The sequence below is a fragment of the Vidua chalybeata genome, chromosome 10, assembly GCF_026979565.1.
Source record: "Vidua chalybeata isolate OUT-0048 chromosome 10, bVidCha1 merged haplotype, whole genome shotgun sequence".
Taxonomy (NCBI): Eukaryota; Metazoa; Chordata; class Aves; order Passeriformes; family Viduidae; genus Vidua; species Vidua chalybeata.
In genome coordinates this window covers 24,580,094-24,645,021 of record NC_071539.1, presented here as the reverse complement: position 1 = coordinate 24,645,021, position 64,928 = coordinate 24,580,094, and the positions used below count along the sequence as shown (strand labels likewise).

The window sequence follows — 64,928 nt, the reverse complement described above, 5'->3', positions numbered from 1 at the left end:
GCATCTGTCCAGGATTCTGAGGAATTGGCTGTCCAGATGGGAACTACTTTAAAATGTTTTCTAGAATTTATTTTTCCAATTAACTAAAAGTGCTGGTTGTTTTGGGTGGAGGTTTTTTCCCTAACAAATGTAAGAAAAATATTTTTATTTAACTCCATCAATAAAAGCACTTTGAATTGAGTGGTTTTCATGTTGGAGTTTTTGGTTTTCATTAAAATGTTCTGTTACCACTGATGTCAGGTGCTGACCAGAGTGGCTGCATTTTTTGGGGGGGTCTGACTCTGGACTGCCTTGTAATGAAATATTTTTTTGTGCACAGTCTAATTACTATAGACTGACAATCAAACAGGATGACTCAGTCAGCCCCAGACCAAGCTCATTGGATTTTTGAGCCATGTGGATTATTTGTATTTCACAGGGGACAAAATTATAATACTCCTGTAAAAGCAACTTCTGGCTCAGAATATTCCTCTGGACAACAAAAGAAGGACCCTGCAGGTCTTTTTGAAGACAACTTCAGGGCACGGTGACCTGTGATAGTTTACATAGAGTGAGGAGAGAGGAGGGGAGGAGAGGGGTTTGGCGTGTTACTATTTCAGGACTGTGCAGTTCACATTTGTGGGGAAAGCAGTTGCCTCCCCAGTCACTTCTTTCCCCACCCCCACCCCTCCCCAAAAATTAAAATAAAAGTGCCAAAACACAAACCCAAACACTTCAGAGACCCAGAGAGTGAGAGACCAGAGCCTATGGAAGCTCTTCACTTAAGTGCAAAGTCAGGCAGATTTGACAGCAAACTGCCACTCTCAGAGCTGGGCAAGGGGGAAAATCCAGTGCTATCTAAAATAGGGATTACCATGAAATAAGCAAAATATTGGGACTATCTTCAACCAAAGTCTGACTCGGGACAGCTGATGGCTGTGTCTTGGCTGTGACAGCTGCACTCTGCATCTGCAGAGGGAAGGGCAACTCTTCTGCAGGCAGGAAATCTTCCAAGGATGGGCACTGGCCTCCGCTAACCGTCAGGAATGAACACTGACCATGGACTGGCTATAGTCAACTGCGCTCTTCCTGCCAGCCCAAAAAACCAAACATCCAGCAGAAAGAAACAAGACTCTGCACAAGGGCTCCTCTTGCCCAAGAGCCTGGGGAACTCTATTCTTGTGCAAGGAAATTTCTCTTGCTCATCTCTTGACCTCCCAGACTGTTGGCTATGCTCCAAGGAAGATATCCTCCTACTCTTCCAGAGCACTCATGGGGCTGCAGCAGTCTTACTTCCAGGAAATGAGCTAGTGAAAAAATTCCCAGTACTCCCCATCCCCTTCTGCCTGTAACAGCTTCACCTAGGAAATCCCAGCTGCCTCCTGCTGCTGCCTCAGTACGTTGTGGGTCGCAGGGTAGGTGACACTGGACTTTCTTCCAGAATTAGGACATTGCCTTAGATGTTCAGGCAGGAATTTAAAGATGTTTCAGTTATATTCTGAACTCAACCAGTCTACAAAGTGGTCTTTGGAGGACAGCAGGTTCTGTGGCAATATGTGGTGGGTTTAGTGCTGGCTAATCATCAGAGCACTCTCTAGCATGTACTCACCCATTGCTTGCTGTGAGGTAGGACCAGGAGAAAGGCAAAGCAGGCTCAAAACTTTAAAAGGGTATAAAGAAAAGTTTATTAACAGTAACTAAAAGAAAGAGTAATAAGAATCAGAAACTTCAGGACACTTGTCCTCCCCCCACAACCTTTTCTTTTCCAATGACAATGTAAATAAACAAAACCTAAAATTTCAGTCAGTTTACTACCTCCAGAATAGTCTTCAGTTCACTTAGGGAGAGAAGCCCCTCTTGTAAATGTTATGGAGACTTCTCCACAAGAAAACAGTTCTCTCATGGCTCTCTTTGCAAATAGCAGCCGCCCGGGGAAATCTGCAATCGTGAAATCCCTCCCATTTTCCACAAGCTTTTCCCACAGCTGTGTTTATGGGCCATGTCAACTTATGAGCTGTTTTTAAAATGAGCTGTTCAAAGGCAAAGGTTCTCATTATCTATCTCTAAAATAATCTTCATCTCTGGGAACTTCTTCATCTCTCTCCCTGGGGACACAGGGTCTTCATCACTCTTCTCTCCCTCTGCTCAAACTTCCCATGGAGCACAACTACTTCATCACCTGCTTACTTTGGCATGGAGGCATTTGCTCGATGTCAGTTTGAACCCTTCATCTCTCCATGCTATCCTGTGTTCCAGGGAAACAGAGTCTGATGTATCAATTACATCTTTCTCCACAGCTTTACAAGGGGATTTCAGCCCCAAGATCAAGACATCTCCTCATCCCTCCCATTTGGGACTTGACTTCTCTTCCACTGACCTCAGTGTCTTCATGTTGCTCCTCTACATTGTTGGCGTTCTTGTTCCTGCTCTCACCCGAGGTAGGATGGGAGCACTGCAAGAGTTCGTGTCTCCCCCGGGGCCTGCAGACGGTTCCCTGTCGCTGCCCGGGCTCGGTGCTCGCAGCCGGAGCTGCGGCTGGGGCCCGATGGCGTCTCCTCTCCCCGGCCCGGTGGTTGCGGGCGAAGCCCAGCGGCGATGGAATCTCGGCCGAGCCGGCCCGGCCCGGGGCTGCTCTTGGGCCCGGCGGAGCCGGCTCGGCCCCGGGCCGGCGGCAGGGCAGGGTTGAGCGGCAATAGGACCGTAGAGAGCGCAGCCGTGGCCCGGCCCGGCCCCGCGGCACTCCCCTCTCCCTGCCCGGCACCGCTGTGGGGGGCGCCCCGAGCAGGGGGCCCGGCCCACGGCAGGGGCGGCTCGGCCCGGCCTGCCCGAGACAGGGGCCGGGCCAGCTGTGGTACCTACCTGGTTGCTGGCCAGAAGGGAAAGAAGTTCCCCTGTTTCTTATGTCTTTAACATGTGTTTTTCACAGAGGTGTGTGCAGCTTTCCAGGGGATGGAAGCTTTGTATCACTTCCGTAAATGATTCCCCAAGCAAAACCACCACACAATAGCAAGAGCCTCAAGTTCACCCGGTGATGTTGTGTAACCTCCATGATCTGCAGAAAAGGATTTCTTTATTTTCTCTGTAGGAAGGCTAACATGCTGCCCCCCTTTTCTTTTTTTCCAACTGTGATCAAGATAATGTGCAGGGGTGAGGGGAAAAATGTCACTTGTAATCTGATTCTGCTAAGCTTATGAGTTCCTTTCTTGCCTAAGTAACTCTCAGTGCCATTTTCTTCCCCACTTCATAGCCTCAAAGAGCTGAAGACATCAGCGATGTACATAATCATGGATGTTGGTTGCAGGAATCATTCTAGGTCTTCATTGTTGAGACCTCAATCTTCTATACTGTGTGAAGAAAACAAAGAAAATTCTACCTGCAGTTTATTTTTAGCTTGGCTGGAACATAACAGCAAAGGGAGTGGTGTGATTTTTCTCATTGGCTTGTTGCTGTGCATCATGATCTGGCTTCAGAGGAACTTCCTCCAGTGCCAGCATGGGAGGAGGTGGGAGGTGAGTGGGGCTGGGTTACCTGGGTCTGTGCATTTGCTGTTCTGCCCCACTGCTGTAAAATAATAATCACAGCCCTGGGAGGTTATAAAACAGCATACATGGGGTTGTGCTGTGCCCAGAGCACAGCGTGGGGCCCTTGACGCAGAGGAGCAATGTGGTCAATCCCTGTGACCAAAAACCACATCTGAGAAAGCCCCAGCTGCCATGACCTGCCACACTGGGTTTCACTCATTCTGCAAAGATTCCAACACCCTGCCAGGCCTTGGATTGTGCAAAGAATCCAGCCCCCTGCCAGGGCCTGGTAAATGCAGTGCCTGGGCAGAGCAAAGAGTGACTGCTGTGTTTAATGTGTGCTGTGTACTTAACCTCACACCTTTCCCCCATGCCCTGACCCTGCTGTTGTGCATAGAGGCAAACCTGGGCTGCGCTTACAGGGCACTGAGCACAAGGGCATCCCTGGTGAGCCACATCCCAGCTCGGGGCCCCCTCTCTCTCCTCTGACAGATGAAGGGATGATGAGCTGCTGTACCATCCAAAACTCTGTGCTTGTGCTGGTAAAATTGGAGAAGAAAACATGCCCCACAGGCTGCTGGGATTTGTGGTGGCCCATTCATTTGCAGGCAGGATCCTAGCTCAGAGTGAGATACTGCTTTCTTCCATGGGAGGCAATTCAGTGACACAGAGTTTTCCAGACAAAAAGATGGGATCTGCCTGTTTTAGCTTGGGCTGTGTGTAGACTTGCATTCGTAACATCTGCACCTGAGATCTGAGACAATTGAACCTGCCTAATTGTTGCTGTGTGTATATGCTGCATGTATGCCAGCCTGGATTATACATCCTCCCTTCTCCTTGCTCCTGCTGCCTGGGGTGTGCTGTTTCTGCCACAGTTAAATGTGTCATATTTTTATTGAATAGCAACGTCCCAACTGAAGAAATAAATACAACATAGGCATAATGAATCATGGGCTCCATGGACTTGCTCAGCCCCAGGAAGCTGGAGCAGGCCAAGGGATGAAACACCATGGTCTAACTCTTGTTTTCTTCACTTTTGCCTGTGAAGTGCACCCATGGGAATTCAGAAAACAATACTCATCCTGCCTGTGCAAGAATCCAAGGATCCTAAACAGGCCAGGAGGAAAAGCATGTGCAGGGGACAAGAGGACCAAGTGGCATAGTTCTCCTCTCTGCTCAACATCCCTCTCTGAGGAGGGGTCTGGCTGCTGCTGCTGCTTGGGGAGCCTGGCCAGGGGCTGGAGGGCACTGATCTTACAAAAAAATCCTTGGTCAGGCTGAACATGAGCCTCTAAAGATGCTCCCCACTATGAGAAGAATAAATGAAATGAAGAATACAAACAGAAGTGCACTTGCGTACACAGTGCAAGCCTTTCCCTCTGCTCAGGGCAGGGCAGGCTTCAGGATAGATGTCAAAAGATAAAGCCTGACTGGGGAAGGACCAGAGATGGGCAGCAAGGAAGAGTGGAGGACTTGGCAACATGACCTGTGAGAGCAGGAGGAATGAAGTGGCATTAGTTAATCCAGAGGAAGGAGGACTGGGGAGACGAGATAAACCTTTAAGTGTATAAAAGACTGTTAGGTTGCACGTGGCTATCCAGTGACAAAAGACTACCACAGAGTAAGGCCGTAAATTGGTCTCCCACTGGGGATAGGGGAAAATTACAATAATATTTTTGAAAAGACATTGAGAGAAACTTTCCAATTGCTGGATAAATAAGGACTGGAAAAGATACAGGTTGGCATATCTCCACCAACAGATGTTTTTAAGACCAGGTTAGACAAACCTCTGTCAAGAATGCAGGTTTTGGCAACAAGGAAGGACAATGTGCAGTGTTAAGATTAATTTCAGTATTTTTTTGTTAGCTGATTTCACTGTGCAGAAGCCAGAAGCTTCTGGAGAAAATTTCTGCCATTGCACAGGGTGAAGGTATTTGTGCACATCCCGAACATGGTGGGACTTCCCTGCAACTGCTCTGCCCAGCATGTGTGGTTTCCCTGCAGTTCAAGGACAGGCAGGTCAGGCAATCACGGAGGTGGCAACTTTTTATCATAAAGCTATTAGAGCTTTAAGCAAAGAGCTAAGAAATTGAAGATGCAGCAAAATATTTTTTTCATGTAAAAGCCACTCAAACGCACTTTTACAGGCTTCTCACTAAAAGAAGGAGTCTTTGAGGAAGATTCCATTTAAAAGCCCCATAAAAGCGTTTTCTATTGTTCTCAACCTTCTAATATTAGCAGGCCTAGAACATAAATATCAATCACTTCATTGAGCAGCAGAGTGCTGCTCTGTGATGTTTCTAGCACTGCACAGGTAAGTGTGTCCCTTCCCCACTGATTCAGTCATGACTGGAACTCACACACATATAGCCCAGAAAATCAGTAGTGCTGGGACACAGCAGCAGCAGCTGCCAGTGCTGGGGGTGGTACAGGAATCCCTGAGCTGGCCTGGGATGCGGCTGGGACAGGACAAGAGCATGCTTGGACAAGAGCCACCTTTATATGCTGTTCTTCTGACTCTCCCCGTCTCTTTAGAGTGACAAATAAAGCGGGGTGACTGACTCCCAGCACTTTTCCCTGAACTGCTCATTCTGCAGCATAGGAAAAAATGACTTGGACGAATATGCTGATGCCAGCTTTGTTCTCCAGAAAGAAGCTCAGCTGGAAGGTAGGAGTCATAAGCCTGAAAAAGCCAGCACAGCTCTGCACAGCCCTCTGGAATTTGGATGCTCTCCCTCACTCCCCCTGTGGTCTCCTGTTGCTGCTTGCCTGGGGGCATGGCAAGGTGAGTGGGTGAGGTTCACCCCCCAGAGGCTCCTGGGCTCCAGCACATTGCTTTCGGTTAACTGCAGATTTTGTAAGAGTTTCCAAAGGTAGGGAAGGGTTTTCTCCACCATGGGTGGTCTCTGTTCAGGTACCCTCATGGTTTGAAACCTTATTACAGAAAGAAGGGAGGAATGAGCAGTTTGTGTGTGTGCGTGGGTGTGTTGGGGAAGTGTTACAGTGGTTTGGGGATTTCTGTACTATCTAGGCAGGTGAAATTGTTAAATTATGCTTCTTCCTGCAAGCAGCACAGCACAAAGGGAATCTGAGATGGAGTCAGGGAGCAGGGAGAAGGGGACTTCTGTGAGAGGAGAGTGGGTAGAGGGAAGACGCAGAAAGCAAGCCCCATGTGTTCCTGACCTGAAGCCCTGAAGGGAAGGGCAGGGGGCTTTTGTGCAGCTCCTTGCACTGACAGCAGGTACCTACCTCCACCCGGTCTAAGTACAAAAGAACTGAGAAGATGCTGAGTGAAGTATCTCAGCTCAGGCTAAGACCTCTCCGAGCAAACATCCAAATAAACATACCCCAATTAGTGGTAAGTGTGGCTTGGCCAGCTGCCCATCTCACTTAAGTCCCTACTCAAAGAGCCACAGGAACTCATCTGCCTTCGGCTTCAGCACATATGTAAGGCTTAACTAGCTTTTAAAGGCCAGGAAGTGCCCTAAACCACTTTGCCTGTCCAGGAAAGTGTCTGCCTTCTGTGAACCTCCAGCCTCAGTGCTCATGCTCCAAGAGCAGCACTCTCAGCCAAGGGTTCTGAAGGGCACAGGGTGTGTAAACCCACCCAAGACCCAAGTCCTGCACCTTGTCTAGGCAAGCAGGCTCTGCCTCCCTGATTCTCCCAGGCAGTGCATCAAACTGCTTGCAGGTAACATCCAGCCCCTCTGCAGCCACGGAGAGGCACCAGGAGACTTGAAAGTCACAATTCTCCCCTGTCAATTCTCCCTCCAGCACCTGGCTCAGATGGTACCAGCTGAAATGGGAGTACCTGGGGAGTGCATGGGGTTGCAATGTGAATGCTGAATGCTGCAACAGCTCTGGGTGCTATTTATTTTCTGAGGGCTTATTTTGTAATATTTTATGTATCCTTGCAGGTGTTTCATGTTCTCTGATGTTGGAAAGCCCTTGGGAAGACCTTGCTCCGTCCAGTTGGAGCAGAGAGGTACATTGTGCGAGGGAACATCATCTGCAGCCAAGGTGGGAGTAATGCACAGTGAGATGCTGATTTTGGACACAGACTTGTATGATATAACCCCACACCAGATGCTGACTCCTTTCAAGTATGAACCCCAGAAACAGTTTGCTTGCTCTTTCCAGTTAGCATGGGAAGCACAGCAGCCAGGATAGGCACAGTGGTACCGTGTCCTGCAGTCCCAATGGGAACTGGCGCTGATTTAAGCAGGGCATTTGTTGTGGTTTACATGGCTCAGAGTTTGAGCTTTTATGATCACAATGATCAGGTTGCCTTGCCTGGACCCTGATTAGTACATAGCTTGGCAAAACGTATCGCACGCACTGATCCCTGCTTGTGCTTTTGTTTGATAGAGAAGAGGCCAAAAGTAGTTTAAGGCTGTAGCCAGCTGCAGCCATGTGCCCCATTTGCCCCGCTGTGGGCATCCCCGGGTTGCAGGGGGTGCCCTGAAGGAGCCATGGCCCCGAGGGCTCTCCCGGGCAGCACTGAAATAGGTGCTGGGGGAAGCTGCCTGCGGCTCGCTAATGAACTGTTGATGTCTCTGCAGTGCATATTCGAAACGAGCCCATAGTGACTGACGGAGTTAGATGGCAGCTCTGCAGCGCGGGGCTCTGCCCGTGTCCGTAACGGGGCACGATCGTTTTTTGTGCCTTTCCACACAGAGCTCACCGAGGCAGGCGGGCAGGGCCGGCGCAGGGGCTCCCACCGAGGGTACTGCAGGGTGTGCAGCACCGAGCCAGCCCCCTCGGCTGGGGCTGCGCTCCGCAGCCCGCTGCCACTCACCGCTCCCCGGGCCGAGGGAGCACCCGGGCTGTGCTCGGGGGCTGTCGCTCCCGGGCAGCCGCTCCTCCTCCCCGCAGCTGTGCCGTGAGGGGCGGAGGATGAGGAGGGCGAGGAGGATGCCCCGTGTCCGCCGAGCAGCCGGGCTGGCGGCGGCGCCTCCCCCGCGCGGCGGCCCCCGCCTCCCCCTCGCCTCAGCGCCTTAAATGCCTCGGCCGCGGCGGCAACAAAGGCGGGCGGCGGCTGTGAGTGAGGGGCCGGCCGAGGGTCGGCGAGGGTCGGCGAGGCGAGGCGAGGCGGGGCGGGGCTGGGCTGGGCTGGGCTGGGCTGGCGGTGAGTGCCTGAGGGTCGGTTGTGAGTGAGGGCTGAGGGGCAGCGGGGCCGGGCTGGCCGTGAGCGACTGAGGGGCAGCGGGGCCGGGCTAGCGGTGAAGGAGCCACCGAGGGTCGGCGGTGGGCGAGGGCTGAGGCGCCGCGGGGGTCGCAGGTGCCGCGGGAGGACGGGAAGGGCCGCGCCCCGCCCGGCCCGGTCCCGCCCGGTCCCGCCGCCCTCGGGGGTCTCGGCTCTGGCGTAGGGCGGCCCCCGGGTGTGAGTGGGCTCCGGTGGGCAGCGTGGGGCGGACGAGGGCCAGCTCCGCTGCGGCGTAACTTTTGTTAATTCTTATTGTTCATATTTATAACCGCATCAGTATAAACTTCTAAGAGCGGCAGATACGTATGGCGGCGGCTGCCCGTCCCCGCTGCTCGTACTGCTCTCCCTGCTCGCCGGGCTTTGGTAGCACAGAAGTCCCCGGTGGCTGCGGAGCCCGCCCGGTGGCGGCACTGAGGAGGGAGGATGGGCGGGAGATGAGGCAGACCCCGGCCCCTGCCTGCCTCCGGTTTGTGCTCACCCTTGCCTGAATTTGACAGATCTCTGCTGGCCTGGGTCAGCCCGCAGGGACCCGCCAGTCATAGCAAGGGATTTAATCTGTGAGTAATTTTAGAAGTAGCTGCATTCGTCTCTACTAGCGCACAGCAGGTCAGGCTGCAGAGAGAATAAATAACGTGTAGTTTGTTTTTTTGCTGCCGTGTCAGTCTTTCTAGTCTTTCAGGCAAGTCTCTGTTCCTGCATTTATGAGCCCCTGTTAAATCAGGGCAGTGGACGGGGATCAGGGGCTGAAGGAGTGGGAACTGCTGCTGCTTTATGCTGTTTCCATATCTTCTTGCTGCAACTGGATCTTATCACTGACAGTGTCAAAACAGAAATATCTGTAAGGGGAAAGGTGCCATGGCAGAGCAGCTGGATGTAGCAGGAGATTTTCTTGGCTGTGAGGAAGTGAGAAACCAGAGCTGCCTATTAATGCGTGAGGAATGAGTCTCTCTCTCTGTGACTCCTCCTTTAGTGGCACACACACGACTGCACTTGCCTAAAGACTGGTAGCTAACCTGGAATACTTTTTCTGACCTGGGATAACTTGAAATAGATGGGAGTGCTGTGATGCAAGGCTGCATCATCCTCCTGCTCTCAGAGGGGAGTCAGTGGAAGGAGACCCCAGCAGAATGGGGTAAGTGTACATAAGGTGTGTTACTGAGGGGGGGGAAAGGGACAGCTTTCTGTCCTCAGCTTTTGCTGCAAAAACTGAGTATTGTACTGACCTTGGTAGTGCATCTTCGAAAGTCCTCCTCACCTCCTGGTGTCCAGGACAAAATACAAACACTCATCCCACATGTTTCATCACTGCCCTGGGTCACTGTGTCAGGGAAGGTTTAGGTGGAGCTCCAAATGCCTGAGGAGCTCATATATATATATATGAGTGATGCTAAATCTTCCCCAGGAGGAAGAATATTAGCAGGAAAAATCTTCCCCAAAAAGCCCCTGGGACAGAGGCCAAGAGTATCTAATGAAGCAGACTTTTCCTGTTAGCTGCAGTTCTTGTGAGAGGGTGAGGGCCTGGGGGGGTTGGAGTGAGCCCATGTGGGGATCTCAGAGGGCAAGCAGCCCATCCCCAGGTCTGCTCTTCTCTGGGCACCTGATCACCTCACCTGGGCATAAACCACTGCTCTGCAGGTGATGCAGCTGCTGAGTCGAGACAAATCATCTATTTTCTTCTGGTTCAGCAAATAAATTGGTTTGGTGATGGTGCTGCAGGGATGAGCAGCTCTGTAGTGCCAAGGTGTGTGCCCTGTCAGTGTTGGGGACAGAACAGCTGTGCAAGGCTGCAGCTTGGCTCCAGAGAAATATATCCACTGCTTTTCTTCTCTCATTTAATAGTTGCTTTCCTTAGGTAAACTAAATACAGTGAAAGGAGCTGTGTTTTGTGGGTGTAGTGGGAACAATTGTGGGGTCCTCTGCCAAATTGTGTGCCTCTGGCAAAAGTCGTGCATGGCCTGAAAATGGAGATGCTCACATTAGTGAGCTGCCACATTATCACTGGAACTGCAGTGCTCAGCTGGGTGTTTATGTGTCTCCTGCTTGGCAGCAAAAGTGAGGTTAGATTTCAGAAAAGAGGAATATCTGATCATATCAACTTAATTCCTGGACACAAAAATATTTGTTGATGTGGCTTTGAGCAGGCTGCCCACTCTGGTGGCTGCTGTTTGTGTGCTCCGTAACTTGGTTAAACCCAAAGAGTGGAAATGCAGGTGTATCTTTGTTCATGGAGACCTGGTTTTCTAGGGACAAAATAGGTGAGTACTTAAACCTTGTTTTGCAGAGACTGCTGGCAGAGTCATCTCCTGCAGGAGCTGGGAATATATGAGAGGAATTAAAGGTGCCAGTATGAGGTGGGCAGGGGTGGTCTAACAAAGGGCAGAGCAGATGCAGCCAGTAACGTTCCGTATCTTAACTGTCCTTGAGACGGTGCTGAGAGGAGCTGATCGCTGTGCATGCAGAGGTTTATGTCCCTGTGGCTCTGTCAGGGGACAGGTGGGTGCTGAAGGGAGCCCTGCACCGAGGGCTGTGTCCCCAACACTCACAGAGGCACCTTAATCACAGCACAGTCTCACCCAGCTCCTGTCCTGCCCTGGGAGAGCCAGCCAGGGATGGCAGTGGGCCAGGTTGTGTTGCCCTTTGCTCTCAGGCTGACTGATATGGAGGATATCATTGAACTCAAGTTCTTGGGCTGCCAGGGCTTCTCCTCACACCCTTACCCTGTTGCATTGGCAGTTTTTGGAAGGGCAGAAGTGCTGCTGCAGTTGTGATCCTCAGCCCGTTCCGCAGGAGAGGTTCAGTGGCGTGCACAGCCACCGGTGAAAATGTTGTTTTCCTGTGCTCTACTCAACATTCGTAAAGATCACTGTAATAGGTCTGCCAGAATTGTTTCCATGGTCTTTTTCAAAGTATCCAGACCTTTTCTGTAGCCCTCAGATTTTGGAAGAGGGATGTAAATCACAATTCTGCACAGGATTAGCAATCAGAGAGCATTATGAATCAATCTGATACTTTGTCTTAGTCACAGCCCTTCTTAGAACGCTGACCTACATATTACAGCTTTCACTGTAACTGCTTCACCAAGGACAGGCTTTACTTCCCAGTGTAAGCTGTCCCAGTGGCTGGACATGGTTCTGTTTGAAGAACATTCCTGGTGGCTTCAGATGTGCTTGAAGTCTGTGCTGCTTGACTGGGAACTTGTCAGTGAAGTGTGAAATACAAGTGGTTCCTTTGAAAGTTCTTTTAATTATAATTGTGCTGATAAAAAAAAAAAAAACCTAGAAGATGAAATGAGATGCTTTCTGTATAAAGCGCTCTTAGATGTTGAGCCAGTAGGGATCATTGTTATCAGATCCTCTAATAACTTGTGTGATTAAAAACCTTGGAAAAACTTACATGTTTGAGCCACTTGCTTGTAAGTAAAAATGAAGGCTTATTGCCTTTCTGAATGTGTGCTGTAGCTCAGTCTTTGGTGAGCTGTGAACCCAAAATTTCTGTAAAATCTCTCCCTGTGGGTCACTGATGGCACTGAATATGAATGCACATCTGCTGCTTCCACTTGCAGATGAGTTTTCCTGCTGATTCCCAGAGCGCCAAGGTGAACGATGATGAAAAGGAGAGTCCAGAACCGTGTCTGCAAAGGAGTGACTTGGCTGATTTAAGGCAGCACTTAAGCCCATTTCTATCTGTCATCATGATTCCAGCTCTTCAGGATATAGAGTCTTTGGTTTGAAGGCTGCTGGGAAGCAATGAGAAATGCATGTACTGGTGTGTGTGTGCTTCCCAGCATGTACCAGTAGCATGGGCCATAGTGAAGTCCTTCTGGGTGGAGTGTGTGTACAGCAGCATGTTCACATGCAGATCTGTGGGTGTCCAGGAGCTCTTCTGTGAAACCAGAACAGAGGAGGTCTGCCCTGTAGTTTTTTGTCTCAGCAGGTTCCAAGTGGTGCCTTTGCCTAGCTGGGGTTTGCTGGTCCCTCTGCGGCATTTGGAAGGTGGTGCATTTGCCTGGGATGCTTGGCTTGGGGTGTCTCTGAAATTAAGAGCTCTGCCACCAGGTCATCCGGTGGTCTTCAGGGTGTGCTTGTGGTGTGTTGCTCACAAGTTCCCACAACCTCCACTCTCAAACAGAGGTTGGTGTCAAAAGCTGCAGCTCAGCATCTTGCAGTTTCTTTTTCTATAAATAGCTAAAGTAAAAAGGTCTGTTTGTGAGATTGGAAACACTGCACATAATACCTCACCTTCTAACAGTATGCTGAAGTTCAGGGAAGCCTCTGCTTTTCTACCTTGACTCCTGTGCCTGGGAATGGTCTGTCTGGACAGGAAGAAGGGAGCCAGACTGTGCTAACATTTCTCTGTGCTCCTGATGTGTGTTAACTCTGGGAACTGGCAGCTGCTGAAAATGAGCTGAGCAAAGCTGCTCCTGGTACCTCAGTGCTGCTGAGGCAGTGGAGAGCCTGAGTGCCCCCAGCACAGGATGCCAATCTGGCTGGCTGGCTGTACATGCCATGCTGTGCCTGGGACTCCTGGGGCTGGTGGAAACTGGAAACAAGCTAATACTCCCTTCTTTAATATTGCATCCACTCTGCTTACAATGTCTGCAGCAGTTTGGGTTTTCAGCTGTAAAATTTTGCAGAAAAATAAGAGTTGTTGACAGCAGTGATTAATTTTTTAATATCCATTGCAGCTTGCCCTTTGTGTCTTTGTGGTACAGTGTTTGCTGATTAGGAGATCAGAGGGGTTCCAATCAACCTGACTCTGTTCACTGGATTTTCTGCAAGTACCCTGTGTGTGCCAGCAGAGTCCCAAATATGTGGGGAGAGTGTGGTGACCCTCACTGGGATGGAATGACAACAGAAAATGCCATGGCAGTTGTGCAGCAATGACAGTTTTCTAAAATGGATCTCCTGGGGACTAAAAGACATCTGTGGTCCTGGTTTCCCCCTGGTAATCTCAAGGACCTGCTTTTACCTTGAAATAACATTCAGTGTTATTCAATGTATAATATCAGAGTAATGACATTTTTGTTCTAAAATTGTTTGTAAGGCAGAATCTTTAGGAAAGGCTGCAAGGAGAGCTCTGTTGCCTGAGCTGCTCTCTTCTGAAGGCACAGAGCATCCCAGAAGCAATTAGTTTATATCTTAAAATAATAAGTTAATAAAAAACTTCTCAAAGAAGATGTCTTCATGCTGTGAGCTGCATTGCCTTACAAGACTGAAAATTTGGGTATGATCCTTTGTTAACTAAGCTGGGTTAAAGTTTATTTATTTGGTTAGTGTTTGTTTTTATCTCCTTCCCTCACGGTTTAGTTCTTCCTAAATTCAAGATTTTACTTTGGTCCAGGGATGGATTATCACTGTGTTAATTCTTGGTTATCCCTGTGACCTGACTGTGTTCCTGCCATTCTTTGTGCTTGCAAGGAATCTTAAAGAAATAAAAAATTTAAATGTACAGGGTTGTAATTGTTGGTCTCATGAGACCCCACTTGGAGGGCTGCACCCACCTGGTCTGGGGTCCCCAGCACAAGAAGGACATTGGCCTCTTGGAGCAAATCCAGAAGAGGCCAGCAGGATTATTAGAGGGGTGGAGCACCTCTTCTGTGAGGAAAAGCTGAGAGAATTGGGATTGCTGAGCCTGAAGGAGAGAAGGGATCAGGGTGGCCTCACTGTGGCCTTCCAGTGCCTGAAGGGAGCCTGCAGGACAGGTGGAGAGGGACTTTTTACAAGAGCCTGGAGGGACAGGACAAGGAGAAATGGCTTCAAACTGGCAGAGAGTAAGTTTAGATTAGGTATTAGGAAAATTTCTTCCCTGTGAGGGTGGTGAGGCCCGGGCACAACGTGCCCAGAGAAGCTGTGGATGCCCCATCCCTGCAAGTGTCCCAGGCCAGGCTGAACAGGGCTTGGAACAACCTGGGATAGTGCAAGGTGTCCCTGCCCATGGCAGGGGGTTGGAACAAGATGATCTTTAAGGTCTCTTCCAACCCAAAACCTTCTATGATGATTCTATGATACTTTATATTTTTGGGTTGCTTATGTTTTTATGTAAATTTATATTTGTCCTTCTCCAGCAGAGCTTCAGTGTAAATAATTGTCAGGGAGTTGGGCACTTTGTAAGTGAGGTCCATTAGCAGAAATGCAGCAAAGATGGAAAAGTTGTGTTCTGGCTCCTCTGGGCTGGTATTTCACAGGCAATTTTGATGAATACTTTATATGTTTTATGAGAGTCTGGAAGTTGCTGGATAGGTTTTGCTCTCATCCAGATGATGGTGTCTGTGAATACGAAGCTTGTTTCTTAATAACAGCTGTTCTTGCAATCTTCAAATAATTTTTTTCACAAATGCTTATGTCCATGAGTATTGCTTTCTTGGGAAGATCATCAGAGTGACTGGTTAACAAATTCCAGTGCTTGATAACGTTTCTTTTGTGAAGTCTGTAGGTGCCTAGGGAGCTGCCTTGCACCTTTCTGAACAGAATCCATTGTGGAGGGAAACTTCCTCCCCAGGAAGGGATGTGTTATGACTTACTTCCAACTAATGCTGCAGGGGCAGGTTTCAGTTGGATGTGGGGGATTCCCAAAGGCAAAAATGGAATTGGTAGAAATAAGTGTTGCTTGTGCCTGTGACATGAAAGGGTATTTTTAGAGACAGGGGAGTCCCCAGTCAGACAGGAAGGAAGAGCAGTGGCTGGAATGCCTTGTGTGATGAGTCAGTCAGACTTTCTGCTAAGGGGACAAAGTGAGGGATCACTGGCATTTTTGGGCTCTTCAACTTTAATGTAATGCTTGTTTAAAGAACAGCTGTCTTGAATCCTGCAGTCTGAGCAGCTACCTGAGGATTGAGCAGTATGAAAAGGTGATGGACCCTTGGAGCTGGGCAGTGGCTCCATGTGCTGTGTGCAGGGACCACTGCCGGGCTGCTCTACTAGAGGGGTCTGAGCAGAGCACAAAGGTGAGGGAACCATGTGGATGCCATGTAACTTTCTGTAGATTTAGCTGCTGGTTTTCAGAGCAGTTGTTACTTGTATCTTCCGGTTTATTTTTTATAACATAGTGTGGATATGGAGTGGCAATTATTTTAGGTTCAGTGGATGTGGCTCAGTAATTTCAAATGTGGTTAGAAGTGCGTTTTTAAAAATTGAGGTGATCTCCTTAAAGTCTGCACCTGGGGTAACAGTCAAATTAATTTTCAAGTGTGATATAGCTCCCCTCTCAATTTTGGAGACTTCTTACCAATTTGTAAATCACTCTGCAAAAGACCCGTCTCTTTCAGATGCACTACATGTTCCAAGGTTAAGAAGTTTGCCTAGTTATTAGGGAAGTACAGTTGGGTAACTATTTGTTAGATATTCATGGATGAATTGTTTAATTAGACAGATAATCATATGCTTGCAATCTAAGGATAAAAATTCAGAGAGGTTAATTAAGGAATGGTTAGAAAGTTTGATGTCAGAAATCGTGCTAAGTTTCAGCCTGGACCCTCTCAATTAAAATTTTAGTTAATGCTGGAAGTGAATGGAAATGAAGGAAATTCAAGCTTACCATGGCTACAGATGTGGGAGTGTACCAAGGTCAGTAATGTATGTTAACTCATACTTTTAAAATTAATTTCTGGCACTAATTAGGCTTGATTTTCCCCCTCTGTCTTCACGCTGACAACACTCTGGAAGCCTCGTGTACTTGAGGTATTGCAGAAATGCCTTCCCCCCCTGCCCTGCGCTTTTCCTTTGTGACCTCTGAGCTGAGATTTTACGCTGGGTGAGGACAGCACGTCGAACCCTGCAGGTGATGTTGCAGATGCTTAATTGTGCACCTAAACATTGTCTTGCTGCTGCCAGAGCTTCACATTCGTGAGGTGTTCTCAGGCGTGAAGGTTGCATCCTGCCACACGTGGGGTGTAAACCAAGGACAGAAACACTCTGCCTCAGTGGAGTGTCTGTCTCCGAGGCTGCGGGGCAGGAAGGGGGCGGCTCTGTCCCCGCTGTGTGTCCCAGCCGCTTGTCCTGGCTCAGCCCTGCTCAGCCGAGCCTCAGACCGCCGTGTGCCACAACCCGTCTCGCACCTCAGCCGGGAGCTGATCCGGGACGGAGTCATAGAACCAGTCGCTGCTGTCAGAACATCTCTGGTCTTCCTTCCCACATTCTACCCACGTGGATTTCCCCTGTTTGCTGTAACTCCCTAATCTGGAGGAAAACAAACATGGGGTGTGGTTAAACGCTAAGCATGGCTCCCAGTAAGTGGGGGGAGCAGCTGTGTGTTGCCAGCCCCCCACATTCTCCTGAATGCTTGTGCTGTTCTTGGCCAGCTCGTGCTGGAGACTGCAGAATGGTGGTGATGATTCTTGGAGAGTGTGTGGACCCCCATGGCTGCCCTAAACCCACCTACCAGGGTTTCAGTAACCACAGGCTGTGTTTGTGGCTTGGTTTTTCCAGCACTGGCTGTTTTTCTGAAGTGGAAAATTCAGGCTATGTGAGGTGATCATATCCTGCTTCCCCTCCTCTAGATTACACCACTGGAGTGTTTTAATGCTGTGTCTTACAGTCCTGAAGTTGTTTTGGAGCATTTCCTTTGGCCAAATTCCTGGCTAGCCATATGCTTCTAGAAACCTTCTCATCCTTCTGGTAATGCTCCTTGTAGCCCCCTTCAACTCCTGCCAGATTCCTAAGCAGCCATCTCTTAGACAGCTTTCAGTCTCTCTGGTCCTTGAGCATCTTTTAGCCCTCCCACATCCTTGGCTTTCTTTCTCTAAGGTTTCATGAAAACAAACTCTTGAGAAAAAAATCCCAAGCCAAAACCAAAAATACCACAGTGAAAACCCCTACACACTCTCCAAATGTCCAAATACATTCTGCCTCTTTTCTCTGTAGTTGCATGTATTATTTTTCACAAAACTGAATTTAGCTGTTGGTGTTATCAGTATTTCTAATGAATTTTTTTTATAGCCAGTTACCAGGAGACTATTGGCTGTGTGTCTGTGTCAAAAAGTAGGTGTAATGGTTCAGAGCAGATAAGCTGCAAAAACTACCCCCTTAAAAAAAGGCCTGTGGAGAAGGTAAGTTGGTGTTGCTCACTGGAGAAAGAGATTCTTTGTCTCTGGTTTGGGGAGGAGGCTCAAGGAAGTTCAGTTCATCTTGAACAGGATGGGTTTGAAATGGAAATATTGGTCTTTGTAGTACCTGGGGAAGGCAGTGAGAAAGTTGGTAGGTGTGGGAAAAGGATTCTGCTGGAGCATTGCTGGGACAAGGCTGTGGCTGGGTGAGAGGTTGGATCAGCCATAACTTGCACAGGTCATCATTCTCCATGGCCATGGCATAGTTCCTGCTTGGGCTGTGGGGCTTGGCAGTGTCCCTGTTGCTGCATCTTATCCTGGAGACATGTGGGAGACCAAGTCCTGCTCCAGCTTGCCTTGCAACAGGTGAGTTTCTCTGATCCTGGGAACAAAGTCTAGCAGCAGGGGATTTCTTCTCTAGGGTATCCCAGTAATGTCCTGGTAATTGTGTCTGTGTTTCCCCAGGCCTGTGGCCAGCCTAGCAATCAGTAACTGGATTTTCAATTCCTACCCCTGTTCTGGGTAGCAGAGGTTGAGGCCTGGCAGCAGTGATCACATCAATCTCAGATCCCTGACTAAGGCACTGCCCGAGTGCCTTTGCTGCTCTCTGTGTTCTTGGTTCCCAAGCCTCTCTTCTGCAGAAGGCATGGTTTTGGGTTTCTTGCTCTTCTGTGGTGCTGCTGAAGTTACTGTATTTGCACAGAGCCAGTTCCTCTGAGATGATGATCTTTCTTCTGTTTAAGCACAAGCTGCCAAATTATAGAATTAATTGCCAGTGATCTGCAGTAGCCCTTGACTTGTCCTAGAATTTGCTTTAATAAAAGGGAATAGATCTTTAATGAAAGTGGAAGGACTTCTGTATTTCTCTGAAAATACAGAGGGGGTTGCAAAGCCAGATTCTCAGAAGGCAGGACAGCTTTTAAGTTATACAGCCCAAATCTGACTTCTGTGCACTGCAGGTTCTGATTGTGGTTCCACAGCTGCTGCTTGGCTTGATGCTGCCTTGCTCATTGTGCATGATTGATCTGTATTTGTAGTTGTTAGGTGGGGTTTTCATTTCCTTTTTGCAGCTCTGAGGTTGTGCTTTACTTGTGTGCTTAAGCTCTGCCTCAAGAACAGAAACACAAGTTGTCTAATAGGCTCCTCCGTGGTGCTGCTCATAAATGTCTGAGCAGCTGCAGTTCATGGTGTGTTGTGGGAAGGCAGCTCTGTAAAAGGGGAGTTGAGGCGTGCACAGGGTACTCAGCCAATTCTGGGTGCTCTCCGGGGAAGCTGCCAGGAACTCTCTCCTCTTAATTTCTGATGTCCATGAAGTGCAGTTCTGTGACTGAGAGCTCAGCCCATGTGCAGACCTGATCATGGGTCTCTCCTTCTGCAAGGGTCTGGCAAAAAAGGATGTGAGAAGTTTATTTTAAGGTTTGTTTGATTTCATAGCAGCTGTAAAAAAAACGAGGCAGGAATCACTTTTTTGTCAACTTTGGTTTGCCTCTCCTGAGACTGTCTGGCTTTTGTACGTTATTTACTACACCTTAAAAAAAAATCTGCTGGAAAAAGCCCCACCCAGGTAGAATGTTTTTTTCAGTGCTGTCATTCAGCGAGTGCTTCTGCTGTGTGAAAGGAGTATGCTGTGACAAAATGAGGGGCAGGATTAGGTCTTTTTTGTGTGCTATTTGGAGAGGGCTGGGCTGTCCACCACACAGGCTCTTCCTGCTTGAATCATCACCAAGTCGTGCTAATGAAACATTGTCCTCCCTGTGGAGCCTCGGTGGGGAGGCTAGGCTGTGCAGACAGGATTTGTTAGCTGGTTGACACCAGTGACCAGGGCAACCATGGGCTCTGCCAGTGGCCCAAGAGCAGGTATTTATTTGCACCAGTCAGTGCTTCTCTTCAGGCTTGTTCCCAGCCTGCCTTCCAGTCCTTGCTTTAGTGGCCTTCATGGACCAGTCCTGGTCTGAAGCTCTTCAGCATCCCATTCTGGTCTGTGATGTTGTCTGGGTTTCACATCCTGCTCCCCTGTGTCTGGTAGACCTGCTCCATTCTGGCTTCTTTGTTCCTCACATCTTCTCATCTGGCTGATGTGACCAGAGAGTACTGCTGTCCCTGCCACTGGTGGCATTGTTCGTGTCCCTGCTTCCCAGCCAGTGTCTCTGCCCTCCCAGCCATGCTGGCCCCCAGCTGAGCCTCTGTGCTATGGGGCTTGGGGGCATTCCTGGCTGGTGCTCTGCTCTGCGGAGGCTTTAATGATTTTCCATTTAACTGTGATTAACCTGACAGGCAGGGCTTTGCTTATTGCAGTCTGGAAGAGTGGTGGTGGCAACATTTCTAACTTTGGGATGAATCAGCATTAACAATTAAGCAGTAAACAAATACCGTTTCTTTTACAAGGCAACAGACAGCAGGATGTTTTCCTCTGCCAAAGCATCCATCAGGCTATTAGTTAAGCTGTAGCTGGTAAGGTGGGAAGGAGAGATAATTCCTCACTCATAGAAAAAAGATAAGTCATGAGTCTCTGTTGACTGCCAGTGGGAGGGATGCAGAATGACAGAGGAGGCTGTTGCCTCCTCCTCCTGGTCCCACAGTCTGGTGATTACTGGCTGTTAGTGCACAGACCTGTCACATTGGAGCCTGGATGTTACCAGAGTGTATTAAATCCCTTCAGGCAAACAAACTCTGGGCTGGTATTTAATTTACAGCACTTTCCAGGATCTTTCCCTATAGATCCTCTGTCTTAGGAGGGAAGAAGAATTAATGACAAATTAATGAAGACTTTTACATTGTTCTGAATTTGGGGGTAATTTTAGGCTCCTACTTAACCTTGTCATCTTTCAAGCTTCTGCCTCTTTTAGTAATTACCTGCTTGTATTCCTGATGGTTAAACTTGCTATGTAGAAATGTTGTGTTGATGAATTCCTCAAATTCTGGTTTGACCAGAAGGCAAGGAGGCCTGATCACTCTTGTGCTCATGGCTTTCAGAACTAGTGCTGAGAATTCAAGCTCTGCCAAGGGACACTGCCCACCCTGCAGATGGTGGCTCTCAGCACCTAGCGTAGGCTCTGTGCACATCTGGGAGGTGCTGGGCTCTCAGAGGTTCTCCTGAGCAGGCACTCTTGCTGTCCTGCTTTGCTCAGGAGTGCATGTCCCCTTGATCCTTTTGCCTCCCAGAGATGCTGGTGAATATTTTTGAGCATTTTGCCCTGTTAGCAGGAAGGAGTGGTGGATACCTGGGTAGCTCCCTTGGCCCCAGCCTGGCTGCTGTGCTTCCTCTTAGAGCTCTGTGGCTGCCCAGGCTCTGCCACAGCAGAAGTTGCATTGCCTCTGGTGGCATCTCTGGGCTCACTTTCCAGTCATCTATAAAGGCAGACTTCAGCAGGGAGCAGGTAGCCAGGGGTGGATTGTTGCATGTTTTTAAAACTGCTGCCCCTGAAGAACTGCTGCCTGGCTGGACAACCAATGTGCTGGCCTTGTTCAATTGTCTGTGCTTCTCTCCATCCCTTTTACCTCCCGTTTGCATAATTTTTCTCACTTAAATGCACCCTTTCTGCAGGCCACAAAGGCTGGTGTGAACACAGCTTGCAGCAAGGGGATCCTGCTGAGCTTGCAGGCAGGGGACTTCCTAGCCTGGCATGTGAAAGTGCTGGGGCTCTGGCTCACCATTACTCATCCAGCCTCCCTGGACTGCCTTACAGCTGTCCTGGGGGTCTGCCTGTGCAAATTTCCTCACTTGCTGTGATGGCTGACCCCTTGCTCAGTGAAGTGCTTCTCAAAGATGCAGCTATGCTGAGGTACTACTGTAGGCTGGCAGACACCGAGAATGTTGTTTTTCAGTCTAGCAGGTAGCTGTTTCTGGTTTTTCCCTTTTGACCTAACCCTCAAGTATCATTCTAGCTTCACTCTCTCTCACCTGGCAGGAAACTTCACCAGCCTATGCTGGTGGGACCTCAGTGCTTGAGGTAGGGCATTGTATGCCTATGTCTCTTTGCACGGGCAGCACCCCTCTTTATAATATATTCCTCCTTTCTTGCTTTTTACCTCTCTTTTTCCCCATCTTCCTCCTTTCCTTCATCACACAAAATGTGTAAAGCCTAAGCTTATCTTTTTCCCACTGGTTTGCTTCCCCTGCTGTGGTAGGCTGCTGTGGGTTAGGGTCCCTTGGATGGTTCCAGCTGGCAGTAATTTGGGATATGGACATATTGGGACCTCTTACTAAGCTGTGAGTGCTTGGGGTCCCTACTGAGAGCAGAAAGCTGAGCTGCTGGACTCGAGGTGGAGCATATGCCAGGCCATGCACATACACTGGAAACCTGCCCAGGGCAGGATAATTATGGGAGGCAGTGTTTCCTCAAGTGGACCGTGTGCTCTTGCTTGCTAAACAGTCTTGTGATTAATATCTTATTTAAGAGGATTTTAGGACATGTGCTGCAGTTGCACAGAGTTTCTTTCAGAAGTAGGGGAGAGGTTAGGAATAAAAACTCTGTAAAGGCTCTTTTGTGTTTCCAACAAGGGTCACCAGGTAATTGCAGTGCATCACTGCTCTGTGTCAGAGTAGGCAGTAGGTTTTGCTATGGATGGCTCAATGGGAGAGGGATCCTTGAAGGGCTTTGCACATGTCTTTGTACAGGCTGCATTCTTAAAATCTCCTTAGGTACCTGTAGCCACAGCACTAAGGGTGAGTTCTTCTGCCCTGATGTCAGCATTACCAGCACACCCTGGCTCTTGGCATTAGACTCTGGTGAGTTCTGTAGCCAGCAGGTGTTCACCAGATTTTGCCTTCAAAACAAGGCTCTGTGTGGTGTTTTACTCAAGTAATATTTCAAGGTGTCAGCAGCTTGATTGTTGGCCTTATCAAGGACACACGGTATGGACACAGCGCTATCTGCATGCTCTGCGTGTTTCTATGCCACTGCCGATTTGCTGGGTGGTCTTGGCTGGTGGCTGTAGTCTCCTGTCCAATGGTTTCTGATCAGTCTGATGTGGCTGTCTAACATCTTTGCCCTAATTTCTTTCCTAGGCTAGAGAACTCATTTAAAAGGGACATGGGAGCATGAGGAATTGCATGGAGAGAACAGATGTGCTGCCTGTGGTGGTATCTCCTACAGCTCTTACCTGGCAATCTGCTGCTGCCTGGAAGGGATTGACAGGAACCTCTGTGGACAGCAAAGGAACCTGGAGATGAAGGTGATGACCATGGCTCTTAATCTTTTTTTTCCCCTGCCCCTTTTATCACTTCCATGTCTGCAGCAAGAGCGGGGCTGCTGTCAGTGTGACAAGGCCACATACATTGAGGCATGGATGTTTGCACTGGGGCTATCTCGTGTTACATGCAGAACTGGAAGGATAGTAAAGAAAACAGGCAGGGTTCCCTGATACTCCCTTAGCAACTATCCTATATTTCTCTTTTAAAGCAAAATCAGACATTTATTCTGCTTCTTGTAGGAGCCCTTGTAGAAGCTGCCATGTACTGGCTGTGCACCAGAGATAAGAGTCTGATATCCAGTGTATATTCTGACTTGTATAAAATGAATGAGATGTGTACTGGGGCTCATTTTGGTAAAGCTTTCCCTAGAAACTCTTTGGGGACATTGCCTTTGGCTCTAGGTTAGAGTAATTAGCTGCCTACTTACATAGCTGACCTCTGCTGATCATGCCTGCTGTCGGTGGTGCCGCTACTTTTCCTATCACATTTCCCTGCTGTCATCCTGCCCCTTACCACAGCATTGCGGTCCTTTGGCTGTTGCCCTTGAGGATGCCGAGCATCACGTGAGCAATTGCAGTGACTGGTGCTGATGCTGGGACCTCCCTTTTTCTCTTGTGCATGGAAAAGCTAACTTGCTAGGAAACACTTTTAGAAGGAACTGCAAATATAAGTATTGGGTTTATGGCGTGGAGAGGGTTTGGGAGGACCTCATTGTATAGCTGCTTCTCTAAATATTTAACTTGCTGGCATCAAGAGTGCCAGCTGTTGCTCCTTACTTCTTCTTCTGCTGGAAACATGCTAATGTCGTCTTCTCCACTTAAAACCTGATCTTCAATATGGAAAATGCATCACCCTTTCTTACTTTCTGGCTGAGCAACACTTCTCTCTCCCAGTATTGTGTTACCTTTAGCATTGCAAACTGTAACACTTGGGCAAGGGTGGTGGAGATCCAGCAGCCTGCTTGCCTAGGCTCTTTTGGGCAGAGAGCAGCCAAAATCTGCTCAGAGGTCAAGACAGAAGCAGTATGGAGCCTGGGGAGCATTGGCAGGAGTGGGAATGCTCTGCTGGATGTAGGTGAGTAGAAAAGAAAAAGCATAGCCCTTTGCCTTGGGTATTTCTGGCAGCTGCTCTTTTCGTGGGGAAAGAAGAAAACTAAGCTGGAGACAGCTTGATTTCTGGTTAGGTGGGATTTGAGTGGAGAATAAAGGATTAAAGAAGCAGGTCCACCAATCCTCTGCTGCAAAACTTCCTTTTTCGGTTGTACAGAAACAAAGAGTTTTTCAGTTCTGTTTTTCTTCTTTGTTCCTCTGTGGAATTCTGCTCGCTGGACAAAGATGTGACTTGGGGTGTGATGGCAGGTGAGCTGGTGAGGTGGCTGGATCTCATGTGGACATGGGAGCAGTCCTCTCTGAGGCTGTGGCAGCACAGGGTACACCCATATGCATGTGCAAGGCACAGATAGGCAGCAGGGATTGGGACTGCTGGCCTTGATTGGGTGCCTGCCTTTGGGACAGCTGAAACCCAAGGCCAAGCTGACCTTTCAAACTCAGATACACTTTTTGTGTGGAGATATTAATTCTCTTAATCAGCATTGGTAGCACTGAAGTGTCACCTTCTGCTTGTGCCAGAACAAAATCTTGAGCCCCTTTTGAAATTCTCAGAAGTCTTCCTTGTCAAACAGTCAAACCGAGCCCTCTGTTACTAAGTCTGATTTCAGACTAGGGAGGTCTGGTTAGGCCTGGCTTGCAAGATGGCAAGGCTGCTGGAGGAGATGGATATTTGAAAACCAGCAAAGTGATGTATTTGGTCTGTAACATCTGTATCTGTGTCCAGCCTCCTCTCAGCAGTTACATTGTTTTATATGTTAATATCTGAAGTGGAAAAGGGACTTTCCTTTGAAATAGGGAAGTAAAACCAAAAATAGGCACACACACCCCTTCATGCTGTGGCTGTGTGGGAGCCTCTGACCCCCTCCTGCTTTAGAAAGGGGCAGAGCCTGCCTGTTGGAGCAGAGGGTTTGTTGTGTATTGGGTATGGACTGGCAGAGGAGAGGATAGGGATGTGCTTTGGTGTGTTGTGTCCAGGTTTAGGAGTGGTTTTCCAAGGTGAGTGTCCAGGCAAGTGGACACCATCAACAAAGTCTTTGACCATGTACTGAAGTAGTTTCCTTTCAGATAATGGGATGATGCACGTGGAATAGTATTGTGTAAGATTAACAGCACAGTTAATTCTACTTGTGCTGAAGTGCAGTATGAACCCATCTGCTTGTTTTGGCTGCAGTTTCATGTGTGCTTTGGAGGAGTCCCACCAGTGCTGTCAGTTTTGGGCAGCTCTGTCAGGAGCTGGGTGTTGGTGTATGGGGCTCTGTGACCTCTTTCCACACTGCTGCCCACTCTGTTTCTGTGTACTCATGGTTTGTCCTCTCTCTGAGGTCCGTGCTGTGGCAGGTAACACTCATCTCACACACTGCTTTGCACTTGAACTATTTTGTGGGACTTGTGCACAAGCTCTGAAATGTCTGGGTGAGCAGAGGCCATAAGCCCAGAACACATGCTCCATGCAGTGGATCTGGGAGAGGTGGGGGGGGGGGGGGGGGCGGGAAAGCTGACTAAAACTGAAGATAAGGGAAGGACTTCCAAGAAGAAAGGTTAGTGGAGGGTGGAAGGAGAGCTGGTGGTAGGATCTCACCAAGGCAGGAAGGCAGCTTCTGGCTGCCACAAAAATTAGGGCATCCCCTTGTGCTGTGTGGATGCTGGAAGGGATGTGAGGGGCCTTAGGGGAAGATTTCCCAGGAGGAAGAGGAGAGTCCTGGAGATGCAGACAGTAGGAAAGCACCCAGTTTCTCGTGGGTAGCACCTGCAGCGTCCCTCCCCTGCTCCACGCAGCGCTGTGCGTCGCTGAACTCTGAACGCAGCCCTTCACGAACCACCGGGCTTGGCGATGGGCGCTCAGCGGCAGCGCCGCTGCTCGGCGGGGCCGGGGCAGAGAGCGGAGCCCGGGGCGGCCGCTCGGCGGGCCGGGGCAGAGAGCGGAGCCCGGGGCGGCCGCTCGGCGGGCCGGGGCAGAGAGCGGAGCCCGGGGCGGCCGCTCGGCGGGCCGGGGCAGAGAGCGGAGCCCGGGGCGGCCGCTCGGCGGGCCGGGGCAGAGAGCGGAGCCCGGGGCCGCCGCTCGGCGGGCTGGGGCAGGGCAGAGCACGGGGCTTCCATCTGCCCTGGCAGCAGCAGCAGCGCCGTGGCCACGTCCAAGGCTCTGGGGAGCCGGCGCCTCCAGACGAGTGTGTGGGGAATTTCTGCTTTGCTCCCCTGCTCTCACGCAAATGATTTTTCACCTCTTTGGGCCATAATCTGCCACGATCTCTGAAAGAGCTCTGATGTTCAGTCAGCTTTTAAAGACGTCCCAAAAATGGCATGGGAGGTTTGCTGCAAGTTTGTGAAACACTGGTGCTTCCCCTATTTGAGATGCCTCCAGATAATGCTGTACAGAGATGCAGACAAGATAAAGAACCTATGAGCTGGAGCTGGCTTACAATTTTTTGCCTTGTACTTTGGGGAAAATACCCTTAAATTGCTGTTCTAGCAGACTTCAGAAAATATTCATCAGGTTGATGCATTTTAACTAGTGATTTCTGAATTTGTTACTTTGGAGTGAGGAAGAAAAATTCAGAGCTAATGCCATATGAAAGTAATTTCCCTTGACAACATACAGCTCTGGCCTGTATGTGTGTTGGGCAGCTTATGAAAAAGCTTTTGTTTCTGAAATGTCACTGTATTATGAATGCATTATTTCTTAACTCAAAAATAGATGAGGCTATGTATGTAAATATATAAGTACGTGTATTCATTACAAACCCGAGAGAGAGTACATGTTTCAGTGGAACAGAACCACTTTAGCTGAATTGGCCTGATTCTTCAAAAATAATTAGAAAAAAGTCCCCCCCCCAAAAAAAACCAAAACAAAAAAAAAAAAAAAACAAAAACAAAAAACCAACAAACCCACAAAAAGACCAGTGAAATACAAATTAAAAATCCTAAAATAGTTTATGACAACTTTGCTAGGCTGCTCTTTATTTTCCTTTGCTTTAATATTAAAGTGGCTCTTCCTACATGAGGAGTTATTCTAATCAGCATACCAAAGGCTTGAGGATTCTCTATCAGTTTAGCCTCAGGGGATACAGCATGACAGAATGAGGAGGGAAAAATATTATATGCCTCTTGTCAGGAGATATCCAGGACTTTTTACCTTCAGATACCTGTGCAAGCTTAAAACACAGCATGGTGGCAACCAAGTGTTGTAGATGTCGGCAAACCCAATGGGAAGAATGATGATGTCTAACTCCATTTCAGAAGGCTGAATGATTGCTTTATTATAATTATGTTATAATACATTAATATGCTATATAAAAGAGGATACTAAATACTACATGCTACTTTCTCTAACTATCATATCTAACTCACTCACAACTCGTGACCCTGTTCTCCAGAGCCCAGACACAGGTGGATCTGATTGGCCATCAGGCCCAAACAATCCACCTTGATCCAACCAAGCGCTCGCCCCAGGTAAACAATTCTCCAAACACATTCCACAAGAGAAAAACAAGGAGCAGAAATAGAAATTGTTTTCTCTTTCATTTCTCTCTGTGCACCTCAATAAAAATCCTGAGAGAGAGAGAAATGTGCTTGCCACACCAAGTTCTCATCCTGTTAACCTGGAGGGGAGTTTGTGGAGAGTAAGGTATACTGCTGTTAAGGATCCTTTTGACAGGAAAAGGAAGGAAAGGGAAGATGAAGGGTCACTTGAGATCAGCTCCCATGTGAGCTTCCCATCTGAAGTGCTTGAAAACTTGTCTCTTAGCAGTGTACTGGAGTGAAGGTACACAGATTTGTATAAATAAAATTAATGAGTAACTTTTAACCTGAAGCTTGGTCTGAGCCAGATCAAGTTGTTTAATGTTCAGTGAATTTTAAGCCCCATGCTTTTCCTGTTTGTGCTTGGATTGGATGTTGAGCAGCAAGGAGAAATGGCCTTGTGTTAGAGGTGGCATCAGATCCTCTCCCGATCCGGAGCACTGTGGGATATTGTGGCACTGAGTGAGATCCCTGCTGTTGGAAACACCCAACAGCTCTTGCTCTAAAGCAGTTAGGCATGGTGTCCCCCCAGGGTGTCCTGGGAGTCACCCCAGCAGCTGGCAGCCGCCAGCAGCACATGGAAAAATTCCGCTGGATTTCTGCAGCCTCCTTGTCTGCACTGGGGTGCGTCTATTCCAGGCATGACAGATGCCTGACTTCGGCGTCTGGGGAGAGTTCCCTTTATGAAGGAGGAAGTCTGGTGTCTCTGTGGCCAGGTGGCACTGGGTGGCCAGAAGGAACTGTGTGTGCTTGTGAGCAGGAGTCCAGCCCTTGGCAATAACATCCTCTTTCCCTTCCTCCGTGTATCATCCTTCCTCGCATATCACATCCATCCTTCCACCAAAGAACTGGCTGGTTGTAGGAGAAGATGAGGACCTTTCGTTGCTCTGGGAGGCTCAGAGTTTTTTTTTAAGTCTTACAGCCTATTTCTGAGACTGCGGAAACATGTTGTACTAAAGGCAGTATGAGAGCCAATATTGAATGGAGGAGTTATGAAAAACGTCTGGTGCCTCCTTTTCTACTTTAGGGAGTAACTTCTGTTTTTGTTGGAATTTTCTGTCTCGATCTCTCAAAGTCCCACGTACATAAAATGTCTTAAATACCAGAGGGCAGAAATCTGCCTGCTTCAAGGAGTGGGGGTGTGGTTCAGATCCATGATGGATCCATCCGCTTGTCATCTGCAAGCTCTGCTGCCAGACTTGGTTCTGACTGTAAGAAGTGAGTGATGTGTTTGGGAGCAGGAGCTGGCTAGTGCTTTCCAGGCTTTACACCTGGTTTTCTGGTGGTGAAGAAAGCAGGCTAAAAACACCGGGCAGAGGTGATAAATGACATTAAAGTGGCCTTTGTCTTCTTGGCCTCTCAGAAAGCCAGTAAGCTTTACATGTGTTTCAAGCATGGTGTTTTCCTCCCTCCGGCAACTATGTAGACTTGTGTTTCAGACCAATTCATGCCATGCCCATAGCAACAGTGATCTGTCACTGGGATGCTGTCAGTAACTGGGGAAGAAAAAGGGAACTCTTTGGCTGTGATGTATGTGCACCGTGGAGCTGCCAGATGGGTGGCATGCTCTTTTTGGGTGTTTACAGCTGGAGGTGGTGCTAGGCTTTGCCCAGTCCTCCATCCCACCAAAAAAAATGGGGATTGCACATCAGAGAGGCACCTGATTGTTCCTGCAAAGTGTTCTCCATGCTGGATCTTTAAGTGGAGGCCATAATCTTGGGTTTGGGTAGGAGGTACTGCTGAACCTGCTTTTCTTTCCTAAGCATCTGGGAAGATGTTGAGGGAAGGAAATAGAAAGGAGGTTTCAAATGCAGGCTTTCTCAGGAAGGTTGCATTAATGTTTCCTGTTCCTCTAAATAGGTACATGAAACTTTGAGGGTGGAGGAGTGTCCTAAGCTCTTTAAATGTCTTCAAATATGTCCAGGCACCTACTTTAGTGCTGTGCATTTATATTGCCTATGATTTATAAAATTGAATTATATTTAGGCAAGGTTGCTTCCCTGGCAATATTTTTGTGGGCTTAATGACAGATATATTTGAAATGCTGACATAGGGGCATAGTGTTCCCAGACAAATGTGTTTGAAAAACAGGGCAGCACTTGGTGTTACTAAAGTTCAGCCACGCCAAGAGCTCCCTGTGTGAAGAGGTGACTTGATGTGCTTTGGCAAAAGATACTTGACATCTGCTACTGCAGGTACTCTGGCTTTTGAGAACCTGGCTGCTGCTTCAACAGCAAATGACATCCAGGATCATGGGGTACATTGATTCCTGTGTACTGCTGCCTTGGCTGCTCTGCTGCAGCCTGACACTGAGCTTGGACCTGGGCTTTCTCAACAACGTGAGTTGAGTTATACCTGACTTTCCTCTGGTTGTTTCAGTCTCAGTTTAACCAGTGGAAATGGTGATGTGAGATAGAAGTGGTATCAATTAAGCTTTCCAATTGCTGTGGTTATGGAGACTAAACCCAAGTGGTTTTGATTGTGGAAAAACATGGGGTTTTTTTGTGCCTCCTTTCTTATCAGAGACAAAATAATTAACTCTAATTTTGAACTTTCCATTTGTCCTCCATGCCTCAAGTTCCTTGCATAGAAACAATTGATTTTTGATACTTTGATTTTTGCTGGATAAATAATTGAACTGCTTGTTACATTATTGTTTTTATAGTTTCTCTGGTAGTTATTTCCTTTACTGGGTTCTAGCGGATGTCCTTTCTAGTGCTCTCTTAGTTGCCTCTAGTTGCCTGTCTCTCAGGTCCTGCCTTTTTTTCACCGCCTGATACTTTTTGATAAACAGTCTTCACAGCTGTAAGTGTCATTGCATTATAAAATACGGATTTCTTAGTGAAAACCAATTTATTTTAAATGTTTAACATAGAGTAGTTTGACTAGGGCTTTCTGAAGTCAATGGCAAGAACTGACACTTTGCTTCTTTCTTCCAGTGAAGTTGGTGTGGTAGAACACTGCTTTTTGCCGAGTGCCAGCCCTGCCATCCCCAACAGGGATGAACTCTGGGTATGTAGAGAAAAATAAATCTTGGTAGCTCTATTGGACTGAAAACCAGCATTGGTAGATCTGGACTTGAGCAAGTTTATTTCACTTAGTGAAAGACTAGGTATTAGGTTAAATTAAATTAGTCTTTGAGCAAGTCATAAAGAGTTACTGCATTGTCCTTGAGTCATAAAGATGTTTTTCCCATCTGCAAAGGGCTGGTGTCAGATATAGTATCCTGAAGGGTAGTGTCTGTAGCTGGCACACAGGGAATTTCATTGTCCTGGGGCCAAGGAGCACCAGTTGTGTCTTGGCACACAGCGGTATTTGCAGAGATGGTAGTGTTGGCCTGCCGCATGCTGTTAATTTCAAATAAAGAAGCATCCCCCGTTCATTTGGAAGGATGAACGTCATAGAGGAACACATGCTTAGGTGGGGAATGATTGGAAGGTGTAATGTTCCATGTAAAGTAAGAAGCCACAAATGAGCAATTGCATCCTGGTCTTTAAAGCTGGGCAGGGTAGGGGGATTTTTGCTGTTGGCTTCAGCAAAATGGCTGTGATAAAGCTGACTAATGATGAAATCCTCACTTGTAAAGCCCTGACACTGGGGCTCTGGGTATGGAAGAAATAGCATTTTCAGGAGCTGCTGCTATTCAAGCATGTACTTTTCTCCAACTGAAGGTGAAACTGGCAGTTTCTGGCAGAAAAGATTTGTTGCTAAGAGGCATCTCCAGGTGTCTTGCTGAGTGAGACAGACCCCTATGGGCATGTGCCCATCAGGAAATGGCTTCTGTGTTGAGCTGTACTGAGAGCTGGCATGGTGGCCACCTGGCAACTGCATCCAAGTGGGAACATGCTGCAGGAGAGCAGAAATGGCCTGGGGCATGGAGACACCCCAGGCAAATGGGGTCTCTTTCTTGTCCATTGCTATTAACAAGGAATATTCAGCAGTGTCTGTCTGTCTCAGGAAGGAAGGGGGTTCTGTAAGGGAGAAGTGCTGGTCCCACCAGCTGAGGGCTTGGTCCTGTTATGGAGTTCATAAACATGCTGTCCCTCTGGGTGAGTAACCCAGCAAAGAGGATGCTAAGCATGGTCTACTACATTCACTCTTTATTTGGCTCAGTGCATTTCATAACTGGAATCCATATTATCAGCCACTAAAAGCACCCTCTATAGCAAGACTAAAATGTAAACCTCTAATTAGATGAAGTGCTGATAAATCTGATATCCTGGATTTATGTGGCATCCTGTGACTCGGAAAGCAGTTTTAACATGTAAATATTATTAGTATTTAGAATATTTTCATGGTAAAACACAAATATATGTATACCATGGTTAAGGTACTAGATCCATATAAAATACTTTGTATATAATTATTATATGTAAAAAAGCTGCTGCCTTTTAATGAGGGCTGAAGGGGAAGCAGAGTGCTGCTAGGCATAGCTTCCCTCCAAAGCCTACATGACATGTAGAAAAGAGCTAGAATAAAGGGCTGACACAGTCAGAAATAAAGGCTTCTGACTTATATTAAATCCTAATGTTTGTTGACATGTAAAACTAAAATGAAACACATGCTTAATCTGACCCCTGTGCCTCCCCCCAGAATCTGCCTCCCCTGTTCTCTTGAAGATTTTTTTTTCAGCTGTGACAGCAGCATATTTTCAGTGGCACATGCAGAGGTTTTTAATACAGGCAAGACTGACTGAATTATTTATTTATTATAAGTGACCTGTATAGTTCCTCAGTGTGTCACCTGAAATTTAACCATGTTTCTCATGTAAAATGCTTTTTTTTTCCCCTCAAATCTCTATGTGAAGTTTCCTCATTCTCCCCTTTCTGTTTTGTTCTGTTTGGTGGCATTGGAAATGCCTAAATGTGTGGCTCAACAGATGTTTTATTTTCACAGCACAGTGATATTTTGGAAAGAAACCAAGAATTGCTAGAAGCAAGCCTTCCCTGCTTATATATTTACAAAATCATGGTAGACACAGTTGAATTAACAGGCTGGGCTAAATCAGATATTGGAGAGATCTGAAACTTGGCTCCAGAGGGACAGTTAGCTTGGAAAATGTTTTATCGCCTTTCATCTGGTGTATCCAGCATGTGGAAAGTGTAGCTTCTTCATTTGCAAAATGGCATGAGCATAGTTTGCTTATTGCTTTTAAGGGTCTTAAGAAATATTTTTTCCTCAGGACAGGAATAGGAAATTTTAAGAGCAGATACAGTTTTGAGGTTACTTTTTGAATCCACATTTTTTCTCATCTTAGGTTTCCTTGTGTATGTTATTTTGGACAGAAGAATTCAAGCCATACATTTCCATGTTGTCTTTTCCACACACATGGGAACTCATTCACCCTCTGGTACCAGCCACTGCTCTTTTCAGAGATGCTTTACAGTGGGTGTTGGGTGGAGGAAAGGGTTAATATTGAGAATGTATCAAAAAAAGAATAAAAAGGTGTAGTTAAGTATAAAATCTTCATATAGGGTAGCATAAAAACATTCAAAAATACATCAGCAAAAGTTGGGAACAAAGCTTTCCTACTTTGTGGGCAGGCACAGCATAATTGTGGGTGCAGATGGATATGCATAAATGAAGAAAATCTGGAAAGAAATGTAAATGCTCTGAGTTTAAATATGAAATACTTATCACATTATCAAAAAAAAAAAGATTGAGGAACAACTTGCTCAAGTAAAAAGCTTTTTTGCATCCATCAGAGAGAAGAAAACTGCAGCTGAATGATGCTGATGTATGAATGGCAGGACCAAGGAGAAGCCTGGTAAACCAGGTGGATGTGATTCGTGCATCTCCTGTAATCCCCAGGGGTTATATCTCTCAAGTCATGATTTAAATTAAATTAAAGATGTGTCTTGACATGGTTATGTTTGAGGGACCTCTGGTAGGATCCATTGCTTCAGACCAGTAAACATAATAAAAATGACACATATAGAATATATAAGAACTAATGAAAAGTCTAATCATATGTTTGCAGAAGGGTCACATTTCAACTCTATCTACGTTATTTCCTCTTCTCTCATTTTCAGAAGGTTCTGAACATGGAGAGAGGGATGCCTTGAATTTTCAAGGTTTTAGAGATTGCTCACCAGGAGCCTCAGTAAAAGCCACCCTAAGCTGTCGTGGGATGAGAGGGTTCCTCTCATCCCATGACCTAAGCTGTCCTGGATTAGTGGCTGCCTAGCAGGTAGGAAAGCAGGAGGTCAGGTTCCACAAGGTCACAGAAGGCCCTGAGGGATTTTCTGGGATCCCCACTCTTGAATACTGATAATGGATCTGCAGAGGAGAGGAGGAAGGGCTGAGTTCTGAGCTTGGCTGTCTTTGTCCCCAGAAGGGCTGCTGGAACCTGGGGAAACCCTGAGCAGCTGCAGAGTGTTCTGGTGGTCCTGGGTGGCTGGGCAGCACAGGGGCAAAGGAAGCTTCTGCTAGTAGGGGTAAGATAATGCTCTGTCAGGTGTATTTATTCCTGCCCTGCACCAGGGGCAGCTTGCAGAAGCACCTGAAGTCATTGCAGACTGTGTAGAGATCAGGGCTCAGAAGTGGTCAGGAGGGGAAATAAAGGAAGGAAGTTTGACAAGGAGAACAAATCAGCCCCATTGTTGTGTTGCTGGTGGACCATGTGGTGAGAGTGTTTTCAGCAGGGGTGGCCGGTGTGCCTGCCTCGGGGGACGGTCACGCCCTGCTTACATGTTGGGAGACTGACCAAGAGCATCTGAAGTGTGGAAACGGTGCTGTGCAAGGAGGAGTTCGAGCAAGTGGGACAGAGCCTGGAAAAGCTGAGAGAGGAGGGGCTGCCTGCACACTGTGTGCAGCTGCAGAGTTCATTGCCTCGGGCTCTTAGGGAAATGTGAGTGGTTTCAAGAGCAAATTAAACAAATGTGCAGAGGATGGGCATTGGTACAGCTGATGACACAATTTTGGGGAAGCTGTGTGCATTTCCTGGAAGAAACATATTTATACCTTTGTCCATGCTCCTGTGGTTTGTCTGTGTACCGGCTGTTGGGCGCAATAGGAGACAGGTACGGGCTGTTTGAGATGAGGATACTTGTTAGCAATTTTAGGGTAAATCTGCTTTGGGGTGTGGAAATCAGGATTGCTGGATGTTCTGTGCTGTGCCATTGCTGGCTGTAGCTCCCTGGGCACACAGCAGCCTCTGGGACACCAGAGGAGCAGGATTTTCACACTCCTGTACTTTGCTGGTTAAGACCTGAAACCAGTAAGAAAATTGGACAGTAAAGGTTAAGTATTAGAATGTGTGGACAAATTCCCTGACTGCCTTGAAGATATCATGTCCCTCACTTGTTCTCTGCACAGGATTAATTTATCCTCAGAGGACTTGCTGTGTGGGCTTAACATGCCAGCCAGTGCTGTATCCTACAGCTGTGTCAGGTTTCAGGGTGACAGCTATTTGTTTAATTTGTTTTATTTGTATTTTTTTTAGGTTTGGGGATTCTTTTTTTGTCCTTTCAGTCCTCATAGTCATAGCTGACACTTTGTGTTTTGTGTATGTGGCAAGCTTCCAACACCTTTGGAAAGGTACCTTTCTGCTGACCACCGCCAAACTGAAATGCACACAAGTAGCCACTTGTGGGCTATCCTACTTTGCCAGGTAGAGCAGATTGCTGCTCTTCTCCACAACAGAGGTTTGGTGTCATAATGTTTGAGAGGGACCCCATCTTAGGGCACTGCTTGTGCAAATAAAAGAAAATCCTATAATGTGAAGTAGTAGTAATAATTAAGCTGAATTGCAAAGTATCCATGGGGAACAGAAGGGATCTTGAAATGTTGTGGCTCTGCTAAAACATGTTTACAGAGCCTCCTTTGCCAGCTTAAAAATCAAAGCAAACTAACTGTTCACATTGCAGCAGCATGTACAGTCAAAGGTGGGGATAATTTGTGCAGAAGATGAGTTTTCCAGGTGGCCTGGAAAGGAGAGGAGTTGTTGTAACTTGCTGGGCATCCTGAGCTGTGCATCACTACAAGGAGTGTCTCAGCAGGAACTTGCAGAGAGCTGTAAAGTTGTTTCACTGTAATGAACCTGCCACCTTTCTAGATCATTCAAGTGTGAGAAGCAAAAGCTGATGGTTACTGAGATGTGCCTGCTATCACCTCCACCTGGAAACCCCTCAGGAGACATTTTTGAAGTCAAAAGCAGGGCAGAGTCCTTCAGGGCCTGGAGCACAGAGCTCTGCTCTGCAGGGTGGAAGGCTGCTGGGCGCCCCCAGCAGTGCTGGGGCTCTGTCCCCCCTGCACAGAAGGTCTTACTTGGGTTTTCTGGAAGCCAGATCCTTGCCTCTTGTAAAGGGATCCAGCGTGGATAAAGTCAGGCTGGGGGCTGTGTGAAGCAGCATGCTCAGAGGGAGGTGTCTCAGAGTTTGGTGCTAAGCTGACACTGGACAGCTCTGTTTTGGTGTTCTCTGAATTTGGAAAGCATTGCTCTGTGTGTGTGGTTTGCCAGCAGAGCCCTGACAGTGTGGAGGCTGACTCAGCACTGCTTTCCCCATCAGCACATGGCTTTGCAGTCAGCTGCCTTCACGTGGTGCTTTTTGCTCTCCCTGGCACCGGGCAGGCCCCAAGTGAGTTGTCCCTCCGGGGTCCCAGCTGCAGAGGGGATGGCAGGAGGCAGCAGGGAGAGGCTGAGAGCCCACAGCAGGAGAGGAACCATGAATGGAGAACCTTACTCCTCGCAGAACAGAGCACAGGGGTGCCCTGCATCCCCTCCTGGTGACCCACCTCTCCAGACTGCTGTACCTCTCCTGGTTCAAAGACTTCAGTGTGCCTTTCTAGTGCATTTGTACTTAAGGAAATGAAAATTTATACAGTCTGTCAAGGTAGGGCAAATAATTTCAATAAAAGCTGGATATACTTGTGTTTCTTGGCTCTTTTTGTTGTTGTTAAGAACTAGAACACAGCAATATTTGCTTTTTCATTGTGGAGTGCTTTATAAAAAATAAAGTTAAAATATAAGTTTTAAGCATTAGGATGCTTTAATAATTTAGTATTTAGTCTTGTAAAGGATAGTGTTTTTAATTTAGCTTCTGTGGCATTGTATTGACTCAGACTTCCTGTAAAAGCAAGCTACTTTGATTTCTCAGCTGATACTGTCAAATCTCCCTTTCCCTTGCTGCATTTCCTTGGCAGAGTAAAACTGTAAAGTCTAAAACATTTATCTATTCTGTGAAGACTTATGGATTAAGATATGGTTTTTAAAGCAGCTTTCCATGTGTCTTGTTCCAAAAGAGCAGGGAGTCTTCTCTGCAGGAGTGCCTGAATTACTCAAGGATAGGCAGTAAGATATTTCCTTGGGAAAAGTTAGCTTTTTCTTTTCCCCTATTCACTGAGTTAAGCACCAGCATCAGGTTATTTCCTTCACTGTATTTTGGGTGTGTCCAGTGCTCGGGGTGGATCTGGTTGCTCTGGTGGGACCAGAGAGCAGGCAGCCTGTGAGCTGGTGTCTGCTCTAGCTGGGAGCAGATTTCAGACAAAGAAGGAAGATGCCCATTTTGAGTGGGCTTTTAGGCATTTAAAATGCCTATGTGGTGTTAATGTGTTTGCTGTTGTCCTTCCAGGCCTTGGTAACAGCTTCTTGGTAACAGACCTTATCACTCTCTACAACTTCCTGAGAGGTGGTTGTAGTAGGTGGGGTTTGGTCTCTTTCACCAGGCCACAACTGACAGAACCAGAGGACACAGTCTCAAGCTGTTCCAAGGGAAATTTAGGTTGGATGTTAGGAAAAAGTTTTTCATGCAAAGGGTGATAAAGTACTGGAATTGTCTGCCCAGGGAGGTGCTGGAGTCACCATCCCTGCATGTGTTTAAAAACATACCGGATGTGGCACTGGGTGCCAGGGTTTAGTTGAGGTGTCAGGGAACAGGTTGGACTCGATGATCTTGAAGGTCTCTTCCAACCTTGTGATTCTGTGATTCTTTGGGACCACAGGGCTTATCTGAGGCAATACTTGCTCATCCCTAGAACATTGAGGTTTTTTCTTAATAGGTTTTCTTTTTCTTTTTTTTTTCCCTTTTTTTTTTTTTTTTTAGGTATTTCTTGAACTCTTCAGCACATCACAGAACTCTTGTTTTGGGATATCCTGCTTAAACCCGTGGAGGAAAACCTGCCAATAGCCAAAAATGACTTGAGTTGGAGAGCTGCTGCTTTATCCACAGGTAGTGTTTGTAGCTCAGTAACCTTTCAGCAGTCCAGCGTGGCAGTGTTTGCTTTCAGCAGGTTACTCAGGGAGGAAGTTGCTGCTTGTGCCCCTCTGGGAACGGCAGTGATCTGCATGTGGTAGTCTCCTGAGGACACCTGGAATCTCCATACTTTGATTTTGGACACATCTGGAGCAGCATGTAGGAATATGAGCAGCTGCTGTAATTTCTTCTGTGGTTCTGTGTGCTGCTTGTGAGGGATTTATGCATCAGTGTATATTTTATACACCAGCCCCCCCCCAAATCAGCTTAGTTTGAGCTGCTTTTTGGGCAGTCCTCCTATTGGATTCCCACTTTATGACATGATGGGATCTGGAGGTATATGCTAGTGTGAGGCAGTGCAAACAAGGACAGGCAGTGCTGTACAACAGCATCTGGCTTTGCTTTCTCCAGAGGTAACTTACCTGGAGTAATACTTACCCAAGTGCATTTATGAGCCCAAACATGCCCCAAACCTTACTGGGGCTTAATTGGCTTCCAGCAGGTTTTCAGTGAGGTTTGATGTTGAGAGTGTACTCAGCCCACTGCAGACTTGCAGCAGTTCCCTGGAAAGTCACTAACGTACCAGGCTGGTGAAGCTCCTGGGGCTTGTGAACTCAGAGTTTGTGGTGTTTTTTTTTTTTTTTTTGGTTTTTTTTTTTGGTTTTTTTTTTTGTTTTTTTTTTGTTGTTTTGTTTTTTTGTTTGTTTGTTTTTTTTTTTCTTTGCAGTTCTATGCTTTATAATGTTCTTCATTAGTGTTAAAGTCTGTGGTCAAGTAAAAACTCACTTCTTCTGGAAGTGCCTTTATTGGCATTTGGATGTTGACTGTCAGGGATGGGAGATGAAGCAAAGCAATGTGGAGACTTGCCCTGCTTGCTGGTATGATACTGGCAGTGTTAAATTTGGCTGTCACTTGTGGAAGGGAGTAGAAAAAAGGTTTGAGTGGCAGGGACCTCAGGTCACCATTACATAGCATGTGATGGCAGATACCAGCTCAGGACTTTCTGTTTGGTGTTTGAGGTGGTAGACTTTGAAATGAGATCTTTGAACAGCCTGAAATTTTAGAATTATCCTGATGTTGTCTCTCTTCCCTCCCCCTGCATACAGATCTCCATGATTTTACCTGTGCATGTGCCTGCAGCCCTGACTGAGCTGTTTCCTTTTCCCAGGGCCAGCTTCCAGTGTCCCATCTGGATGTACCGTGCACTATGGTTCACATCAATGTGTTGAAAAAGTTCATGTGTGTTCTTGTGGTGGTCCTGGTAGCACTGACGGTTTGCCTGTGGAGAGAAACGAGAAGAAACTACTATGATCCTTTGAAGACCAGGAATGATGATTTGCAGGGGCACAGGAGTTTGGAGAAGTGGAACACTGTTAAATCACAAGGCCTTTTCCATGAAGCAGCCAGTGAACTGGGGCAGGTATCCAAAATGTGGCTTGGTACCCAAAACAAAGTAAAAGGCAGCACCTCTGAAACAGCTGAAAAGTCCAAGAAAGCAGCCTTTGGTAAGGTATGGGATAAGGACAGCTCATCCAGAAATCTCATACCCAGGCTGCAGAAGGTCAGGAAAAACTACCTGGCCATGAACAAGTACAATGTGACTTACAATGGGAAGAGGAATGCTAAGCTCAGCCCAGAGAAGCTGCTGTGCCAGCTGCGGGACAGAGTCAATGTGACCATGATCCAGAGGTCGGATGGTCCTTTTGGTACCTCTGAGTGGCAGCAATACCTGCCAGGGAAAAGCCTCAGTGAAGCAGTGGGACACCTGGGTCGCTGTGCTGTCGTGTCCTCAGCAGGGTCTCTGAAATCATCTCGCTTGGGACAAGAGATAGGTTGGTATCTTTCAGCTTGCATGAAGTCAAATATCATTGTTTATAACTTGGGCTGAGTAGAAGAAACCTGCTGTCATGCTCTTACTGACAAGTCTCTTGTGATCAAAGGGTGTTTAAAACAAGTGGAAATGTTAAACTTCTAAAGTCAGTAAATATTTTAATCTAGCTGGAGATGGGAGTAATAGGTAGCTCTATTCTAGCAAGTCCTTTTGATTTTTGAGCAGCCTTGGTTCCTCAGGTGTTTGTTTCTTGAGAGGGCTTGGGGTAAGTTGTGTAATGCTTATTGCACAGTCAGAAAAAATTTCATACAGGAAGACATTTTCAGAGAAGAAATTAAAGAAAATGGTAAAGGGGAAAAAACCCTTCTGGACATAGCCCTAAGCAGTCTGTGTTGAGCTGAGGGCTGGGCACAGACAATCTTCAGAGGTCCCTTCCAGCCTCAGTGATTCTGTAATTCTTGCTCAAGGCTTTCCAAAAGTGATACTGCCTCATTCTGAGCTGTAAGGCAGCTGGCTGAATTTGAGCCCAGAAGACCATCAAAAGACTTTACAGGGATTTATCTTTGTCCAAAGTTTGGTGATGCTTTGCGGTCTCATCTGACCATATTTACCTGACATTAATGCATTAATTATTAACCACCCACGCTTTGGTCTTTTACTGTGAATTATAAAGAAGTAGGTTTTGATGCCAAAGTGTTTTCTGTCTTTACAAAAGCAGCATGCTGGGGAGACCAACTCTTCAGTCTTCAACTCAGGATTTTGTACCAGGCAGAAAATTCTTCAGAGCCTGCAGCTCCCTCAGCTTGCTTCATTTTTTGATGTTTGGAGCTCAGTTAAGGTTCATGCTTTGCTGAACAGTAGTGTCGTGGTTTGACTTCTCTCTCCCTTGATAGTTTAAGCATAGATTACCTGAAGGGTGGTAATTTGATCAAGAATCCCGGGTGATGTTTCATGGCTGGGTGTTTTTGGAATTGGGAGGAGGAGGGGTGGTTTTAAAAGGTCTTCATCCTGGATTTAGTTTATGTGTTTTCTGTATTAGTAGTAGTTTAATAAAGTTTTTTTCCTTTGTTATTAAGCTTGGGCCTGCTCTGCTCTGTCCCTGATAACATCTCACAGCATTTATTTAGGGAAGGTGCATTTTCATGGGGATGCTGGCATTGCGCCAGTGTCAAACCATGACAAGTAGCTTCATAGTAGGAGAAGTTTTAAAATCTGGGAGTTTTCTCTCAAGTGGAAATTTTTTGCAGGCTTTGGTGTATTCATAAGTTGTCTGTTGGATCAGTTCCCTTTGGCCTGCACTCAGCTGCAAATAGCTTTCATTTTCTGAAACAGGTAGATGGATAGATTTTAATGCATTATTCATGGACAACTTTGGCAAAGCCTTCAGAATCATAGTCCCTTGTGGGATAGAGTGTTGAGTTCTGGTACTTGCTCATAAGTTCTCACCCTGAACTCCTCTGTGTCCACAGGCAGATAAGCAGGAGCTAGAGTGAGGTTGAGCAATTGGAAGTGTGTTAAAATGCTATGAAAAATGCAGTGAAGAACAGCATTGCCTCCTGGTACAAATTGCAGGTGGGAGTTGGTTGATGTAATTGATTCTGCCTCTTAGGAGTGTTTGAAGTGAGATGGGTCAAGACTTGGGAAATCAGTTCTTCCTTTTCCTTCAAGTACCTAACTCAGGTTGTTTGGGTGCCTCTTGGAGTTCAGAGCTAAAGGTTTGCACAGAAGTGACCTTCTGTTGAACAGCCTCCCCAGCTCAGCTGGCTTATGCCCAGGCTCCAGCGTTACTGCCAGTGCTTGTTCCTCTGGAAGGAGACCCTCGCAGGAGTGGGAGGTGATGTTCTGGAGTGTCGGAATGCAGTCCCTGCACCGCTGCATTGGGTATGAGAGCAGCAAAGTGGGATGGGCTGTGCTTTGGCACAGATGTCAGACAGGCAAAGCCCTTTCATTGTTCCCACTGCCCCTCTCTGAGCCCTCCCCACGCTGAAGCACTGGTTTGTTCCAGATCACAAGGAATGGATGCTGGGGAGGTCACTGTGTAGTGTTCCTGAGGCAAATGCCATTAACCCCTGCTGGTGTCCCTGCCCTGTGTTTCTTGTGCCTGGGTCACAAACTTTCACACTTCTGCTCAAGCAGGTAACTCTGCTGGTGCTTCTGCAGAATTTGAGCACTTGCAACCTTGAGCTAGGCAGGGTGAGTATTAAGGATTCAGGAGCATTCTGTGTTTCTGTACTGTTTTTCCTACTTTTTCCATGTAGGAAATGTTGTGGTGTTGTTGGAGGAAGTTGTCTCAAAAGTACTAAATCTTACAAGTTTAAAATGAAGTATTTGTGTAAATGAGCACAATGGGTTGCTGAGTTGTTACTCCATGAAATAATTGTTCTATGTAATCATGTTAAGGTATCAAATGAGCAATTAGGTAAAGTAAGGGCGGCTGGCAGAGTAGCACAGCGTTGTAAACAACCACCTTTTACTGGGCTCTTGGTATTACCGAGGGTTATAAATTGCCACTGAAAAATCTGATATGAGAGATACCGCGTATAGCACAACCACATGGAGACAGAGCCAGCTACTCTGCCTGAGCAGTTACTAAACACCCTTTTAATGTGCAAACTTGGGGCATATGAATGCTTGGTGTCTGGCTGAAGTTACGTATGGGGAAATCATAACCCTGTATTGCGTTAGTGCAAGGCAGGATGTGGAGCTAAGGGTCTGTAGTGGAAACCGCAGAGCCACTTCTCAGCATGGAGACACTTTTTTCAGAAACATCCCCTTTCTTGGTTTTGGATGATGCTTTGGAAGGGCTCTTAAGAAGCAACACTTGTCCCAGAGAATAAAATTGAAAAATCAGTCTTTGCTGCCAGGGATTACTGATCCTCCAGCATTGCTTGTTAGAACACTCCCATTTTCAAGAAAATGATCTCAAAAAGACCCAGTTCTGGAGCAGGTGGGTCCTTCTGCCCTGGAACTTGGCAATTCCCACAGACCCTCCTGCAGGTGCTGTGTGGTGCAGTCATGTGGCCTCAGTGTGAATGCAGGAAAGATCACTCTGCTTCTCTAACTCAGCCCCTCTGATCACAGGGAATGTTTCTTACCCAAATGCAACCACAAGGCAGGGAGGAGCCAAGGTGACAAGCTCAACCTCCCTGCGTGTCACAGCAGTAGCCTGACTCCAGGAGGTCACAATGGCCTGGCTGGCTGTGCCAAGGCAGAGGAGGGTGCTGGAGGAGTGCTGTGCTATCTTAAGAGATGATGCCAGCAGAGGAAAATGCAGTGAATCCCAAGGCATGCAAGAAGCTGTGTCTGTTGAAGGCACAGCAGTGGGTTTATTTCTGTGGGAGGCATGTTGGCAAGCTGAGGTCAGCTTGGCTTTCCACTGTGGTTGGTGTGCTGGTTTCTGGAGCTGGTTAACCTCCAGGCTGGGAGAGAGGATGCTGGCTTGCTACTACTTCTTAGTTTCTTAGTTTGCAGCCAGCCATGTGGTAAATTAATTGTGTATTGGTCTATCTCCTGGTAAAGTGTTTGGCAGGAGGAAGAGGGAAGAACAAATGCTAGGGTTGTGCTCTCAACGTGGCAGTTGGTTGTAGTTTTAGAGAGTAGATTTTAAAAAGTGTATTGATCATGAAGTTTGAGCCACACCTTCTTCCAAAGAGTCTGACTTGCTACTTCTAGATGTTAGGTTGAAAGCCAGGGATTAGCCAGATTGTATTAGAAGTGCAGGTGAGTAATGTCACTTGTTTGTGGTATCACTCAAACCCAGTTGCTGGCTCACAGGTTTTTCCTCTGTTTGGCTTTCAGACAGCCACGACGCCGTCTTGCGGTTCAATGGGGCTCCTGTCAGGGGCTTTCAAGATGATGTGGGGCAAAAGACAACAATTCGTCTTGTGAATTCCCAGGTAGGTCTGAGGAGTGTGCACCAAGAAGGCCAAGCATGGCAGAGCTGTGTAGCTGCACTGTCTGGGAGCTGGGAAGAACAGGGCTGTTCATCTGATTTCTCCTGTCCTTAGCATATGGCTGTAGGATGGGAATGTCTCTCCTTGGAATGGGGACAGTTGGTAAATCTGAGGTGACTTCAGTGACACTGGCATGCACTTGCAAACTTGCAGTAGCCTGCTTGTGATTTACAGCAGGCACAAAGTAATCTGGGTTTTGTCTTTGCTCAAAGGCTCTGTGTAGGCACAGAAAGGCCAGCTCCATGCTGCTGCTGTGCCTTTGGAGTGAGAGGCAGGAACAGCTCAGCCAGGTCAGCAAGGAGAGGTGTGCCAAGAGATGACTTGTGCCTGCCCCAGAGATGGGTATGAAGAACACGTATGTGGCTTTTAATAAAAGAACAGTGTACTGCCCAGCCATGCTGCAGACTCTGTAGGTAACACATTAACCAGGGCTGCTACGTGGCTGAGGACACTTAACAAAAGACCCACCTTTAAAGCTGTAGCCTGTGCACAGCTAGGAGCGGGATGGGCTCTGTTGGGTCCAGGACCTCATTGCAGAGCGTGGCAAAAAGTGCCTTTAATGCAAGGCCTTGCTGACAGAGTTAAATCTTCACTGCCTCTGAGAGCTCCACGTAGGTATCAAGGTGTCCCTTTGCTGATTCCCTTTGGGGAACTCTCCGGGGTTAGAACCATGTGTCGCAGTGCATTAGCAGAGTCAGTCTGCCACTGTCCAGCAATAGAGTGAGACCCTTGCTCTTGTAGGCACATCTCAGTGTGTTTGCACCTTTCCACCTTTTACCCTTCATGGCTGTCCCTTCTGGGGGGAGAAATGTTCAAGTGTAGACAAGCAGACAAAAGGGGAAATCACAGTAGGATGTGCTGGTGAGAGAATGAAGGAGGACTGAACAGGCCAGGAGTCATTTGGTTAAAAGACCTGGTTCAGCACTGCAGCATTGAGTACAAGCATCTCCTCACCTCACAAGAGGAGGAGGAGGTTGTAGGCACATGAAGGCTGAGGAACTGAGTGAAGGAGAGATGAGTGGCTGAAGTGTAGCTTTTGTAAGCCTGAACCAAAAAGGCAGTTTCTTTTCCTTACTGCAAAGCTAAGGTTTGTAGGCCTGGAGTTTTCTCACCTGCCCCTGTGTGAGGAGTGCATGGATGTAACGAGGTTTGAAGTTTCACAAAACAGCAACAGGAGCTTGACCATCCTCTTCAAAGGCAAGAAGACACAGAGCAAATGTGTAACCAGTTTGCCTCCTTCATTTTGTGTGTCTTTTAAGGGATATTCTTGCTTCTTGTGTGAGTGCTGTTGCTACCTCTTTCAGCTCTTGAGTCACTCTTCAGTTGCTGCCATGCTCTTTGCTGTTGCTTGCTGTATCTTGTTCCTTGCATTAAACCCCCAGTCAGAAGGGTGACAGTTTGTCCTTTCTGAACCATTCTGGTTTGAGCAGACAGATCTGGCTGCTGACTTCTGTGTCCTGTTTGACATTTTTCTTTTTTTTTTTAATCTTTCCTGTCTCTGTGTATTTTTCTGATGTCAGATGGGCGTTATCACTTAAGCAAACTTTCTCTGGAGGATGTGCTCATGGCCAAGCTTACAGTGATATGAAGATAAAATGTGTGCATGACCTATGTGCTATCAGTGTTATCTGCTCAGGGAGGAGGGTAACTGTGTGATTGTACAGCTGTGATGTGACTCTCCATGTGGATTCTCTTACTTTGGACCAAGTGGAGTTACAGCCATGTCATTATCGTGCTTCTGTTCTCCATGCAGATCAGCCTGCAGTCATGGGTGATGTTCCCTCTGAATGGAGGCACCAGCTTAGGAAACGTCAGTTACAGGGAGAGCAATATTGCTGCAGTTTTTAGAGGCTGAAGTTGACTCAAAAGGGAGCATTGATCTGGCTGCTGACCAGGGGAAAAAATGCTTTCCATGTGTGTAGTGCAGGAGTTTCTCATCTGGGGTTTCTGAAGTGAGCAGCTCTGACTGCAGTCTGCTCACTTCAGAGACCATTGGATTGGAAGCCTGGTTTTCTTCCATGTTTTTATTTGCACTTTGAATGGTTCAGTGCTGTTCTAGTCTTGGTGACATCAATTAAACCTTCTTGTTAGTGGGGTGGCCTGATCACATTCTCCTTTTAGCTTGCTGCAGGTGCTGTGCCTTATCTTGCCTTGCCCAGAGCTCTTAAAGGCATCAGGTACTGGACAAGCTGTAATTTGTTCTTGTTCTGGGCTGGCTTTTCTTATGTTATAACTGAGAAAAGGAATGGGTTTGGGGCTTGGCTGCTTTTATTTTGGCTCTTACTGCTGATCAATCCTCAGTCTGCTGCCCAAGTGAAGGAAGTGGGATCTCCTGAATCTGATCTGTCAAAGCTGGTCTGTATTGAGTAATATCCCTTTGGCACAAATGGCCAGTGGCCCTAAGTTCCTTAATAACTATTTTAAGATACTTTTCTGTAATTTGCTGGCCAGTCTCTAGGACATACATGGGGCAGATGGTTTTAGGAGTAGTGTGGAGTATCTTGTACATCTGTGTGCATAGAGAAAGATTAATGGATTGGTAGTGACAGGAAGGCAAGAAATTTGGGACCTCCAGATCTGAGGATATGCTTGTAGGCCCACAGGCTTGGTAGTTGTGCTAAATAAAGAATTTATTTAATGTTGCCTCATTTATTTTCTCAGGCCTTGACTGGTTTATCAGTATTGCTGCTTTTTTAATGGCATGTTTTCCTGCAGTCTGACACAAGGCATTGATTTGCCTTGGGAAAGCAGTCGTATCTTGCAAAAACAAGGGCTGAAGTGCATGTGAAGATGTGCCAATGCCATGCTGGAGGACACAGCTCCTTTCTGCACAGCTGACCAAGGCCCAGAGTACCTCGTTCCTCCCAGCCCTTGTTTCCAGTTCTCCTGGGCTGGCTTCTTGCTGTCACAGAGAACACACTCTGCTTTGGCTGCCTTTGCTGTTATTGGCACTAACAGTCTGAAGGGAGGAAGAGAAAGGAGATAGCACATCAGTGGAATGGAGGAAGGCTGTGGTGGGAAAGGAGAGCATGTTTAGATTGCAGGACGTTGACTGCTGGTAGCAGGAAAGAAGGAAATCATTGTGATATGGGCAATAAATGTACTAAGAGGATAGGGACTGTATTAACAAGATACTATTACACAGTGAACTGGCTAAAGAAGAAATCAGAAAACCAATAGATCACTTAACTAATTAGGATCAAAAATCTGGGCAAGACAAGTCAGTCATGTAGTAATTTAAATGAATTTTATTAATTAGAAAGAATCAGTCTCTATTAAACGACAAATGGACACTGAGGGTAAATGGGGAGCCAGATTCCTTTAGCAGACAGGTTAAGTGACTGATAGCTAGCAGGCAGTGCCAAGAGCCAGCTCCAGTGTGTGGGAGGACACAGCAAGCTGTGGAGGTGCTCCCCTCCTGGTTTCTTGTCCCTTTGCTTTTGTGCCTGTGCTTGTCCCTTGTCCCTGTGCTTTTGTGTCTCAGCTCTCTGGGGGTTTGTGTGCTTCTGCCAACTCGCATGGCTATGGAGACAGTGACATGAAAATAAAGTGCGTGTATTCCTCATCATATCCCTGCCCCTTTGCAGTGCTCCATCCCACTCGTGCCCAGCTGAGGGGATGGCTGGTGCCAGCTACTGTGCCCCTTTTTGCCCCTGGTGTCCACAGACTGCAGGCAGATAGACCTGCAGCACTGCACACTCCAGCTGTCAGTGACCTAGATATTTTAGCTGCTGTAAGGAATTTAAACCAGGCAGTGCACATGGTCAAGGCCGAGGCCTAATCCCATAGAGTTAAGAACAGATGTGAGGAAACTATTTGATTTTGGAATAATTCCCATCTGGGCTGGCTGCAGCATCCTTGTACTCTGGTTATTGGGGACAGCCATGCAGGCAGCCAGCTGCTGAGGCAGCCAGGATGCTCAAGGACTAATTGGCTAGCTCATAATTAGATCTGTGGAGAAAATCAGGACAAATGCCTGCTGATTTTTTATGATTATGATTTATGATTACAGTGTTTATGAGCTGTGCCTGTACAGGTTATGGTTTTGGGTGGGTGAGGAGGACAGGAGATTAATTGTTTGATTAGGTTTTCTTTCTGCTGCAAACCTGGGTTACCCTTGGATGTCCCAAGCAGTGGTGGTTATGTCCCAAGTATAGAGAGAACTCTGTTGGAAGCTTTTCTTCTCATTGCTGCTCTCAGGCTTGGCATGAGGCAGGATTGGCTGGGGATGCTGTAGACTCTCATCTCTTGCACTGATGGTCTCAGCAGCTGAGCACTGGCTGGCCAGGGTTCCTGTTGCACCCAACAGAGAAACCACCCACCTGCAGGCCTTTATTTGGGGGTTAAATGGAGGTTCCCTTTTTGGGGGGGTTAAATGGAGGAAGCCAAGAGTGTATTTGCATGAGGCTCTGCTGGGACTGTCCTGGTGACTGCTGGCAGCAGCTGCTGTTCCTCCTGCTTCTGGTGTTGTAGTGATGGGATCCTCACACAGGCTGGGTCACTCTGCACCTCCTGTCCTTAGTGTGTTACTGGAGATGGATGGAAGATCTTGGGAAGCATTATGGCAGCTTCTCTTGTGACTCTCCACAAAGTCCTTTGCTGCTAGCCAGGACTGGCTTGTGTGTTGGAAGGGCATTGCAGGGGCTGTGTCCTTGCTGCACACAGCGGGCCATGCTCAGTAACCAGCAGTGGGGTGGCTCTGGCCATTTTCAGGTGTGCTTTATTGCTTGGCTGCCTGCTCATTCTGATAGTATACTCCATATCATTGTATTTGTTGTTGTTTTCCAAGCTTGTAACTGTTGAAGAACAGCAGTTCCTGAGGGAACCATTATATAACACTGGAATCTTAATTGTCTGGGATCCAGCACCATATCATGCAGAAATTCGTGAGGTAAGGCTGAGTTTTTTTGTAAATAAAATCAGATTCACATGCTTTGAAGTGCTTCTGTTAAACCACTTCCTCCTAATGTGGACAATCACTCATTCCAAGGCCTTTCTTGTTTGCCTTTTTGTTTTATGGATATATCTGTGTGTACTTCTGTGAGTATCCCATGCATGAGTGCTCCTAGGAAAACACTTGCCTGCTCCTGATCCCTGTGAAGGGCCTCAGGCCAAGGATAATGGGTCACCACCTTTACTTTCCCATGGGCTGATGGCACAGAGAGGAGGTCACTGCTGGTTGTAGCAGTTGTTTCATTATAGGATGATTTCCTCTCTCTGACTGTTAATCTAAGATTTGCTGATGGTTGATGCTTGGATATTTCAAGCAGCAGTCAGCCATGGGATATACTTGATGCATTATGAATGGATTGGGAAACCCTCTGAAGGTCTGTGTCAGCTTTCACCTGTGGGTGTGCAATCCCTCTAGAAATTCACTTCTGATTTTGAGTACAAAAAAGCATTTTTTGATATGTGATGAGCTCTGGAGGCTCACAGTGAAAGCAGGTAGGAGTCAATAGTCCATTCTTTACTTTTATTGTAAATTCTGGCTGTAACTGAGAGGTCTTTGCAATCCTTTTTCTGTACTGCATTTCCTGTTTTCTCACTGATATTTATTTCTGTGCCTGGTCCCATGGCTCTAGGAGGCATAAGGGGCTATGGACAGCATGTTTAAGAGTCAGTAAAACTAGGATGGGCTATTTATAACACGGGAGAAAAAAATCTCGACTTTAGGAAAAATGTAAACAATCCTTAGTTTTTACTGAAAGGGGAAATTTAAGGATGCAAATCAGCTCAGCCTGGATCAGGAAGCTGAGCTAGGAACACTTGCCTGCAGAACATTCTACTTGGTATTGCAATGTGGAGAATGATCTGGGTCTGGAACATTTAAGGCAGAGTTCTCAACATCATCTGCTGTTGGGGAGTGCAAAATGAAATTACAAAATTGAATTACCATTCAACGGTCCTTCATTGAGATTTGGGGTTTTCCTGCTCTGTTTACTGAGTCAGCTCACCACAGTGGCCCAAGGGGACAGTGAGTGTGGGTGTGTAGCAGGATCTTCTTCCCCTGGGGCAGCAGGTTCACTCATCCTTGTTTCCTGATGGTTACAGTAGAGTGGGCCAGAAATAAAGAATCTGACCTCCTGTTTCTGTTTTGCAGTGGTACAGAAAACCAGATTACAACTTTTTTGAAAGCTATAAAGCGTATCGTAGAACACATCCAGAGCAGCCCTTCTATATCCTGAATCCCAAAATGCAGTGGCAACTCTGGGATATTCTGCAGGAGAATTCCCTGGAGCATATTCAGCCTAATCCACCATCATCAGGAATGCTTGGTAAGATAATTGCCCTCTAAACTTCTGGTTCAGTTTGCAGGCAGGAGCTCTCCAAGATGCCTTTTTTTCAAAGACAACTACAAATTAATGGTGCTTATCAGAGTTGTTTTTACAGTGTTTGTCCTGTGCCAAAATTTAAGCTTCCTGTCTTCAGAGCAGCAGCTCAGTTGTATTACAGTAAGTGGTTTGCAGCACCCCTCTGAAACAGCAGTCACAAACATGGCCCAGTTCCAGCTGGAAACAGGAGAGCAGACTGCAACACTGGGATGGTCTCTAGGATTTGTAGCTTCTAGTGCCAGAGCACTTCCCACAGGTTGCAAGAGGAAGGATGTGTCTCCTGCAGGCTCAGATCTGGTCAGGCAAATAAATCTGATTACTGTAAATGAATTCTAAGGGTGTGCCTGTTTCTTTCCCATATATTATTTATATATAAATATGTGTGTGTATTCAGCAACTTACTGGGTGTCTGTGGAAGGTCAGACTGAATAGTTGCCCTGAAAAGGTGATATGCTCTCCTCAGCTAAGGAACTCCTTTTTACATTCTGTTGTTGCAAAAGTTTTCCTGCTTAGTGGAGAGCAGCTCTCATAACCAGCTGAATGAAAAGGAGTGAACCTCTGGGGAAGCTGCCATGTATTTGAAATCACAGCATAGATGTAGAGTCTGGTTTGCCACAGACTGTCCAGCTGCTGTGCTTCCTCCCTTTGTCTGCTCCCAGCTCTGCTCCATCATTGCTGGGGCAGAGGCACTTTCTGTCTCTGTGTAAGCAGAGTTGCTTCGTGTTTCTGCCAGGCCCAGCACCTATTAAATCATTGCATCATTGCTTGGATATGTGTAGAGCAGCTGGGTAACAGCACAGTCAATGACTTCAGCAGCAGAATTTTTAACTGTAGTTATGGGCTTGAAGGCACACACGTCAAACAGCAGTTCCTCTGGGGCTTAACTTTGGGCCAAGTCCCCTTGCTTTTTGCTTTGTAAAAGAAATCACCTTGCCAACTTCAAGGGCATAGATGAGTTCCAGTTTCCACCTCTGTGTTCCCTGGAAGGCCTGAATGTGATCAAAATTTTTCATTTGAAAAGATGGATGAAAACATGTTTAAAATATACTTTAGGTTCTTTTAATGTCTTACAGTTCCTCATGGTCCCTGATGTCTCAGATACTGCATGAATTTTCTGTGATGCTGCACACTGATTCAGTTTCTCTGGTATATTGTTGCTATTTCTTGCACTTTGAAGAAAAATAGCTGGTAACTATGGCTTCCATCTGATCTGGCTGTGCCCAGCACTGCCTGGTGTGATGTCCTCGGGTGAGAAGACACAGGAGGGCAGCACCACTCTGCTCTGGGGAGCCTGAAGAGCAGAGGCTGCTCAGTCTCCCTGAACATCTCCCAGCACAGGCCCCCCTCCCATGTTCCCTGCACTCACGAGAGGCAGCTGGGACAAATGTGAAGGTCTCATCTCTGCTTATCCAGGCAGGTTTGAGATGGGCTGTTCGGGTCAGCTAATTGCAGCGCACGCTTGGCAGACACCCAAGTTTCCATGCAGGTCACAGATAATGGTAGTAGTCTTAAAAATTGTCCTTTTGGCATGGCTGTCAGTGTAAACAACCTGCTGAAATCACATTGATCATACACTTGGCAAGGGAGGGCTTCAGAAAAGAGCCCTGCCTGGCCAGACTTGTTCTCTGCCCCTCTGCTCTGAACGTTAGTAACAGAAACCCTTCCCCTTGGAGCTGCCTGCTCCTCACTGACTGCCTGTCCCTCTGGAATGTTCAGTGCTGTCTCTGGTGTGACTGGGGCTGTCTGCTCTCTGTCCCCCGCAGGCATCGTGCTCATGATGACACTGTGTGACCAAGTGGACGTGTACGAATTCCTGCCTTCCAAGCGGCAGACAGACATCTGCCACTATTACCAGAAGTTCCATGACCACGCCTGCACCATGGGAGCTTACCACCCGCTCCTGTTTGAGAAGAACTTGGTGAAGCACATGAACCAGGGCACGGATGAGGACATCTACACTCACGGCAAAGTCACCCTGCCTGGCTTCCGAAAAGTGCATTGCTGACAGATTGGTTTTACTGTGTTTCGTTTTCCTTGACTTTCAAAGCACTTTTTAAACCAGGGTTGTCAGATTTGTTAGGTCTAAGCACTGGTGTGTTTTGACAGCTCTTCCATGTAGCAAGGCTTGCTCTTAGGACTTTGTTGACCAATTCTGAGCTGTAAGGCTCACTGTGGTACAGCCACTGACCTGCATGAGTCACTGCAATAAATGGACTCCCAGTGGAGCCAGGTTCTTGCAGCATGTGGATACCTCTGGCTTCATCTCAGCCGATGACGGGGTAGGGGAGGCACAGGAGAGGCTTTCTAAGCAGAGATTGCACAAGTCAAGATCATACAACAAACATAGTTCAGTTTGCTTCAAAGGGATTGTGACTGCCAAAAACCTGGGCCATTGAGAAACTTGAAAAATTGTTTAAAATTTGTTCCTGTAGTCAAGGACTCATCAGAGTAGGGATGATTTCTGGAAATGCTGTCAAGCTCTGTAATGATAAGTGCAAAATATTTGATTTTATAAACAGTCCGTGAACTTCCTTCCAAATTGAAGACTTCTGAAACAACTCAGGTGACATTTTTGGCAAAGGAAAAGGAAAGCAATTAATAATTCAGTGAATCTTGCAAGACTTTTTAACGTTCTTACTTTTTTAAAAATAATTTAAAATAAATTTTAGCAATCATTTGCTTTTCCAGTACAGTGGTGGGCTTGGTACAGAAGAACCCTTATTATCAGAAAGGTTTTGGGAAGCTGCTCCAAAGCACAGATGGGAGAATGCACTGGAAATAAGTGCCTTTTTCCATCTCTCTGCTGCTCTATCTTTGCAATTGTTTAATTACTTGCTGTACCCATTAACACAAACACCACAGAGCTGCTGCTAGATGAGTTCCAGCCCTCTGCAAGCCAACAGAGGGGATCTCTCAACTGCTGTGTGCTTTTCTGCATAGGTGGGGAGCAGGTTTGCTACTTCTGTGCTTCAGGAGTGGTGGGGAGGGAGAGCGTGCTCTGCTTCTCATGCTGAAACACAGGCAGAGCTGAGAAGGGCAGATTCTTCTGCTCCTGGGGCTCTGTGGCAGCAAGGTGGAAGGGGTAGCTCTGCAATCTCAATTTGTCGGTGAGAACACCTTCCCTGTCTTCTGTACTTGTGTGTTTCATCAGGTCTGTTAAGAAGGTTTTCTCCTGTTTTGAATAAATCCTGTGACGTCATTGGCCTGGTTTTGGTGAATGGTAAATGTCTTGTCCCATTGCCCTGGGGATTTGTACCAGCCTTGTGCCACTGCGGGCACAGCTGCTCCCTGCTTGTTCAGGGAGCCCTCAGCTCGTGCCCTGCTGCTCCTCCAGCTCGGGGCTGCCTTTCTGCACACCCATCTCTTGGGATGGATTGGATCTGTCAGTGTTCACAAATTACATACAGCTAAAAAGGTCTAGGTCCTCATATCACTGCTCAGGAGCACCACATTCCACTAAGACAGGAATGCAAGGACGGCAGCTTGGAAAGCATTCCTTTTCACTGCCAGGGGAGGAGGGAGCTTACAGAGGAAAAGCCATGAGGGGTTGCTTGGGAAAGCCACAGTAATCCTCTCTCCATCTCCACTCTTGGGTTTTTACAGCCCTACCTCTCTTCCTTGGATCAAGGAGGTATCTGCCACAGCAATTTGCCTTATTACTATGCGTTTAGTTGAGATTCAAATAGCTTCTCACTTTTTTCCTCGGCTGTTTCATCTGTTAATTCTCACAACATTATTTTCAACCAACTCCCCCACTGTGGAGACCAGCCCAGCCAATGTCCCTGCCTCGGGCTGTGTAATGGATGGATGGAAGCACAGTCTGCCTGCTCCTTACCTGGGGTCCCAGACCCACCTGCTCCCCTGCAGGCTGCTACAAGGAGACAAAATGTCAAACGTTCCTGACATCTCTCAGAACCCTTGGTTACTTAGGGGCAATAATGTTGCCCTGAGCATGAAATTTCAAATGTTATGCTAACAGTTTTAGCTACATCCAACATGTGATTCATTTGCAATCTAAACAGAATTTTACAGGAATTATGACAGCTTAAAATAAGCCAATGGTAACCCTCTTTTTTTTTTTTTTCCTTTTTTTTCTCTGCCTAGATCAAAATCTAGTATAAAGTGCAAGTGATGACAAATCTGGTATTTAGAAGAGCCAGGTGTAAGTTAGTGGGCAGTAATAGCTAGATTGTAACAAAGGTCTTGTCCTCCTGCAGTCTTCACCACTTCCAGAGTGAACAGCTTTCTGTCCATGTAGAAAGGAGGAAAGGGGCAACACTGCCCTTTCTAGTTAACCACTGAAGGACTAAGTACTAGGAAGGATGCTCTGTAATTACATGGGAAAGCTGGAAAATTTCCAGCTGGAACCTGTTTTTACCCCTCTTTGGCGTTGCATTTTTAGAAAGCCATGGACATGGCTGGGAACAGATTATCTGGCCAGACCAGAGGAGGTGAGTACCACTGTCAGGAGTTCGTGGCTGGACAAGGAAGTATTTGGGTGATGTAGAAGGAATGACAGTATATTACTGGCAGGGGAACACTGGACTTTGTTGTCATTAAAGAATTTTCATTGTCTGGGCTGACAAAGCTGCCTGTGGGTTTTTGTGGTTTGCTTTCACTAAAGAAAAGGGGAGAAAACTCCCGGAAATTCAAACTGTATTGTACCTGAGTCAACATACCCATCTTGGATGCCCTAAGAAGAATGGAGTGGGTGAGTGGGAACTCGATCTGACAACAACCAGTAAATCAGCCGTGATGGTTAAAGAGATACATGGTGGCTGAAAAGAAACACGAGCTGCCCCAGCCTTTGTTTCTGTGCATGCAGGCAGCTGAAGGTGTGGGCACAGGCAGGATGGCTCATCCTCCTCTGCTCTGGGAAGTCTGACGCTCTTGCCCAGAGCTGTGGGTGTTTGATTTCACTTGTGCATTGTACCAGCCTGGCAGGGAAACTGCAGCACTTGCATCAAGGCACAGTATGGAAGCATCAGGCTTCATTTTGGAGCAGATGATTGGTGTGCATGGCTAGCTATACTTTAGTTCCTATCCCTGTGCACTGATAGGAGAAGTGAAAGTTTGTGGGGTTACCTGGTTCAGCATGGCATCACCTGCAGCTCATGAGCTCCCTGGGAAATGCTGGGAGCGAGCTGAGACCTAGCTGGTTTTGTGCCTCGCTCCAGAAGGAGCTACGGATCCTTTTTGAAGACAGAACTTGAAGAGGATGTGCTTATTTCTAGCTTGGTTTTGGAAGTGCAGATGAAGGTGAAATTGTGTCTCTCTCAGCTCTAAGCAAACTGCTGCTTCTCTTTTGGATCTAAACTCAGTGAGCTGCTTAACAGCCTTGTCTTGTGAAAGGTCTGGAAAATGGCCTTAATGCACAGAACACTGGAGGGGAATCTGGTGTCTAATGCTCAGATCCTGCCATGCACAACTTCTGTGCTGTTTTGGCAGTGGTGTGCAAGGCTTCTTTCAGGGGATTGTTCTAGAGGGTTGCTAACATAGCACCCTCACAGTGTTTCCACTGAGAGGGGAAGGAGCCCTTCCAGGGGCCAGCCTTGGCACCTCTCATCTTCCACCCAAGTCCTGTGAAATACTTTCCTCTGTAGGTAGGTGGCTCCTGCTGCTCCTTATCCTCCAGGATGTTAGCTCCTCTGCAGGGGTTTGTGTCTCCAAGTTTTGCAAGGGTTTGCATCTGTGTGTTCATTTGGTTACAGTTAGCTTGTAGCTTCATGTGTGATAAAGGGAGCACTTAATTTAAGTTGCATCTTTTGACAGGCAGGTGGATGTGAAGCTTGGTGCTCTACACTAAGTTGTGTTCAGTGTACATTGAAGAAGACTAATTTAGGGAGAAAATTTAAGCAATGAGTATTTGAAAAAATAAAAAAAACTCCTCAGTTCAAGATATGTTTTAGGAAGGTACATGGATGTTTGCAAAAGCAGAATGGAAGATGAGCAGGGAAAATCAGGCATGAGAGATGGTTTGGAAAAGTGTTTGTTTAGTGCAATTTGTGCAATAAGTCTCTTAAAGCCAGAGAAGGGCAGGAGCAGAGGGAGTGGACTGAAAGTGGTTTGGAATGAGTGACTTCTGGCAGAAGTTGGATCTCTTGAAGCAGAAACAGACACTTCCCAAACCCCAGTGAGCTTGGCTTCCTGTTTCCATCCAGGTCTGAGTGTGCTGCTGGTTTTGGATGTCATTGTGCATGGAAAGCTGTGCCCATGGGAACAAAACCAACTTGGAATGTCTTTATTTCCATTCCTGCAAATACCTTGCAGTGTTTTTCCTGCCTGGCCCTGCCATCCTTTACAAAAACAACAGCAAGGTGCTTCCATGGGCCAGCACTGGTTCTAACCTGTGGCAAAAAAAAGGGTCCTTGTAACATGGGGATTAATCAGCCAAACCTTTGCTAATCCTGCTCCAGGACAGCTCTGCTGTGTGTTATCTCCTGTTCCAACCTCTAGTAGTTCACACAGAGCCCTCCATGTGTGCTTACCTTGTACCACTCTGGTGATGCTGAAGTACCCTGGGCCATTTCAGCTCTCTAAACCTCACTTGTCAAAATGGGGAATAGCTGAGTCTTTTTCTGGCAGTAAAGACAAATTAAATGCAGGTGGAATGATGGTGGAAGTGGTACCAGCATTTGTCGCACTCATTTCATTTCCCAAAAGAAAATAAAAATCACTAGTATGTGTGAAAGTAGGCTGTATTTCATTAAAAGCCAGTTTCAGGTATATCCAGCCGCATAAAAATAGGAAAACAGAATTCCATGTTCAGTGTGTAGTTTATATATTACAAAATCACTGTTATTTATGGTGCCTGAAGTGTTACATAAACACTAATTTTAACAAGTACATGGAGGGGGAGCTTAGTTTTCTCCTGCTCAGCTGAGTGTTCCACACCCATTCAGAAATGCTAAATAGCTGCATTACCACGTAAAATACTTCCAAAAAAGAGAAGCTGATCGTTAACTGGGATAAGGCATGGAAGTATCCTCCCATCAATCTGTCTCCCCTCTCAGCTGCCTGTTTTTTTCTTGGGTATCTTCACAGACATTATCCTATTTGATTCTTTCTTGGTTTACCAAAGATACATTAAAGGCACACATTTCCTAAGTAAGTATGTGAGAGGGGGCATTTGCATTGGACTTTAGGAAAAAGGCTGAGCAAATGGTTAAGGCTGGACCTCCAGTGCCTGGGACAAAGTGCAAAGCAGTTTCTTGCTAGGGGAACAGAGTTTTATAGGGAATTTGGAAGATGCTGTCTTGTCCCAGGTGCCAATTTAAGGCTGTTTGTACAGGATGTGTGAACCAGGACTGAAGCCAAAGAATTTAAAGGGAAACAACAAAGAAAATTTGTTTTGGTAGAACTGAAATGCTCAAAGCAGTTTTGACAAGAAGCAACTTAATCTTGTTGAGCTGTCATGGCAAATAATTTGAGTCTGACCAGGCTAATTGTGACCTATAGGTTATATAAACTAATTTCTTATTTTTAATAAGAGTTATAATTTGCATAGCTAAGATATACAGTCTCTTATTTGTTTTTCTTTCCTGCTTCCAGTTCTAGACCTTGTTTGTGTAGGGAGATTGGCAAGTGACTGGGACAATGAGATGCAGATTTGGCTTTGGCACGAGGTAATTGAGTGGGTAAGTTGTGTGTCCTGGCAGCAGCCTGGGCTCCCTGTGTCCAGCTGGGTTCTGGAGGTGCCAGATGTGTGGAGTGCTGTAAATGCCCCATCATGTCAACACCACTGCAGCCTTGCTCAATTGGCTTTGACGGCTGATCTCTCTGAGAGAGCCTGAGCTGTCTTTGAGCTCACCTCACAGCTGAGCTGTTGCCTCTGAGCTTCTCTGCTGATCTCGAGTGGAGGTCTGAGGTGTCCCTGCGCCCCACAGTGCCTCCTGCTCTGGGTCATTCCACCCCCAGATGGAGGTGACACAGCTGTAGCTGGCAGTGGCTGCTTTGCATTCCACCATCTGACTGCCCTGCTGGTGAGGGATGCAAAAGAAGAGCCATAAAATGGGTGTGTTTTCCTAAACTGAGCCCACACGGTCATTGCTGGTTGGACTTTTCACTGCTGGGACACTGGGGTGAGGTGGGGGTGCTCTGGGCAAACCTGCACTGCAGCAATGCCAGCCTCTGTGTTTCTCACTAGTATGGAACTCAAAAACTTTCCCTGGTTGACAGAGCACTAAAACCATCTCCTCCCTGGCTGTGTCCTACAAGGAAGGAGGACTCTCCAGATCTCAGTTCTTGACATGTGTGAAGCAAACGAGGGCAGAATAAGTGAGTGTGAGTGGGTCTGGGGTACATAGGGACACCTGGGGCTGGAAGCTGGGCTTTGGTGAGGCTGTGCTGCTCCAGGTTCCATGTAGAGAGTTTCATCCAGCTCTGCATGCCTGTGCCTGGCCTCCTGATGCCCTCCTGCCTGTAGACACCCAAACCTGTGCCCTGAAGGAATTCTGATTTACTCCAGTTTAACTTTACACTTTTAGTTAATAAAGAAATATCATGATGGTGCTATAATGCAGCACTGTCATATGTGGCAGAGAATGGAAAAAATAGCAAATGAGTAGCCCTGGTGGTATGTGTGAACAAGGAAGTGGTATGTCAAGAAATCAGCTATTTTTACCACTGTTTGCCATAAAATGAACAGTGCAGGAAATAATTTTAAGCTCAGTTAATTTTCAATTCTCTTGAATAACTACTGATATTAGAACAAGGCTTGTGTTGCCCCCTGCTCCCCCCGTTTCTGTCCAACCCTGTCAGCCCAGGTGTGGCAATGGCCATGCTGGCACCCAGGATTCCTGCTCCATGGAGGAGCTGTGGCCCCCCCACTGCACCTTCCCCTGCCCCAGAAAGTCTCCAAGGGCTGGAAAGGGACAGTGATGGCTGTGGGTTTCTCCCTTATGAAACCTCTGTGCTTCTCCTTTCTGCAAGCCGTGTGTGTACCTGTGGTCTAATCCCATCCCTGTTCTCTATCCATCCATTCCTGGGAGCAGATGGTTTCTGTAGAGCTATGCTTGATATTTCCATAGCCTCAGCATTACATGGATGCTGTTATTCACTAATCTGCCAGTGTAAGCAGTAAAGCATCTTTGGAAAAGCTGATACACAGATTAAAAGCAGCTGAGCTATCCCATCACCTGAAGTCATGGTTTGTTTTTCTGCAAAGTGAAATTTGTCAGCAGGCTTAAATTCCCTCTGTGCCCAGCTGTCACTGTGTGTGGGGGGAGGGATTCTTACAGGGGAGCTGCTTAGAGAAAAAAAAAAAAAAAACAAAACAATACAGAAACGTTCAGCCTTGTGGTTTGCTGCAGCTGGGGGTGTAAGGCTGCAGGAAGCTCACTGAAGATGAGGAGAGGGATGCAGCCATAAAGGAATTTTACAGTACTGAAGAGGAGATACCAGTATTGTACCAAGTGTGTGTGGGAGCTGAGCACCACGCTGCTCTCAGCACAAGGACACTTGAAGGGCAGATTTTCTGCATCTCTGGTACAAACCACATGGAGGGGGATACAGCTGTTTTTGTGCCAAGTGTTTTGTTACAAAATCCCTGGACTGCAAAGCTTACCTTAATCCCTCCAAACTCCCCAAAGCCCTTGGGAACACCTGGGTATCTTGTTTGAGGTTTTCAGTTGTGATGAAGTTGCACTTCAAAGCTCTTCCATGGATCAGCAAATGCCAGAAACACTTTATATTTTCCTTTCAAGCAGGGCTGAGCCTCCAGTGACTGCTCAGTGCAAGCCTGAGAACTGCATGCTTATGAAAACATGTAGGCTTGGTGACATTTGTCTGACCTGGCCAAGTTAAAAATTTGCTCTCTGTTTATTTGCTGATGTACCTTTTGCTTTGATTCATAAAGATAGTGATCGGGCAGAACTGAGCGCAGTATTTCCAAGAACACAGCTCTTAAAAACAGCTCTTCCTTTAAAGTCAGAAGGTGATTATTCTACCAAGAGCAGCACTTGACATTTGTTCATGGTCAAACAATAACAAAAACTTAGTAATCATCAGGGAAAGTAACCAGGAAATGGCATGTTGAGTGAGAATGGGAAGAGCTGTGCAATCAGTTTCAGGAAATTCTATTCAATAAACAAAACAAAAGCCACAAACCGACCTTACCAGCAACATATCTAATGGGCAAAGTACCTGACGGGTACCTTCCCACTTGGCAGGTGGGAGTGTCCTGAGTCAATGGGATTTTGCTGCATTATTAATATTTTAAGCTCCTTTACTGAGGCAAATTCACAGGCACCAGTAAGAAATCCTGCAATGCCCCAGCAACTTTGCATTTGCAAATGTGAACAGGTCCTTGCCTGGTGCGGAACTGGAGCATCTCCCCTGGGCTGGTTGAGTGAGGAGCCAGAACTTGTGAGGAGCCTGCAGGGAGGGGCTTTGTGCTGCAGTGCTGAGCTCCTTCTCACTTTGCCAGAGCTCTGCTACTCCGTGTGATTTGAGCTCTTTGTGCACTCTTGGGACCCTGCTTTTACATGAGATGTGTGTGTGTACACGTCAGGGGAAGAAGCACAAAACTGCAGAGTGAAGCAGGGGTGTTGGAGCAAGAATGGCAGCGAGAGGCATTCCTGGCTTTTCCAGTATTCAGGATTCCTAACAGTTTTGAGGATGGGGCACAGGTTGAAATTTGGGTAGTGGAGACATTTGGCCATGCTTCAAAATGTAAGCAGGAGTAACCAGCAGGGATCTTCACACTTCAGCTAAAGGCTGTGTGTAAATGAAAATTAGTTTCTTTCATTCAGCTGCTGTTTAATGAATTTTGCCTGCCATAATTGAGTTCCCGGGGTCGGTGCTTCCAGTCCATTCGGGTTGTCATAAGTTGGTCAGTGCCTTCACTGCCACTCTTTGGCTGTTTAGTTTTGTAGTATTTGAGGTTGTTAAAGCCACTAGTGTAGTCTAAACCCAGCTTTGTAATGTCTGCTGCCACAGCTATTCCTGTTTCTCTCTCAAGACTGGTAATCTGATTCTTTTAGATATCTGGCTGGAAGAAAAGAACTCAGGGAAAAAAAAAGGGCCTGAATATATCAAATGGGATAAAATCATAACCTCCTCCCTCCAGATGCAGTAGATACTTCCCACAGTAAAGTACACACTTAAATTAAAACAGCCTTTGGTACAAGTTATAAAAACTTGCACAATTGCATCTGTCTCATGACAAAGCTAAGGAATTGAGTATTTAAAATGAAGGGTCCCTTGAATTGTTTGAGGAAAAATATCAGGAGCCTCGTAGTTTTCTCACAATTTATTGTCACCTCAGAACAGCAATTGTCCATGTTTGGGGAGTTTCCTATCCCCAGTTCATTTGTTTCTGTTCAGATTCTGAAGTGCTCCTGTCCCAGAATGCCTTGAGGTATTCCAGGGGTGGGACTGCACTGCTGGGTGAGCTGGGCCATGGATGGTGGGCAAAAGCAACACGTGATGGATTCTTCCATGTTCTCCTGGGGACTTGCAGAGGAGAAGGGAGAACAGCTGGGAATGTGCTGCCTCTGGGCAGGGGACAGGGCAGCTGCTGGGGCAGCAGGGACAGTGGTTCCAGCTGCCAGCAGGCTCTCAGGGCAGGAGAGCTCTCTCCTCCATGGGAGATTCTCTGTTGTACAGGGTTGGGACCTCATGTCTCTGTTTTCAATAAATTGGGAAAAAAATTATACCCTTCTATCTCAACCATTTAAGTATGTGCATGTGGCTTTTCCCCTCTTGCACCTTTTTTTCTAATTATAATTTTCTGACCTACTTCCTGGAAGCCAGAGTTTTAATATTTATCCTCCCAGGACTGAATGCCTCTGTTCAGCTCTGAGTCAATCTTCCAATTACAAATTAATTTATCCACTATTGTTCTTTGCTGGGAGGTGCAGCAATGAGCAATGCACCAAGCTTAGACTGAAATTTGCATAAGGGAAGAAGTGACATGCCTGAGGTGTGTCTCTGGGGCTCAGCTTCCTGAGAGGTGCATTGAAACAGGCTGAATGTTTGGGAAGGCAACAGGGGGAGTGTGATGACTGATTAACTCCAAGGAGTTTGTGCAAGGGGGAACAGCCCCCAGTGCAGGGGAGCTCCCCAGGGCTTCTCCCCCTCACCTGCCCTACCTGACTCTTGGGGCACCAGCTTTTAAATGAGCCTTGCCTTTCTCCCTGCTGCACTGTTCAGGACAGGATGTGGATTGCTGAAGGCATCTTAGTGCTCCAATTTGCAGACCAACAGCAACTTGCAAAAGAAGGGTTTGTTGAACTGGGTAGCTTAAGATGACTCTTCCCTGGTTGTGGAAAAAAATGCAGATACTGGGCTGTTTGTCCCTCAAAAGAGAAACAGCTGTTTAAAGGATTCCTAAAAGATATAGGTGGTGGAAAATTACTAAAAGGCTTTTAGCAGTTTCAGCCACAGTGAAATCAGCAGTGTCTGTAGCCCAGACTTTAGACTGACTGGTAAGAATCCCTGTTGGAATAGAGGGGACTCATAGGCAGTCGTCCTGAGGAAGCCTGCAGGGAAATTTCTGCCTGAAATGTGGGAAATGGCATTTGCTTTGGGATATCTGCCAAGACAGAGAATTGTCATGCTCAGTAAGTCAGTATCCGGAGGGCATCCACATGAGAACCTGCTGTGCATTTGGGTGAAAGGCAGAAGCTAAAATCCCCTTGGGGTCACCTGAACTGCATCGAGGGCATCCCCTTGCAAGGCTGCACATCACCCAAAGGCAGAACACGCCTCTGACCTGGGGAGCTGCTCATTAAAAGCCAGCTCTTTGGGAGGCTGCAGTGTCACCTGCCTGAGTCTGATTCTGTAAATAAACCTCTGCCTTGGCAGATGGGGCAGGTCAGAACCCCAAATTGGGGGTTTTGGGCTCCTGCCTTGGGTTGCATCCACTCAAGAGCAGCACAGCCTGGCCAAGCACATCCATTTCTGTAACCCCCTCACTTGCCTGGTCATTTCCAGCAGGTCTAGATGGATTTCCTCTGTCCCCCTTGCCTTAATTATTTTATTCTTATCTGAAAGCAAATTCAGAGAAGTGCAACTAAAACAAACATGCCCTCTCTTTTCTTGGAAACGCAGATCCCTGTTTGTTAGACGTGCCTATGACCTCCCAGGTTAATTGAGCAACTTTCCAATGTCGTGTGGGGTGATCCTCTCCTCTGGTTTGGGGTCAGATGGAAAATTCAGGAGGGGGAGGCATTTCCTGCTGAGGGGGCCTTGGAAATGTGCAGTGATGAGCACGGGGCAGCTGTGTGAAACAAGTGCCCCTCTCCAGGAGCAGGGAATTGTTGATGTCACTGAGCTGGATCGTGACACCTCAAATCAGACCAAGTCAGGAGCCAGGGCTCCTGGTTCCATCAGCAGTTTCAGACTCAGCTGAAGATGTTTTAGCACTGGAAAGCCCATCTGATTAATCTTATTCTCATTGATTTACCATTGTGTCATTGTCTGGTTTTCAATGCAAAGTGGTGGGGTTTTTTAGACAAATGATATTAAAAACCTCAACATGTAGAATTAAGATTGAATGAAGCTCTTTCTGTTGCTAATCAATCTTCCTTTATTCCATAAATATATTTTTATCCTATCATCATCATTTTAGATTGAAGGGAACATTTTTGTTATTTACCATATTTTTAAGTTGTTGGAACCCTGGTTGCTGAGAATTTTGGACTTTCTGTGCTGACAGGCTCTGATCCCCAAAAGAACAGTGCATTTGACCTGAGGCCATGGAGAAGCTTCCAAAATTGAATTCCAGAACTGGGATTGTGGGTGTAGAGTTTGAATAGAAGTGTGTAATATTACATGGTGGAAAACTCAGAGTTTAAGGGTTTAGAATACAGTAATATCTATAAAGCAAGATGGAGGTTTTAGGGCAGAGGCTGCTCCTTCTTCTTTACTTGTGGAGTCATCTTGGTTTTTCCTTTTGTTTTCCTCTCCCTCATTTATATCTCAGTTGTAAGATCTGGTTTCATCTTTCAAGATGAAAACCATGACTGATGTTGGGGTTTGGAGGTGGAAAACCCTGCTGTGTCTGGAGGGAGCCCACTGGATCCGAGGGGTCACCTGGTCCTTGGCACGTCCTGTCCCCAGCTGAGCTGGGCACGGTGTGCTGGTGATGGTGGTGCCCTGGCAGGGTCAGCTGTGGGGCAGAGCCCTGCTGGGGGGGCAGAGCCCTGCTGGGGGAAGGGCTCTCTCTGTGGAGTGCACGTACAGAGGTCACCCTCGGGCTTCCACGCAAAGAGCTTTGGTTATTTCTGCCAGATACTTGAAATCTCAGTGGTTTTCATGCTAATTTTAAACTTGTAAGATGTTTCTCATAGGCTGTTTATAGACTGGTTGGCTCTTCAAAGGCCCAAAGGGACTTTTTCTGTAGAGCAAGCCTGAGAACTTCACTCAGGGAGACCAGCCAGGAACCCAAGTCTTTAATTTATTATACTCAGAGGAACAGCTCACTGAAAAGGGTGAATCCTGCAGACTTAATGCAGCTTCTCATCTTGGACTGACCACACTGATGCTGAGGGAACTGCTCAAGAGACCTCAAATAAAGGCTTGTATGGAGGTGTGTGGGGCTGGGGTCAAAGAGACTCCAGTACCCCAAAATCTGCACCTTTTGAAAACCAGGCTGCTGAAGATCTCCAGCTGCTGTGCTCCTAAAAAGTTAGGAGAAGACCACAGACATCCTCACCAAGGACAGCTGATTTTGGAGAAGGCAGGTTTCACACCTGACTGACTCAGTATGCAGTACTTTCCTACCTGGTTTCTGCTACACTGAAAAACTTGCAGCCTGACTGGATTCATTGTTTTGGAGCTTAAGGGGAGAGTTAAATCCCTCTTCTGCTCAGTAGTGCACATGTAGAGGTTTCTTTCTGAAAGCAAACCCCTCTGTAGTGAGGATTAAGCATTGATGTGCAGAAATAAAGGCAAAGAAACAAACAGTCCTTTCTGAGGTCATTATAAAAGGCACTGTGCAATAATACCTCAAATTATTGTCTGTGTTTGGCTTGTGTAGATGGACAAGATAGGACCTTTTCCCTGTGTTTCCTCAAATTCCAGTTTGATGGGAATAATTGTTAAACCCAG

The 64,928-nt window shown here is 46.9% G+C and overlaps 1 protein-coding gene across 8 annotated transcripts; it reads left to right on the top strand.

Annotated features, from left to right (window-relative positions):
• Positions 1-7,441: 7,441 nt before the first annotated feature.
• ST6GAL1 (ST6 beta-galactoside alpha-2,6-sialyltransferase 1) lies at positions 7,442-53,073 on the top strand. 8 transcript variants are annotated; one of them, XM_053951401.1, is made up of 10 exons: positions 7,443-7,520; positions 22,755-22,921; positions 30,505-30,577; positions 33,271-33,332; positions 37,609-37,734; positions 38,927-39,590; positions 43,388-43,485; positions 48,332-48,433; positions 49,643-49,817; positions 49,933-50,920. In XM_053951401.1, the coding sequence occupies exons 6-10, from the start codon at positions 38,966-38,968 to the stop codon at positions 50,208-50,210; spliced, it is 1,278 nt and encodes a 425-aa protein (XP_053807376.1). In that variant the 5' UTR covers positions 7,443-7,520; positions 22,755-22,921; positions 30,505-30,577; positions 33,271-33,332; positions 37,609-37,734; positions 38,927-38,965; the 3' UTR covers positions 50,211-50,920. The 8 variants fall into 8 exon arrangements, 7 of the variants coding, with proteins under 7 accessions (XP_053807377.1, XP_053807376.1, XP_053807373.1 ...); XM_053951404.1 differs by lacking the exons at positions 33,271-33,332; positions 49,933-50,920 and adding exons at positions 50,928-51,020; positions 51,638-51,725 and having other exon boundaries at positions 7,449-7,520; XR_008432535.1 differs by lacking the exons at positions 33,271-33,332; positions 49,933-50,920 and adding exons at positions 50,948-51,020; positions 51,638-51,725 and having other exon boundaries at positions 7,451-7,520.
• The last annotated feature ends 11,855 nt before the right edge of the window (positions 53,074-64,928 follow it).

Bases quoted from the DNA above. Each gene is read 5' to 3' on its own strand.
- ST6GAL1 (XM_053951402.1), top strand. From the start codon at position 38,966: ATGGTTCACATCAATGTGTTGAAAAAGTTCATGTGTGTTCTTGTGGTG. The intron at 48,434-49,642 runs GTAAGGCTGAGT...TCTGTTTTGCAG, and splicing joins ATCATGCAGAAATTCGTGAG to TGGTACAGAAAACCAGATTA. The intron at 49,818-49,932 runs GTAAGATAATTG...TTGTTTTTACAG, and splicing joins ACCATCATCAGGAATGCTTG to TGTTTGTCCTGTGCCAAAAT.